Source organism: Bidens hawaiensis, unplaced genomic scaffold, assembly GCF_021521415.1.
Source record: "Bidens hawaiensis isolate Kalapana, Puna unplaced genomic scaffold, B.hawaiensis_p1.1 tig00030545_1, whole genome shotgun sequence".
NCBI lineage: Eukaryota > Viridiplantae > Streptophyta > Magnoliopsida > Asterales > Asteraceae > Bidens > Bidens hawaiensis.
Window position 1 is genome coordinate 80823 of NW_027495102.1, and position 72089 is coordinate 152911.

At 36.5% G+C, this 72089-nt stretch overlaps 5 protein-coding genes and 1 non-coding gene across 6 annotated transcripts; 4 read left to right on the forward strand and 2 right to left on the reverse strand.

Annotated features, from left to right (window-relative positions):
* The first annotated feature begins 3232 nt into the window (after positions 1 to 3232).
* Positions 3233 to 6877, forward strand: LOC143580659 (uncharacterized). Its single transcript, XM_077063626.1, has 5 exons — positions 3233 to 3405; positions 3487 to 4124; positions 4204 to 4293; positions 5210 to 5890; positions 6534 to 6877. The coding sequence occupies exons 1-5, from the start codon at positions 3324 to 3326 to the stop codon at positions 6615 to 6617; spliced, it is 1575 nt and encodes a 524-aa protein (XP_076919741.1). The 5' UTR covers positions 3233 to 3323; the 3' UTR covers positions 6618 to 6877.
* A 14786-nt stretch (positions 6878 to 21663) lies between these two features.
* On the reverse strand, positions 21664 to 21735 carry TRNAD-GUC (transfer RNA aspartic acid (anticodon GUC)). The gene has a single exon. It is a non-coding gene; the product is annotated as a tRNA-Asp (tRNA).
* A 1496-nt stretch (positions 21736 to 23231) lies between these two features.
* LOC143580660 (uncharacterized) lies at positions 23232 to 24046 on the forward strand. The gene is made up of 2 exons (XM_077063627.1): positions 23232 to 23853; positions 23922 to 24046. Exons 1-2 carry the CDS (start codon positions 23269 to 23271, stop codon positions 24006 to 24008), a joined length of 672 nt encoding a protein of 223 aa, XP_076919742.1. The 5' UTR covers positions 23232 to 23268; the 3' UTR covers positions 24009 to 24046.
* A 27808-nt stretch (positions 24047 to 51854) lies between these two features.
* On the reverse strand, positions 51855 to 57280 carry LOC143580653 (uncharacterized). Its single transcript, XM_077063620.1, has 9 exons — positions 57101 to 57280; positions 56788 to 57042; positions 56141 to 56310; positions 55165 to 55307; positions 54893 to 55070; positions 54102 to 54684; positions 53045 to 53157; positions 52725 to 52968; positions 51855 to 52096 (listed from the first exon to the last, which is right to left on the reverse strand). Exons 1-9 carry the CDS (start codon positions 57278 to 57280, stop codon positions 51869 to 51871), a joined length of 2094 nt encoding a protein of 697 aa, XP_076919735.1. The 3' UTR covers positions 51855 to 51868.
* Positions 57281 to 59293: 2013 nt separating this feature from the next.
* Positions 59294 to 66344, forward strand: LOC143580654 (putative helicase MAGATAMA 3). The gene is made up of 19 exons (XM_077063622.1): positions 59294 to 59627; positions 60245 to 60372; positions 60459 to 60656; positions 60723 to 60914; positions 61040 to 61075; positions 61167 to 61252; positions 61334 to 61384; positions 61500 to 61611; positions 62328 to 62433; positions 62517 to 62614; positions 62705 to 62818; positions 62898 to 62990; positions 63782 to 63835; positions 63907 to 63965; positions 64367 to 64451; positions 64532 to 64900; positions 64982 to 65104; positions 65979 to 66065; positions 66147 to 66344. Exons 1-19 carry the CDS (start codon positions 59294 to 59296, stop codon positions 66342 to 66344), a joined length of 2523 nt encoding a protein of 840 aa, XP_076919737.1.
* A 2281-nt stretch (positions 66345 to 68625) lies between these two features.
* On the forward strand, positions 68626 to 69483 carry LOC143580655 (uncharacterized). The gene has a single exon (XM_077063623.1). The coding sequence runs from the start codon at positions 68626 to 68628 to the stop codon at positions 69481 to 69483; it is 858 nt and encodes a 285-aa protein (XP_076919738.1).
* The last annotated feature ends 2606 nt before the right edge of the window (positions 69484 to 72089 follow it).

Here is a 72089-nt window from a genome sequence, read left to right on the forward strand (position 1 = left end):
GAGTTTTACAGTGATGCGGGCGAATGTTAGCAAAACCAACTTTAATCAACCTTTTAACCTGATCTTTCAAATTAATGGGTTGTGTGAATGAATGATCATTTGAAAGAATATGAATTTTATTTCTTGATTGGGTGCAATTAGTGACTTAGTGTCAAGTTTTGATTTTATATGAGATCAATTTCTAAAGAAAAAAAAGTAGCACAAGCTCAAAGGTCGGTTGAAGTATGCCCACAACCTACCGTCAAACTCTAGATTTAACTTCTTGTTGAGTCTGTCTTCTAACACTTTTGGCTCAAAGAATTTACTTTTATATGGATTCTCGGTGAATAACTGGGTTTGTAAGCATCTTTGAAACCAAGTATTGACCTTTTAAGAGGAGAATAAAATTCAAACAATTTAGGTAAGCCAAACAAACTCAAATTTATGTCATCCTTCAAATTGTCAAGACAACACACTTTTATGGTGTTTTGAATTGAAGACCATAATACATGTTAGGAGACCTTTTGGAAAGTTTTTTCTAATCATTTGAGTTCTCTTGCACTTTTATGAAGATTCTATAATTGTTATAAAAATTTTGACGTGTTAATATAAAATAAAGTCTTAATTGTAAAAATATTCAAAGTTTGTTTTTATAATCTTTTAAGTTTTACGATTCTTAATTTCAGTTTACAAGACTTCGTTACCTTTGATTAAATATCATCATCATTAGATTTTGCTAAATGAACTTTTATCATATCTTATATAGCGTTTATTAATCTTGTGCATTTTAAGTTGATGCTTCATGCTTCATGCTTCATGTATAGACTTTGTTAAGTATGCTTGAACAATTAAAGCTCCACATTTGATTTTTGTCTAGATATGTCACATGGATTCATCATTGCATCAACTATTATCCATACTAGCAATGCCATTTTTACAACAAAAGATTAGTAAAGGGTATTACTTGTAACTGATTATCTATAATAAAAACTATAATTCCTGTTATTTTAGATTATTATGCATCTTGAACACAATACAAAACGTAATTCATGTTGTCAACAATTTTCGTGTTTTGTACTCGGGATTTTGTCGGAGTTGTACAAATACACGCTAATGTCCAGACAAAATGCTAAGATTTTTCATGCCGCCTGTCTTATCACAATACAATGCATTTGGAAATCGAGAAATGAATTGGAGTTCAATAGGAAACCAGTTACATTACGAAATGTGATTGGAGAGATAAAAGTAATGGGCTTCCCTTGATTACGTAGCTGGTCTATATCACCAACACTAACATGAGAAAAGTGGTATTCGTTTAGTTTGCAATGTTGGGACACGAGCGTTAGTTTTTAACAGACGGACATATTTGTTTTGTGTAGAGTTGAACAATATTAATAAAACTTGTTTGTTGGATGTTAATAAAAAGTATATAATTAAATTTTGTAGATAATAGTAATTATAATGGGAAAATTCCCAAAATAACCCTTTTTAGAGAGAGAAGTCCCAAAATAGCTATTTTTTCCTCAAAATCTTTTATAATTTAGACTGTCAAGACGCATTGGGAAAAGATAAAAATCCACAATGAATCCTATGGATCCTTAGGATTGGGATATTCTTTTAGATCCTGTAGTTTCCCTGGATCGAGACAGGTATCACAACTCTTTCTACCGATCCTGCATATTGTCCTTTTTGTTCTGTATTCGTATTGTCATAGAAACTTAACTTATTATTAGTTATTATATGAGATTTTACGAAAAAATTGTTCGTAGGTTTGTGGAGAGAACAAATCCTTTTTTCAATACTCACACTTCTTATTAGTTAATAATTCTAGTGATTGTATTTATATGCTTATTCCTGATAGGAAATACAATATTCAAAATTCAAATAAATGATTTTTCGTCGAATGACTATTCATCTATTGTATTTTCATGCAAATATGGAGCAATAAAACTATATGCAAAGATGTTGGTTCAATTCGATCTTATTTAAGAAGGACGAGATTTCGAAAGAAAGTCAGGTAAAATACGAGATTTGGGGAAATAATGTCGGTAATGTCCAAATTATTTGTTATCTTGGAGCAAAAGTTCAAATTTTTTAAAAACTTTTTTACTCAAAAAAACCGTCTTGAGAGACTGTTTTTTTATGTTTCCTACCTTTCCCGTCCAAATTTTCAAATTCTTGAAAAATTATATTTTTTACAATTATACCCCTGAACCACCATCACCACTAGAATAAAATTATATTGTAAAAAATATAATTTTTTAAGAATTTGAAAATTTTGACGGAAAAGGTAGGAAACATAAAAAAACATTATCTCAAGACGGTTTTTTTGAGTAAAAAAGTTTTTGAAAAATTTGAACTTTTGCTCCAAGATTACAAATAATTTGGACTTTACCGATATTATTTCCCCCAAATCTTGTCTTTTACCTGACTTTCTTTCGAAATCTCGACTTTATTTTTATTTTTTCCCAATGCGTCTTGACAGTCCAAATTATAAAAGATTTTGAGAAAAAAAGAGCTATTTTGGGACTTGGCTATTTTGGAAATTTTCCCAATTATAATTTATAATAAGTAACCAATTAGGGTTTGATTGGGAGTGTTAGGATAGGAGTGAACACGACACAAACACAAATAGTAAAATTAGGGTTAATAAAACCTATTTGAAATTGTATAATTGTCTTATAAAAACACACACACACACACACCAACCTTCACAATCCCTTCTTCTTCTTCTTCTTCTCCAAACACACACAACCACACTGCTATATAATATTATAATATCTTCTTCCTTTCCTTTCCTTTCCTTGTGCAAGACGCAATCAAACCGGCTTCAGTTTATTCGAACGGTTAGGGTTGGTTATTAATCACACTCTCTCATTTTACCAATTCAAATTCATCCTTTTCCTTGTTATATGATAATTCCAAATTCCAATTTGAAATTGAAATCAATCATATCATAATATAATTGAATAGAGGCGGCGTTTAGGGTTTTTTTTTACGGAATTTCGTTTAATCAAGCGGTTAGGGTTAATCACTCTCTGTTTTTCGTCATTTGGATAAACCCTAGGGGCGTCAATTTGTGGTGTTTTGGGTTCTAGGGTTTGCTAGTTGATTTCAAATGGCCGTCTGTTAATTCATTCACAAGGGTTCAATTTTGTGTTTCTTGATGATGAATGTTTAGGGTTTGTGTTCCAAACTGAAATTAGAGTGTAGGCGATTCGTTTACGGGTTAACCGGTTAGAATTTTGGTTAGAAGAGAAACCAACATTACATTCTTGGTTGGAGTCGGTCTTGATGCAGTTTCGGACATTTTTGTTACTTTCTTATGATGCTCGCTACTAATTATGGACAAAACTGAGCCTACATTTGTACCCGAATGGTTAAAGAATAGTGGAGGCTCGAGCGCGTCATCTTCTTTGCATTCTGGTAATTCTTGTATTCGTGTTTGTTTTTAACTTTTTAAGTTATGTTATTATAAATATTATTTTAATTGCTTTCTTGATGTAGATGAACAAGGTGGTTCGAAAACAGTGAGAAACAAGTCATTGGATAAAGATTTAGGACCTTTTCGCCGTGCTTCTATTAATAACGGTTCGGCGCATTCAAGATCTTACAGTAGTTTTAACCGTAACCAACGCGATAGGGGTCGCGATCGTGATCGGGATAAGGATATATTTGACTTTAGAAATAAGGAAAGATTAGAAAGTAGGCGTGTCGATTATTCTGACCCGTTAGGTAACATTTTGCCTACTAGATTTGGTAAAAACGGGTTAAGACGGTCACAGTCAAGTTTACCTGGTAAGCGTGTCGAGTCGGGGCCCGCAAAGGTAGGGAGTGATTTGGGTATAGTGAAAAAAGCTTCTTTTGAGAGGGATTTTCCGTCTCTTGGAGTGGATAATGATATAGCGAAGGTGACATCAGCGATTCAGAGTCTGCCAGTTGGTAACTCGGGTGTGATTGGTGGGGATGGGTGGACCTCGGCTCTTGCTGAGGTGCCTGTGATTGTTGGTAGTAATGGAAATGGCTCATCGGTTGCACTGCTGGTGCAGCCGGCTTCTGTTTCTGGAGCTGCAGGTGTGATAAGTGGACGAAACATGGCTGAAACTTTGGCTCATGGTCCTCCAAGAACTCAGACTCCTCCTCTGGTATTTGTTGCATAAAACTGAAAATAGTAAATTTATGATCATAAGCATATATTTACATTTAGTTTTTTATTCATTGTAGTTGACTGTGGGAACTCAAAGGCTTGAAGAGCTTGCTGTTAAGCAATCCAGACAATTAATTCCCATGACTCCTTCTATGTCTAAAACATCTGTAAGCGTTTATTGTTTTTCATAGCCGATACATAATATACAGTTTGGTTTCTGTTTTATAAAATTTTTAGATTACCTTATTTTGATCTTGTAAAAGTCGATACGCTTCCTTTTGTGGGGCTCGATACATGTTTATACCTTTTTTGGACATCATTTACACGAATTTTTATGCTGGTAACAATGATTATATGGTATGTGAAGTTTCCAGGGTTCAACTTTTGGTAAATAAATGCCGTTTCGACTTATATATGCACATTTGTAATATAGAACTATTTGGAAATACTTTAATTTTGACAGAGCAAATTCATTTAAATATTTTCTCTAACGTACTGCAATGTGTATTCATAAAATGACCTTTTGAAGTTGTACTTAATGTTGGAAGACGTATATATTGTTATAGTGAGGATAAGATTAAATACAAAGTAAAGAATACATGCAAAGAATACGAACTGAAGGAATTTTGAACGCAGCGGCAAATTGGCAAATTGTTACTCTAGTTGTAAATGTGCATGTAAATTGTTAAGCGTAATTAAACTACTCTACTTGGTTTTTGTTACTCTATACACTTAATTTCCACTAGGTAGACTATGCTTTTAATTTTCCACTTATTTACCAAAATGCCACTAGTTAAATCTAACCAAATGTGTTTCTAAGTTAGATTATTATTCTAGGGTCTAACTTTCTTATCTGATTAACTCAATGTATATATGGTTATGTAGTTTTATTTAAATTTCATACTTGTAGATTATGTTACTTATGACTTTAGATTCTTTAGTTGTAAACTTGTAATTTACTAGGCTTTTAAGTTTTAACTCAGTCCCTTCATTCAAGTTTATGTTTAATTCAATTTCAATTCTAGAAAAGTATCAAATGTGATCACAAGACCTTAATTTGCCGTTTGTTTTGATATACTTTAGGCTTTGAGCTCTTCTGATAAACAAAAATTGAAAATTGGACAATCACAGTTTCAAAGTTCTCACCTGACCAATAATCCAAACACTCCAAAACCTGTTACCGTGAAGCCTGATGTTTCAAAGCCATCTACTGTGGGAAAACTTCTCATCCTCAAATCCTCACGAGAACGAAACGGTACAACACCCACTGCAAAGGATAGTTTGAGCCCAACAGGTGTTGGTACCAAATTACCAAATAACCCTCCTGCTGTTGGACCTGTTCCACTGAAAAATGGCCCAACCGTTGCTAATTTGGAGAAGAAACCCTCGTTACATGCTCAGAGCCGAAGCAACTTCTTTAACCTTATGAGGAAGAAATCCATGAGCAATAGTAACACGTCTTCTAGTGAACCCAGTGAAAACCGTGATGAACCCGTGGCTGCTCGTGAGGGTGGACCGGGGTCAACTGTTGCTGACCAGTCCAGTGAGACTGAGACTAAGGTTGATCTGACCTGCAATGGTGATGATATTGGTGGTGAGCCCATGACATCTTGCATTAATGGTAAGGCCCGTTCGGGCCCAGATGTTATTCTTTATTCAGAGGAAGAAGAGGCCCGGCTTTTACGAGCCATGGGTTGGGAGGAAACTGCAGAGGAGGAAGAGGAAGGCCTTACTGAAGAGGAAATTAGTTCTTTCCTCCAAAATGTAAGTATTTTAAACTGATTTTTATAATATTTTATTACACGTTAATATTGGTTTTGGTTATGTGGATTTTGCTTAATGCTAACTTAAAGTAAATGAGTCATCAAGAAATTCATTAATCTGGTTGGGAAACGGGTCGGGTTTCGCTCAAAATGTGATGTTTTTCTAGTATGGATCGGAACTTGACGGGTCACGGGCCGGGTTGGTAGGGAACTGGGTCAAATAGGGTTTTGGTCAAAATGTGATATTTTTCTAGCATTGATCGATACCTGACGGGTCACGGGCCAGGTTAGTAGGGAAACAGGTCAAACAGGATTCTGGTCAAATGTGATATTTTTCCAGTATGGGCTGATACTTGACTTGTCACAGGTTGGGTTAGTTGGGTAACAGGTCGAATAAGATTCTGCTCAAAATGTGATATTTTCCTAGTATGGGTCAAATCTTGACGGGTGACGGGCCGGGTTGGTTGGGAAAAGGGTTGAATTGGGTTCTGGTCAAAATGAGATAATTTTCTAGTATGAGTCGAAATTTGATGGATCACGGGCTGGGTTGAGGCGACCACCACCCACAAACACTTCTTTTGGCCTTTTCTTGAATAACATAACTAATATGTTAAAAATGATGATCTTTATTTTTATCTTTGCAGTACATGAATGTAAAGCCGGCTTCAAAAATATTAAATGGGACATTGCAGAAGCAACTAATGGCAATTGGTAAGCTGGACTCTTGAGAGAGTTGCTTGTTTGGTGAAAGATTTGGAATGAAGAATAAGAAGTACATAACATAAGGAAGCTTGAATTTGCAGTTTAAGGTTTAGGGTTTTATCACGGGAATTGGTTCTGGTTGTGCAAAGAAATCTGGGATTTTGTTGCTGAATTTTTTGGTTTTTTTTTCTTATACTTGAGAAAGGCAGAAATAGCTTATGGTGATGGTATGGTTTATTAGTCATTTTCTTTTATGAAAAGAGAAGCAAGAAAAATTAGGTTTTACAAGCTTTTTGTTCCTTTATTTTTGCAGCCTGCATCCTCTTTTTATATCATGTTTTTGGTTTGGTTTGGTTGTCAAAAAGTTTGTGAGCTTATGCTTTTAAGTTATAGTATTAGAAATATAATTTGAGATATGGATTGTTTTGTGAACTGAAGAAATCTAGATTATTAAAAACGAAGGATGCTATAGACTAATAGTCTATTACCATCTCTTGCTGGACATCAATGGTGGTGAATCATAGTCTTATACCGGATTGAAATAGAATTTCAAGATCAAAAGCAACCTACAAGTAAAGAAAATATTTTTGGGTAAATGAATAGGTGTTTTCTTATAATCGTGCAAGATAACATCTATAGTTATATCCACAATTCTTTGATAATAATGTAATTATAAAAAATGCATCTTGTGTTACGAATTTTATTTAAGGTTTTATGTAAGGTTCTAGATTTTTTTACCGTTTAAACGTCTATGTACTCTAGCTTGTATTTTGCTGAGGTTTGATTATTATTGAATATGTTTATAGCACTCTAAGGGTACCGAGGGCTTTCAATTTGCCGCCAAGCGAGTAGCCCGAGTAGAGCTAGCACACTAGCACGGGTGTGATGAGTAGCCCAAGAGAATAAGGGTAGCGTGTATTGGAACTCATGGCATGGTGGAGACATGCTACCATTATCAGTGGATTTATTAGCGTTGGTCGAGTGGATTTATATACCCGTTTTTACATAATATAAATATAAATTTCCATTTCACAATTTTTACATCTCTGACACTTCTCGACTTCGAAATTATGTTTTGATGTTCGGGTATTTTGTATATATATTAATGTGTTAATTATGTAGTGTTGTTTAGTATATTGTTAAAACTTTAGTACTTCATACGTGCTTTTGTGTTTCAGGTAATTGATCGTTAAAGATGCTAAATTGGAGACTTGTACGAGCATGGAATGATATCTCCGGAAGACCGGAGCATAAATTGAAGTCTTAGGAAGTGTTAGAAGGATTCGGGAAGAGTTTGGATGAGAAAACTAAAGCCGATGCTAAAACTGAACAAGATGGGTTCACAAAAAGCGACCAGAAAGTAAAACGAGCATATCCTGGGCTAGAAAATGAGTTACGGAACCCATAATATATGAATTTTAGGTTTCTCAATGAGAGGAATCTAAATATGAAGTTTTCTTGGACCATCGCGTAGCGCGATGGTCTAGGGAGGGTGACCATCGTGCTATAGATGGTCCCCACCGATGGGAAAGTTAGGGTTTGATGTTATATCTTGTTTTGACGACCTTAGATGCCCCCATTCAGTTTCCAGAGCATTTTTAGAGTACCATCACTTCCAATCATCTCAAGGCCTCATATATGTTCAATAACATCGTAATCGAAGACCGAGAGATGCCGAGACGTGGCTAGACCCTTCTAGTCATACCCGGGATGTATAGTTTGTAATCTTTCAGTTTATTTCTTATGTACTAGAACAACTAATTGTAATTGTCTTTGTGTTAATCTATGAGTATTGATGTTTAGTATGTCCGTACATTCAGTCGGTTTAGGTTTTTGTCGATCAGAACGATTAGTTTGTCGGTTGCTATAATAATTGCTCGTAGGATTGTTTTGACCTGTTAATTGCGAGAAAGCATACGTTTGCCCTTAGTTGAGTCACACTGGCAGGGACCGTTTGATAACCAGTGACGTGTGTTAGCGAGCGTGGATGCCTAAGGTTTAACCGGTTAGTCAGTCTTTAGTTGACACAAGATAGTTTATCTGTTAAGTTGCATGAGTTTGCTGTTAGTTTGCTTACTTGAATTCTCGGGTGTGATTTGCTTTGTTTAATTGATTGAATACTTGATTAATTGTTCGTTTATTATAAAACACAAACTGTTTGCTAGTGTGATCAGCACTTTAATATAGTTCACTTCATAATGTTAGGAATCGATTTCACTTCACACTGACCACATACTCCTCGTGGTTCGACACCCTACCTTACCCCGACTAGCTTAAGATGATTAGGACACTAGATTTAATTTTTTTTTACTAGATAGCGACAGTCTAGCATCATGTTTCTACACCAAATAATATTTTTCCAAATCGAGGGGGCACAAAAAAGCCGGGTAGTCAAAGCGGAAACAATTTAGACAGAACGTTTGTGATAGCCAACCATCAATCCAACGTATGCAAATATTCACCATACTACGGCTAACCTCCACCTAAGCAAAACATGCCAACCCAAATCGCACCGGGTCGGTTTTATGCGAACAATATGAAAAGTGACCATAAACGTACCCAAGACGAAATTGCAATCAATGTCATGCAACAAAAATAAAAAGACCGTGATATCAAAACTGAAGGGGTATGCACCCGCCTTAACATCGAGCGGGGCGGGTCAACCCACAAGATATAGACAAGAGGCTTGAAATCAGGATGTCATGAAGACACAAAGCCAAAACGTATGCGCAAGCGCATGAAACATCTGCGCGTGGCGCATATCACATACGCGCAAGCGCATGAAACATCTGTGAGAATAAAGAGAAGACCTTGCGCATCCCCGGGATAGGCGCATAAAGGCCGCGCGTAAGCGACACACAACAAATGAGACGATAGTCTAATCCAAATCAGGATAAGGACAACCATGATTGTACTCATCAGGCAACCTTCCAGAAGGTATCTTTTAAGGAATAAAGAATGTGCTGATGTTGACAGCTGCCAATGAAGGGTGGACAACTCAGCAAAGCCCATGTGCCACCACGTGATGACACATGGGTCAGGTGAAATACCTTGGTCAGAGAATAATCAATGAAAAAGCACCAGGTGTCCTATGTACACGTGGCGCGAAGCAATAGGAGGAGGCCAAAAAGGCCCTAATTGGGTCTAAGCCCAATCATTGGAAACCCTAATACTATAAATACCACACCACCTCCACAGCTGGAGGCAGAAAAATATACTCTAAATCCTTTACTCATTTTCACATCTTAATTATCTTCTCCTACAATACATGATTCTCACACCGGAGGGTTACCCCCAAATAGGACCCCTCTGTCCCTTTCTGAGGGGTAAGCTCACGGTGCTGCTCGTTTTGTAGGTAGAAGAACTCGTATCTCGGAAAACCATCGGTGATATAGCACACTCGTACCCGAGGAACGTTGATTGTATACAAGTAAGTCGATCCACGCTTCTTCATTGGCGCCATCACCTGTTACAACGGCAACAAAAGTACTATTTCATCAATTTTCTCTTCACCATGGTTTCCGGTGTTCGAAACAATGATCAAGTTCTGGAGGATAATGAGCTTGAGGATGTTAATGAGGGGCATCAGTTTCTGAGGGCGCCGCGTGACACTGCGCGCACCACCAGTAACCATCCCTTCAACACAACACCTCATAGTCAAACTGAAACTCCCCCAGACGATCTCACGTTCCAAAATCTGACTGGTGCAAAACAAAAAGGACCAATGGGCCCGGAAGTTGAAACCAATGACCCTAAAGAATGGCTCATAAACGAACAACGGCGTTTAATGGACAAATACAATGAGTTGGTAAAACACAAAAAGTTAGCCGATTTAACACAAAGGCTCGCATTTGATAAACAAACCATTCAGGGAAAAACAAAAAATGCGCGCTGGAAGACGGTCATTCTGTTCACACCGAACAAGCTGATATTAGTGATGAGGAAGAGGTGCACAGCATGAAGAAGACGCGAGATACTCATGCAGGAGGTTCACAGCTTCACGCACACGTGCACATAGCACCTGAAGCCAAAGCTGATATGGATTTATACACACCATACAACCCACAAGCGAAAGAGCAAGTGGACGTAACCACACCATATAGGCCAGCCATCTTGGTAAAACATTCAAAATTCGCTGAGCGCATCGCGAAGGCTCCTATTCAACACAAAACCAAGATGCCAAGTGGTTTAGGCAAGTACGATGGTACAACAGATCCAGATGATTTCTTACAAGGTTTTTATAACACTGGAAACTTAGAAAGCTGGACGATGCCAACATGGTGTCACATGTTTGTTCGCTGCCTCACGGGCGCAGCGCGTGTCTGGTTCGAAAGCTTGCCGACAGGACAAATCGATGGGTTCGAAGAGCTATTGGAAAAGTTCCAGGCTCACTTTGTACAGCAGCGCAGACACACGCGCGACCCCGATGACATCATGCACTGCGTACGCAGGAATGATGAAACCATTGAAGACTACATAACTCGTTTCAATCAGGAATCTCTTGCAATTGGAGGCATCACTGAACAACTCTTGCGCGTGGCCTTTATACAAGGTGCGCGCAGTGATCAACTCCGCAGAGCTCTCGTGAGCAGAGAAGGCATGCCAACCACTTGGGCTAAGCTTATGGAAGCATCGCGAGTCTTCGCGCGAAATGAAAAACAAATTGCCCAAGACAGAGCAAGAGATAAAGGGCATCAAACAGAAGCACCACGCAACAATGAAAAGAGGCGCAAACAAAACTCCGTATGGTCCAGGTTGCAACAAACCAATTATTCTCCTACAGAAAAGCAAGTGCAACAAAGTTCACCCCAACTCCAAAAAGACATTCTTAATCGCGGAGAAGGTGACAAGAAGGAAGGCGGCAGAGAGCCTAACAGACCTCTACCAAGAATATGGACTTCCATCACCAAAACGCCTTCGCAAGTGTTAAGCACAGAGAATGTCCAGTTTAAAAACCCCAGGCCATTACTCCATAAGGGACCACCGAACAGTGGCAAATATTGTGAGTTTCACAAATCCACAGGGCACAACACTGATGCATGCCATCATTTGAAGGATGCGATCGAAAAAGATGTGAAATCAGGCAAGTTGGCTCACCTGGTAAAAAATCCAAGACCAGAGAACGAACAACCAGACGGAGCCTCAGCCAGTAAAAAATTCAAAAGAATCTGTGTAGCTGAAGGAAGAAGGCAAGGGCAAAGATCGAGGAAGAGAAGCGAGCAAATCCAAGGGGATTGGCGCGAGCAACAAGTAATCTTTCCAAGAATCAGAGGAGGCCCGTCTATCAGCAACCCTCTAGTCATCACTGCACACATCGCTCATTATGAGGTGTCAAGAGTCCTGGTGGACACCGGTAGTGAGTCAGACATCATGTATGAGCAATGTTTCAGGAAGTTGGATCCAGAAGACCAAGCAAGGCTTGAAGTTGTGAGTGCACCAATCTCGGGTGTCTCAAACGAAATTATTCACCCCCTAGGTCAGATACAATTCGAACTAACTATGGGGGATGAGAAGCACAAACGAGCTGAAATTGTCAACTTCCTGGTCTTGCCCACCACTTCATGCCATAGTATGATCTTGGGCAGAGGAACGATTGCCCAATTCAACGCCATACCGTCACCAGCGCATGGCGCGTTGGGGTTCCCAACACCAACAGGAGTAACATTTGTGTACCGAGATCACTTATGCGCAGTAATATGTATACCTCGAGAGGGGAGAATGAAGCTTCCAGTGGCAAACAACGTGCCAGAGGAATGGATTCTCAACCCAAAATTCCCAGAACAAACAATCACAATCGGAGCTACGATATCAGATGACACAAGAGTGAGAATGAAAAGATTACTCACAACATATATGTCAGTTTTCGTGTGGCAACATTCTGATATGACTGGGGTTCCGCGAGACCTGGCGCAGCACTCTCTCAACACATTCAAGTCCGTGGAGCCAATTGCTCAAAAGAAAAGAGTCATGGGAGACGAGAAGACAAAAGCCATGAATAAGCAAGTAGAAGATCTACAGCGCGCGAATATCATTCGCCCAATACAATATCAAACATGGGTAGCCAATCCTGTGATGGTAAAGAAGAGCAATGGGTCATGGAGAATGTGCATTGATTTCAAGGACCTCAACAAGGCGTGTCCAAAAGATTGTTACCCCCTCCCAAACATTGACATGAAGGTGGACTCTGTGGTGCCATTTAAGCTCAAATGTTTCCTGGATGCCTATAAGGGCTATCACCAAATTCAAATGGCACCACAGGATGAAGACAAGACTGCTTTCAGAACTGACAAGGGTGTTTTCTGTTACACAAAAATGCCCTTTGGTTTGAAGAATGCAGGAGCCACTTACCAAAGACTCATGGATGCAATTTTCAACGAGCAGATTGGAAAAAACTTAGAAGTCTACGTGGATGATTTGTGATTAAAAGCAGGGAGGAAAAACAAATGCTCAAAGACATCGAAGAAACCCTTCGGCGCCTAAAGGAAGTAAACATGAAGCTCAACCCGAGCAAATGCACATTCGGTGTTGAAGAAGGGAAATTTCTCGGCGTAATGGTCACCAAGGATGGTTTCAAGGTGAACCCAGAGAAGGTGGAGGCTATCCTCGGCATGCCCTCACCATCCACCATGAAGGAAGTTCAAATTTTGAATGGTAGATTGGTATCAATTAACAGGTTCCTAGCAAACCATGCAAGCAAATCTACCCCATTCATTAACACATTGAGAAATTGCTTAAAGAAAAGCCAATTCAAGTGGACGCCTGAGGCCGAGAAAGCTTTCAGTGAGATAAAAGAATGTCTGATAAATCTGCCTGCGCTCACAGCTCCACTACCTGGTGAAACTTTAACGTTGTACCTGTCAGCAGGAGAGCGCGCCATTGGCGCAGTATTGTTGGTGGATCGCAAGGGAATCCAAACACCAATTTATTATGTAAGTCGGGTGCTGACAGATCCTGAGACGCGCTACACCATCATAGAAAAGTTAGTTTTATCACTAACGCATGCGTCGCGCAAGCTTCACAGATATTTCAATGGTCATCCTATTGAAGTCCTGACTGATTACAACATCCAGCAAGTCTTGCGACGTCCCGCGCTCTCAGGAAGGCTGACAAAATGGGCGCTAGAATTAGGGGAGCACACGATCACCTATAAGCCTCGTCCAGCAATCAAGGGACAAGTCTTAGCTGATTTCATCGCAGAAATCCCTGAAGGAAAAGTCGAAGAGGCTCAGCGCGAAGTAGACCCTCCGCAAGCCAATAATGAAGAAAACGTTTGGAGATTATTCACTGATGGAGCTTCAAACAACGAAGGTCCGGCGCAGGCCTCAAACTGGTGGATCCAGAAAATCATGAGTATACTTACGCAATCAGGTTGGATTTCAAGAGCACCAACAATGAAGCTGAGTATGAAGCCCTGCTGGCTGGTTTGCGCATCGCGCACAAGTTCGGAGTTAAAAAGCTAGAGGCTCATGTAGATTCATACCTGGTAGCAGCACAAGTCAATGGCCTTTATGATGCCAAGGAGAACACCATGCCTCTATATCTAGAGCAGGCGAAGAAACTCACCGAACAATTTGACTTTTTCAGAATCATACACATTCCGCGTAGTGAAAATAAGTCTGCCGACGCGCTAAGCAAGATGGCATCAACCAGCTTCGATCATTTTGGCAAAGATGTCAGGGTGGAAGTAATGAGCAACCCGTCGGTGGGAGCGAAGTCTGTTCTTGTAATTCATACAACACCTTCATCATGGATAACTCCAATAATGGAATTCTTGAAGGAGGGAAAGTTACCAGACGATCGCGCACAGGCGAGGAAGATAAGACACAAATCGCAGAACTACGAAATGCTCGATGGTACGTTATATCGACGCTCTTATCTTGGACCACTCATGAAATGCCTAGACGCTGAGGAAGCAAGCTATGTGATCAGAGAGACACGAAGGAATCTGTGGAATACATGCTGGCCCGCGCATGGTGATCGCCAAGGCAATGAACGCAGGTTACTATTGGCCAGGCATGTACTTGGACGCGTTAAAAGAGATCCAAAAATGCAAAGCGTGTCAGAGCTATGCGCCAAATACCATGCGGCCAAAGAACAACTTGATTCCGGTGACCTCCGCATGGCCTTTCCATAAATGGGCAATCGATATTGTGGGTCCCCTACCGCAAGCGCAAGGGCGAGTAAAATTTTTGGTAGTGGCAGTAGACTATTTTACAAAATGGGTTGAAGCCAAGCCACTAGCAAAAATCACAGCCGAAGCGATGAAGCAGTTTACCTGGAGCCACATCATATGCCGTTTTGGCCTTTCCACAAGTGGGCAATCGATATTGTGGGTCCCTTACCACAAGCGCCAGGGCGAGTAAAGTTTTTGGTAGTGGCAGTAGACTATTTCACAAAATGGGTTGAAGCCAAGCCACTGGCAAAAATTATAGCCGAGGCAATGAAGCAATTTATTTGGAGCCACATCGTATGCCGTTTTGGCCTGCCCATGGAAATCGTGAGCGACAATGGCAAACAATTCACTAACAGGAAGATATCCAGTTGGTTCAAGGAATTACACATCAATCAGGTCTTCACTTCAGTATACCACCCTCAAGGGAATAGTCAAGTGGAACGCGCGAACCAAAGCTTACTGAATGGGCTGAAGAAAAGGTTGGAGGGAGAGTCCCATGCATGGGTCGAGGAGTTACCTAATGTCCTGTGGGCGCACAGGACATTAAGCAAAACCAGCAATGGCGAGTCCCCGTTCAGCCTAACCTATGGAACGGAGGCTATGATTCCAGCAGAGATTGGATGCCCATCCTATAGAGTGCTCATGATGAGTAAGACGGATAACGAGCAAGAAAGGAGGTTGGATCTCAATTTACTTGAGGGACGCAGAGAGGCGGCTATCATCAGTGAAGCCAAATACAAGAAAAAGCTAGAAAAATACTACAATCAGCGCTTGAAAGAATGCCACTTCAAGAAGAATGATTTTGTCCTTCGGAACAATGAAGCTAGTCGCGCAATACCCCCGGGAAAGATGTCTCCCAACTGGGAGGGACCTTATCAAGTCTCGGAAGAATTGGGAAAAGGCGCATACGCTTTAAAAGATTTAAATGGAAAGAAGATCCCGCGCACATGGAACGCAGCACAACTTAGAAAATGTTTCATGTAAAAGTTGTCAAGTTTTTAATCAAGGCTTTGTAAGCCATTATGAATAATGATACGCTCTATTTTAATATGCGTTCTATTACCTTTTGCATACATGTTTTACACTTCCCTTTATTAATTTTGAGCAATATGACAACATTGTATTGACATCAAACTAAAAATAAAATGAAGTAAAACATACATGCGCGAGCTTCAAGCTCAGACGCGTTAACGAGTTTTAACTCTGAAACGTCAGGGCCTTAGCCCAATAATATGAGCCTTGGCTCAAATTACTCATAGCATCCATCCTACGTATTGCGCAGCCAGACCATAAAAATTCCTAAGCACAACTAAGGCAAAGCACATGCCAAAGTATAGTTGTTAAGGTCTCAGGTCGGGGCCGCACATGAGATTATAATGGATATAGACAGAGTAACACATACTGGCACGTAAAGGCTAAAATACTCATTCATAATTCTCTATAATAAATGCACGATAACGTCGCGCAAAAGAGGAATAATGAAATGCCAAGGCACGTGTCAGCATATTCAGAATATCGCAAAAAAAAAAACTTGAAATATGACAACTGTTAAGGATAAAGTAAAAATAATTTCCTTACAACCTTGTTCAAATTTCAATGTGTAAGCATACCTTATATTCAACAAGCACACACATGCAATATAAAGAGATGAATTGGGAATGCGCAAGATGCGAATAAGGGAAAAACAAAATTTCATTCCAAAATATAGAAGTTCACAAATTTACAAATGATGAGGTAGAAACTACAAACACAACTAAAAAAAAAACAAGAGGGGCTTTTCAAGTCTCTATGTTAATATCAGCCTCTTCATCTTCCTCATCATTATTCCCTCCCTCAGCATCTGGCGCAACCCGCTCCTCATCATCTCCAAACTGACCATAATCAAGCTGTTCGTCTTGAATATAGTCGTCTTCTGTCATGATAGCGTCAGGAGTAGGTCCTTTGGCCACGCCAGAGCCGCTGGCAGAGGTAGCGTTGCCCGCGCCATCATCACTGCCACCAGTCCCTTCACATTCATCAAGTAATTTCTTTAAAGCGCCAAGATCGGGCTGGTCAGTAAGCGCGGCTATCTGCAAGTCACAAGGAACAGTATAAGTACCAAAGATTATGAAAATAAGTCAAATAAACTCAGTAAGGTTAAAATACCTGCTCAAGGATGGGAATTGGAGTATTCAAGTACTTCTCCCCCACCTCAGCCATGTCAGCGCAGACAGCGTCGAGCTGATAAGGGTAGTCGGATGGATTCTTCTTTAGCATGCCATATTCATAGCCATCCTTAAACCCCTCAGCCCGACCCACCAAGCGCGACGCCGCATTACAGTCCATCACAAGGGTCTGAAACTCGTCTGAGTATTTCATGGCATAAGCGCAACGAGTCACACCCTGTGAAATCAGCCATTGACGGTCCTGCGCGAGGGAAGAAACAGACGTCTCAAGAGCAGGGATTTGAGAGTTTAATAACTTAACAGTTTCCTTGACTTGTTCTAGCTCTTCTTTGTCAGACGCTGCTGCCGCCAAGGCTTCATTCTTTTCCGCTCGCGCAGCATCGAGCTCTTTTTTCAGGCGCGCAACCTCAGTCTCCAATAAAGATTTTTCAATATTAACCTGCGCAATAGTTTGGTCACGCGCCTCCACTGCTAACTCCAGGTCACGCGCTTGACGCGCGTACTTGGCCGCATCTGCCTCTGCCACTTGCAGTTTCTCCCGCGCAGCTTGCAGCTCAAGCCCGCGCTTCACAAAAGCAGCGTTGGAACTTGCTCGGTTCTCGCTGAGTTCTGCTTGGAGTTTCTCAGCTTTCTCTCGGGCATCAGAAAGATTCCAAGCAGAAACCTTAGCCTCTTGCTTGGCCTCCGCAAGGGCATCACGTACCTTTATATAATCATTGCGAAGCTCTTGGGAGGCAGCAAAAAACGCAGACCCAGCAAAAATGTGGTCATTAAGTAAATCCACGCGAGCGCGGTCCTCTTGAAACCTCCTTTCAGCTGGAGGAACAGAGTGAGCCCAAAAGTCTTCACATACGCCCAAGGATTGGAATGAGCTTTCTTTAGTGATACTCCAGCTCGGGCGGTATATGTGATCGGCTCCCTACAAACACAAAGCAACGCAAAGAAACGTTTTAGTTATCTAAACACTAATTTGGAAGTCTGCACAGCGGAGCAAAATAAACTTATACCTGAGGGGAACCGGCAGGAAGATTAGCGCCAGCTGATGAGCTCCTGCCTGCCCCATGAGAAGAAGGCTGCGCCACGAAATCGCGTGGCGCTGTAGGGCTTACGCGGCCACCATCAGAATTTTCAAAATCAACCTCCTCATCATCCTCTATAACAGGTCTCTTCTCCTGCGACTTGGAAGAATAAAAAATAGTCTCACGAGGAGGGCTGCGCGCAGGAGGAGGTGAGGGAGGTCTTGACGCTGTTAGAGTAGCGCGAAATATAGTCTCCTGCTCCTTAGTGATCCCAATAAGGGGAGATTCAGTACTTGTTGGAGCAGGAGCAGAACTAACGGCGCCAGCGCTAGCAGTGCCACCAGCAGCTTGTGTGCCAGCTATAATTACTATGAAAAAACCAACAAGGAGAAATGATTCATGACTTGAACTAAAGGAAAAAATCAGACAATCAAAGCGCAATAAATACCTTGGCGCACCGCAGTCCGCGAATTAAGCATCGCCATGAAGTCCATTTTCCCCCTTTTTGAGGGCAAAACAGAGGACTTCAAAACAACCTTCGGCATAGCCTTGGCACCTTGCTGCGCCTGAGGTTGAACCACCAACGTTGCCGGCTTTACAAACATTTGAGTGAACAAGGCTTCATTAATAACTCTATTGGAATCACGCTCATAAAACCACAAAATATAAACAAAGTATACCTGTTGGAGAAGACGAAACAGCAGGCGCAGCACCGCTTCCCTTGTCCGCCGCGCGCAGAGATGAGGTGGCAGCACCATACCTCGTGTGGACTGGAGGAGTGCCCACACCTTGAGGCAAAGAAGACGAGGAAAACTTGGAAGTAAAACCTTTGGTTTTCTCAAGTCCCTTCACTTGAGTAGGAGGAAGATTCTGGGCAACAGAGGCATCATCTTTTTTCTGTTTTTTACTGGCCCCTGCGCCAGTTTTGCCTTTAGCCTTACGCTTGAGTTTTTGCGCTTCAGCTTCTTCCTCCTCCCCTTCCTCTTCCACATGCTCCAACCCATAATTAGCGAGCGCATCTACAATACGCGCAACAGAAATGTTAAAACCAAATTTGGTATCCTAAGGGCCTAAACACAAATACAAGGGCTTACCAGGCGCATCGCTGTCAAAGCAAAATTCTAAGTCGACAGGGATGAACATATCATCGAAGCGATCAGGAAAGCAACTTCCCCAACGTTCAGGGCGACAGAGCCACCTTCTGTATGCTCATCATAGGCGGCGTGGATGTATTCCTTGCTTTCTGCGTAAAACAAGACAAGTGATATCAGCAAAACGAATTATACTCGCGCAAAATTAATGCAATGAACAAGCAACCCACCTGAGCCATCAACATGGATGACAGGCTCAGTCTCGCTGTCAGTCCACCTCTTGCTCATACCAACCCCCACCAACGCTTCCTCGCAAATATTCTTGGCGGGGGATGGTTCAGCAGTTAATTTTTTAACCCACGTGCCCGTTGGGTTCTTAAGGACATTGTCATCCGCGGGCGCAGAAGTGATCGCGCGCATAGTCATGTGGATTGGAATAACACCAGCTTTGACGTAGAAAAACTTCTCAGTCCAGTCATGAAGGCTCTTAAAAGTGACAGTAGAGCATTTAACCTTCTGACTGCGCGGAGTAAACGAAAACCAAGAATCTTGAACCTTTGGTTTATAGAAATATTGAAAGCGGCGAGGAGTAGGCTCTTCGCGCTGAGCTTTGCACATAAACTCAAAATGAGTCATGCGCACCAGCCCAAAAGGGTGAACTTGGGATATGTGAATCCCATAAAATTGAAGGAGCGCACCTATAAACCTTGTCATCGGAAGACGAAGGTTACAGTGAGTAAGAAAATGAGAATATAAAGAGATATAGCCGGCAGGAGGATCCGCCGCCGTCTGCCCGGCTGCCGGGAGCAGACAACCATACTCAGGGAGAAAACCCTGTGAAGCAATGAGACTATCAATCTCGGGCTGTTTCAACTTGAAGGGGATCTCGTCCCATCTTTTCGCCGTTTTATTCTTTCCCCCCTCCTCCGACGAAGCCTCGGCAACCCGAATACCCTTGCCGGTTTTCTTCAAAGTAGACATAACCACTGATTTTACACGGCCTTTACTAGGGGAAATTGTGGTGTCTGGGTTATCAGACATACAATTGCGAATCGAACAATATGGTTACTTTAAGCACGAAATTCAGGGACGAAGAAGAAAGCTCTTAATCGGAATGTAAATGATAAGCAAAAGCTCTGAAAATGACAGTGAAGATGAAGAAAAAACCGTTCAAAAGGTTTGGTTTTATAGGCCCAGGGGAGAGAAAGAGAAACAAGTAATAATCAGATCTACGCTCACGCGCCCCCACTCGCAGGCGTAGGCCAACATAAGCGCGACACGTGTTCCTGACACTGCATGAGGAGACGTGAAAGGCCACTGTAGCACCTCGAGCACACGAAAGGTCTGACACATAACGTCTCTATCTCTGATGCATGTCAACACCAACCAACCACGTGCATTGACGATTCGTTTTAACCAAAGGGATGGAATTTCGCGCAACGCGCGTACAAGAAAAGAAAAAGAAAAACAAGCCCTATTGAAAAAGCAAACTATTAAGTCTAATATCTATCTTACCTCGCTCGCGCGAGACAAGACACACATTAGACTGGGGGGGCTTGAAGGGGTATGCACCCGCCTTAACATCGAGCGGGGCGGGTCAACCCACAAGATATAGACAAGAGGCTTGAAATCAGGATGTCATGAAGACAAAAAGCCAAAACCTATGCGCAAGCGCATGAAACATCTGTGCGTGGCGCATATCACATACGCGCAAGCGCATGAAATATCTGTGAGAATAAAGAGAAGACCTTGCGCATCCCCGGGATAGGCGCATAAAGGCCGCGCGTAAGCGACACACAACAAATGAGACAATTGTCTAATCCAAATCAGGATAAGGACAACCATGATTGTACTCATCAGGCAACCTTCCAGAAGGTATATTTTAAGGAATAAAGAATGTGCTGATGTTGACAGCTGCCAATGAAGGTGGACAACTCAGCAAAGCCCATGTGCCACCACGTGATGACACATGGGTCAGGTGAAATACCTTGGTCAGAGAATAATCAATGAAAAAGCACCAGGTGTCCTAAGTACACGTGGCACGAAGCAATAGGAGGAGGCCAAAAAGGCCCTAATTGGGTCTGAGCCAAATCATTAGAAACCCTAATACTATAAATACCACACCACCTCCACAGCTGGAGGCAGAAAAATATACTCTAAACCCTTTACTCATTTTCACATCTTAATTATCTTCTCCTACAATACCTGATTCTCACACCGGAGGGTTACCCCAAAGAGGACCCCCCTGTCCCTTTCTGAGGGGTAAGCTCACGGTGCTGCTCGTTTTGTAGGTAGAAGAACTCGTATCTCGGAAAACCATCGGTGATATAGCACACTCGTACCCGAGGAACATTGATTGTATACAAGTAAGTCGATCCACGCTTCTTCAAAAACATTCACGGAGCTGCGCGTATTTAGACGAACCATAGTTGGGGTCCGATCATGCTGACCAGTCAACACCTTTTTTTTTGTTTTATTGATGCTTATAACAATTATTTTTAACTTTGACAAAATATTAGATAGGTTAAAATGGATCATGTTGGCCAGTCAACACCCCCAGATCAGTTACCAAGGTCCCCTCACAATAGCAGTTTGAGCTGGAAAAAGGTTCACAAAACATAATACGCCGTTGCCGGGGATCGAACCCGGATCACCCACGTGACAGGCGAGAATACTTACCACTATACTACAACGACCTGCTGACATTAATGTTTACATACGCTATTCATATACGTTAGACTTAATTTAATAGATACACATTCTAATATTTAAAGGTAAATACTCGCGTTTGTTGTCTAGAATAACAATGTTTTTTTTTCATACTTCTTAAACAAGGCATTTTATAATTTTTGTTTTAATGTGACATTTTAAAATTTTTAATATTGGTGCTATTTATTCTCAATTATATAAAAAGCGAACACTGTTACGATGATTTTAATTTAGTATGATGAAGCTTGTTTGTAATTTTTATCGTTTTGTTAATAATTAAGTACGTTATTAGTGTTTTGTCATAGAACCATCACGCATCACACATGCAAAACAATGTTAAATTACCTTTAGTTCTAAGAAACGTACATGTTATGATAAGCCACGCTCCAAACATTGGAAACTCAAGTATTGAATCCCATATGAGTCCAAGGGTTCTCAGTACATTCTAGAATTTGAACTTTGCTCACTCAAATATTTCATGTCATTCAGTTGATTACACCAACACGAACTTCACAAAAATTTGTCTAAACAAATGTCCCGTATCTTTAAGGAATTTGCACTCAAAGCCCTGCCTTTGTTCATCATTAGCTAATATTTTGTTAGTGGGGGCAAAAATTAAGCCATGTTGGAACAGGTCAAGCCAAATTGCTTCGTGTAAAATATTACATAAAATCGTAGCGAAAAACCAAACGCTTTAACTACGCATAAGTTTTGGGTTGTCGAAGTGTTAACCTCATAAATTATGGTGCCACTAAAGGATTATGTGGATTTGTTTATGAGCATAAACATAAGCTATTTTCAACAAGTATCCAACTTATTGCAGTATATACGAATAGGTCAGTGTGATATCGAACTTGATTTCAGTTTTGCAAAGGGTGACCTCGATTCTCCTAAGTCCCAATTATGGTTTTAATTTCCGAATTCTAGTGGTCTCTTATGACTCGCTTCTTTTTATTTCTTTGTTTATTGTATTAGGTTTTCTTTTTGACTCGATCAATGTCATATTATCAGGTTCATGGTTTCATGAAACGCGCCTATTAATTGGGTTGGAGAAAACATTATATTATAAAACTTGTAATTATTATTTGAGACAAGTTTGTAAGTTTCAAACATCAATATACTGTGTTAACATGTTTTTATCTAAAACACATGTTTTGTGTCATTGTATCAAGTAATGAAGACATGCTTTACAAACCAACATTCCAAAATCCAAATGATCAACCCATTAAATTTACAACAATATCTTACCATCCAACACCCATTACCCACATGCATTGATGTCCCTTAGTCCCTAAGCTACCAAAAGCTCACAAACTTATTATTATTATTCCTTTTCATTGTCATTCCTTTTATCATCTCATCTCACCTTCTCTTTTTCCTTTCTCATCCCATCTTAACACACAAACCTTTTTTTAAAATGAAAAAAACACCATAACAAACTAACGGTTTCCGTTTCACCACCGTTACGCTGGCCCACCACTCCACACCATCCCACTCATTCCTTCACCGTCACCACTAACATGACTCACCACCACCACCAACCACCACAGCCGCCGGAGAATCACCACCGTAACTACCACTACAATCCACACTCCTCCTCCGGTGGCGGCGCCTCCATCAGAGGCTGCTGCTGCTGCCTCATCCTCCTCTTCTCCTTCCTCCTCCTCCTAACCCTAACCGTCGTCCTCGTCATCATCCTCGCCGTCAAACCTAAAAAACCTCAATTCGAACTCCAGCAAGTCGCCGTACAGTACATCAACCTCGCCGCTCCGGTCGCCACCACCGCCTCGCTCTCACTCGCCATTCGCATGCTCTTCACCGCCAAAAACGACAACACGGTGGGAATCCAGTACGGCACGTCCACCTTAAGCATCATGTACCGCGGCGTTCCGTTAGGTCGAGGCACTGTGCCTGGATTCTTCCAACCGGCGCACAGTGTCCGTCAGATTCAGACGACTGTGATTGTGGATCGTGTGAATTTGATGCAAGCGGATGCTGCGGATTTGATTAAGGATGCTACGGTTAATGATAGAGTGGAGTTGAAGATTATGGGCGATGTGAATGCCAAGATCCGGATCCTAGGGCTAAATTCGCCGTCTGTGCAGGTAATTAATTATTATTATTAATTAGTTAATAATTGATAATGATAGTATAATTGACAATGTTGTTGTAGGCGTCAATTGATTGTGGAATAGCTATAAGTCCGTCAAAGCAGGCTTTGATTTACAAGCAGTGTGGATTTGATGGTTTGCAAGTGTAGATGCTGATTGATTGATTATGGTTTATGTTGATGATGATATGATTAAGAAGTGGTTTTGAATTAGAGCCGCTGTTTATATCATTGAAAAGAGATTGATTAACCTTAAACCTTTTTGAGTATACACTACACTACACTACACGTTATTCTTTGTTTAACCATTAATTATTCTGTTACTTGTGTTTTTTTTTAATTGGGGTAGCTTTTTTAAAAGAGAACTAGCAAGGTCATACCAAATCAATGATCATAAGTTTTAGAAAGTAAAAACATGAGAGTTGCAATGCTATTGATCTTAGTTCTACTCATAATCTAACTACCTAGGGGTGGTGGTGCATGATAAGCGGTGGAGAGGTCTTAAGTTCGAAGTTTCTGTGCTATTAACCCCTTCACCGGTATATGATCTAATTAGTTTCATGAGGTTTTCAGTAAGATGCTCTTCCGGTTATCAAAACATAAAATTTAATATTACATTAACCTAAAACATCAAGTTTTATATTGCTCGTACATTGTACTACCATTATGCCGTAACTTGTTGGAGAGGGAGACCACGATTAAGTTCAAACATAGTTGAACCATCTTAGAAAGATCATATCAATCTATAAGAGCATTCGTAACGGAGGTCGGAGATGGTGACAAACGGGTAAGGATAACCATGTCACCATCTTCTCTCTTACTTTTTCCTCACAAGTCACACCAACCGTTCGGGGTGACAAACAGCTTGTTCTTTTACTTTATTTTCAAACAGAGTCATGTTGGATTGTCGACCATTGGAGATGCTCTAAGTTTTGATGTTGGAGATGCTCTAAGTTTTGATGTGTTGATGTGAAAATATACTTTTGAGTCTTATATTTGACGTGAGCTTTAAAATAAATACATTTATGTTTAGATTTGCAATACAGTTGAAAATAATTCAAAAATTTTTCAATATATAATAAAAGAAAAATTAAAGCATGTTGAAATTAGCATTTGTAACCAGGCCGTCATCGACTCCTTTAAAGTAAAAACGATCGTATCGTTATTTGGTGAGCATTTGGAAAAAGTTACTACATCAAGAATAAACCAACAGTTGAATCACAACTAATATTTTGATTAAAATCTTGAAAACAAACTAGTAGTGTGAGAATATTATAATCCTAAATATTTCAAATTTGAAATAATAACCAGTGGTATTAAACGTGTGTGTGGACGCGGTGCGAATTTGGTTAATTATGATTCGGTTTGTTATGGTAATGGCATGGTACTTGCACACGCTATGGCAATTAAAAAGGAAAAACCCAAAAATAAGTCGTAATATTACCAAAATGATATCTACACGTACTCGGTTTGTTGTGGCAGTGACTCGCTGATATAATGATAAATATATATAATTCCCATATATACTTTATATAATATTTTATTAGAATTTGTATACTACTAACATATTTGAATAAATGTAGGTTCTGGTGGTCAATCGTAGTTAAAAAAGGCGAAAAAAGAGCTAAAACAAGCCAAACCGGAGAACTAGGAAATAAACCGGACTAGACCAGACCACCATCCACCCCCTAGCACACCGCGCCGGGCGGCCAGGAGAGCAGGTGGCCACTGCGCAGCGCCTTGGGCCCCAACTTCCAGAATTTTCAACGAATTTAGGGTTTTTGGGCCTTGAAGTCTATATAAACACCCCTAAACTTAACCCTAATCATACTCTGAAGGAGCCAAACGAATTTGGAGTTTTCCAAGGCTTAGGATTATCACTTTTGGCGGCTTTGAAGGTGAAGCATCATTCGGTGAAGTGCTTATTGTTTGAAGATAAAGAATACGGGTTTTACCTTCTATTTTCTTTCGTCTTCCATTATTTTCACCATGAATTCTTTCAAGTTTATTTCGTTTGATTTTATCATGATTGGCTAGACTTTATAAACTACTTAGGAATATGATGAACCTATGTTGACATTGTGATTGATTTTTGGGATTTATTTTTTCGTTATAGTTTTATAAATTAGTAAAAGGTTTGATTATAATAAATTGATGCATATGTGTGCTTAGGGTTGTTTGATTAATTGCTATTATTCCCTAGTTGCCTTGGTTATTGTTTGTCATACGATAGGCTGCTATTAGGTTATCTACTTTGTGTTTTTTACTATTTTATGATTGATATGCATTAAGATCATAGGAATAATATAATTAATCAAATAAACCTAAGTGTGATGCTAATGTAAATAGTTGTCAGTAGGCCTGTAAATGAACCGAACGTTCGGTGAACTATCATGAACCGTTCGGTGGGAAGTTCGTTTATGTTCGTTTATTTAATAAACGAATGAACATGAACAAAAAATATGTGTTCGTTTAATTAAACGAACGAACATGAACACATGTTCCGTTCGTTCATTTATGTTCATGAACGTTCGTTTATGTCTGTTTATGTATAAATAGAGCATGATTAAATATTATCTGGATGAGTCATCTGTATTTGCTAATTTGTGTTTATTTTAGTGTTTTCGTATAAGTTCGTTTATATTTGTATTCATTTACATTTGTTCATACATGTTCGTTTATCTTTGTTCAGTTATGTTTGTTTAAATTTTAAACAAACGAACGCAAATGTCCATTTTTAAATAAACGAGCATGAACATAAATATTTGTTCGATTAAATGTAAGTGTTCTTTTAAAGTTAAATGAACGAACACGAACACACTCCTTTTTGTGTTCATTCGATTCGTTTACCGGTTTTCATTATTCGCATTGATGAATACATCAATCTCAATCTCTAGGCTTTGCCGATTTTATTTCTGTTCGTGAACCATTCGTGAACACATTAATTTCCTTAATGAACGAACACGAACATAAAATCTCGTTCGGTAAGTGTTCGTGAACCGTTCGTGAACACATTATTTGCTTAACGAACGAACATGAACAAGGCCTTGTTCGTGTTTGTTCGGTTCGTTTACAGTCCTAGCTGTAAGGTGCTAGATTATTGATAGGTCTTTGTTGATCAGGATTGCTAGATTTAGTTCTTCGTAAGAAGTCCGTCTAGGTTTGATAGATTAACTCTGTCTATCAAGTCAATTGAATATATTAGACCGCCTTTGATTTCCGTTCTGTAAGGTAGGATTTCGTATAAAGGAACTTGTTCATAATAAATTAGGTGACTGTAAGGAAACCTGATTCTTAAAACTGGTGTGCGTTAAATTTATTAGAAACTCATAGGTGTCTTCTTGAGAGGGTCAGGGGTCATGTTCGGGTTTTCTTTTAAGCGTCTAAAGATCCCAGTTCCATAACTAAAAATTTTCCCGGTTAATTAACAACTGAAACTTAGGGGATTCTAGCTTACGTAGTTTTTTATTATCATCTGATTTAAATCAATAAACTTGTGTTTCGTTTAATTTACTTGTTTTCTTAAATTAATTTTAATAATAGTCTTAAAATTAGTATTTTAATTAAAAACCCCCTTAAACAAATACAAAAAAATAAGTCGTGTATGTAGTTGAGTCTAATTAGCTAGTAAACATAATTAAAAGAGTCTCATGAGTTCGATATCCAGACTTACTTTAGCTTTACTGGAGTCGATCGGTTCACTTGCCGGTTAGTAGTTTAGTTGAGTTTTAGAGAGTATAGAGTATTACTTAGTGTCTAGATTAGCATAATTTAGTTAATAATTATTAGACTGCTTTTAGCACATCACTCGCCTATACATATCGAAACGTAGATTCGAAAAAGTTATGTTATAATTTAAAAAAAAGTGATATAAAATCGAGCTAAGCGTTTATAGTGTAACCCGCGCTCTGCGGTATGGGTGTTGAAACTTCTAAGGCTTGCTTATGACGACTTATAGATTAACATTCACCCTAGGGTTTCGAATATATTTAACGCGGTATCGAAAGATTCACATACAAACTTTGAATAAAAAATCAAGAAGTTGTATTGTTTATACCCATCTTGAATTGATTGTTAGACCATCTAGGAAATTTTTAGAGATTCTTGGAAGAGAGATGATGATTTGGAGGAGAGAGGGGGGAGTAAAATTCTTCACCAAGAATGTACAATAAACATCTATGTGAGAAGAATGGTAGGCCATGTGAGGAGAGATGGATGAGAGTAGGGCTGTAAACGAACCGAACGAACACGAACAAGACCTTATTCATGTTTGTTTGTCAAGAAAAGAATGTGTTCACGAACACTTACCAAACGAGGAGAGAGGGATGAGAGTAGGGCTAAACGGTTACACTCTTTTTATAAAAACCAAATTCACGGTGGTTCGTGGCTAAATTCGAAATAAACTTCCAAATTGTGTTTTTAAATCATTTTAAATGCTTAGTTGGGTGAAAAATCCATGGAAATCCATGGGCACTCCAACTATCCATTTCTTAAACCATTTTCAATTTGATTTTTGGTTGGAACGTATCGTCCGGGGTGGTTCCCGAGATATACCAACTACTCGTATTTGATTCATTGATTCGATATTTAGTTGGGTCGGTTAAATGCCATGTAAACGCTTATGGTCCGACCAACTCCATTGATTTGATAATTCGTTAATTAGTTGGGTCAGTTAAACGCCATGTACACGCTCATGGGCTGACCAACTCAATTGTTTGTTACTCCTTATTTAATTGGGCCAACAAATTGCCATGGAACGCTCATGGGAGGCCCAATTCACAAACTTTATGTTGCTTTATTTAGTTGGGCAATTCAAATTGCTATGGAAAACTCATGGGAGGTCAACACGTTTGATATGTTTGGTTATTTTATTCTTGGAAAATTTTCATAAACATTATTTATTTACTTAAATGACTCAAACTTATATACATTATTTTAAATCCCGACTCATCCTCGAGTCTTCACTAGCACAATTTAATTAAATACGCATCTTTATTATCTCATGTCAACTCAATTCGCACAACTTACCAATCATCTTATACAAATTCGTTGTTGGTCATCATAGAATGTCTACCCTAAGAATCTATCTTCATAATCAATGTCGTTCATATGTTTATCACGATCGTCATTCGACTACTAGAATCGCCAAGGAGTTTCTGCTGTATGCCGTTAATCGAACAACCGTCAACCTCGACAAAACCAAAATACCTCAAACAAGAAATCTTACACTAACTCATATTCGTTAAAATTTATTTAAATCATATTTTCTCATTTATTTTTATATTCTCAAACTATAAATTATCAAGTATATTTCAATCATTACCCTTAACTTTAAAACTATAACTATTTTATTACCTCCTGTTTTCCTCAATCTCATGATAGTTTTCACAACTTATTTTCCATTTTATAAATCTTTATTATTAAAATTCAATTATTGTAAAATTTATTATTATTTAACTAAATTATGTATTCTCTAAATTTAATTTCCATTTTTAAATTAAAAAAATCTTCCATTGATTAATTTAACTTTTATCATTAAATTGACTTTTAGATTTAATTTTCATTAAAACCCATCACTCACTTTATTTATTGATCAAGTTCGTTATTTGAAACTAAACGATGGTTCGTAAACATTTCACCCCCTACTTTGATTTTTTATACAACTTGAAATTTTGAACGTTTTAATGTTAAACTTCGTAAATGTTAGAATAGTCATGGTGGTTCATGAATTTCTAGCCTCGCATTTATCTTACTTTATTATATGCTTCACATCTTATTTTTGGTATCACAATTAATCTAAACTTTCGTTATTTACTTGACTTTCCATTATAAATCATCGATAACTCAATTTACTTATTTCCTAATATTTATAACGATTTTGTGAAAAAGAAAAATTCATGAATTCCCAATTTAATCCATTTAACAATTTAATTCAAGCATGTATATTTTTGCATTTTCATAAATATTTAAATTATTAATTTCTAATTATTATAATATTGTAGAATATCTTGACCGCATTAATCTCATCTCAAAGTCACCGACTTGAAAAGTTATAAACTTTATATTATCTTCTCTTTAATCTCATAAGTTCTCAAATTAACCAAACTTGACTCATAAAATTTTTCGTTAACTATGTTTAAACTTATACTCTCGATCTCAAGAATTTCGTTCTTAATGAATACGATCTTAAAGATTCCAACCACATTGTTTATAAAGAAACATTACAAACTAATTTACAATATGTTACATTGGTCTATTTTCTTTTACAAACTAGGTGTTACAAAAAAATATGTTCGTAAGCTATTCTACTCGTACTAATAATAATGCGTCTACTCACATCGCGTCGACCACGTTTAGTAACAAATAGCACAAGATCGTGGATTTTCCAACTTCGGTACCACTCCTGAAAAGCACGTTTAAAATGGATCAACTAAACGAGTTGGTGAGTTTCACGAGTTTCAAGAAAACAGTAAAGTGTAGTCACAAGTAAACACTTGTAATCATGATATAAGTATGTATTTATGTATGTTTATGTAAATGATGTAATTATGCTAAGCTACAGTGAAGCCTTGACTGTTTGTGCTGCGTGCAACCATTTCCCATGCCCAATCAACCACTATGGCCCCCTTTCCGCCCACAATATGCCCCAAGTAGCTATGTCTAACACTACATAGCGTGTTTTTATAGTATGGTCATGTGCAAACGGGATAATGTCTCAGCAAACCGTGCTGGCCCCGCCTGGGTTTGTGACGTGAGGTCTAAGACTCACTAAAAAATAAACCAAATACAACTAATTAGATAGCAGTAAGTGGGTGTCGAACACAAAGAGTTTGTGAAATATGTGTTAATCAAGTAGCTTAGCAATTAAACTAATATAAAAGTAAATGCTAAAAAGTAATCTTCAAGTTGATTTTTGATTTGATTTTTTGAACTAAAACAAACTAGCAAATAAGTTGTAAACAATCAATTAAGCAAGTATTCCTCTTGTAGTTCGGGTCATTACGCAACACTTTTGTTAAAGTTCAATGGATAAACCATAATATCTCGGTTTTGTGTAAATGCAATTGTTTGTGATTAATCAAGAACTAAGTACTCGGATTCCTAGAACGCGAGATTGTTACATGGTAATCAATCAATATGTTTAACCCTAATTCCTTCCACTAAATCTCAATTGTCAACTACACCAAGAACGTATAGATTGCAATTAGGTTTAAACGATATGGACAATTTACAAACAATCACATGAACATCATAATCATACTAACATAAACAATTAGACAATCAATCCAATGTTCAAGAACATTTAACATAAAGTATTTTTTAAATAACCTTACATCCAAGAGAAACACCAATGGAGTTAGCCAATCATGGTTTGATGGATCATCCTAGCTTCAATTGTCTTCATCATAAGAATCAAACACTCAATCTAATGATTAAAATCACCAAAAACAATGTCTTGGACTCCACAAATCGCCCTAGGGTCATTCGAAGTGAAAGATATCTCAAAAGACAACAAAAAACGGCCTAAAAAGTGGCCCAAACTCGGAAGTTACGAGTCGGACCGTGGTCCACGGTCCAGACCGTGGGCCACGTCCATCCACGGTGCATAGAATGGCCACGGTACGGTGAAAACTGTCATTTTGGAGCTGGGTTTACCGTGGTCCACGGTGTTGACCGTGGGCCACGGTGGAGCTTTTGCTCATTTTCTTGTTTTATTCATATCTTTCTCATTTCAACTCCGTTTTCTTCGCCGTTTTCGTCCACGTTCTCGTAATTTCATCCTCTACCTCCTCCTACCTGAAAACATATGAGTAACCATAGTAAACGAATTCCATGAAATTAAGTGAGTTAAGCCAATGCATTTCTATCTTTTAACGGCTACCCTACGAGTCACTCGTCAGTTTGTCAAACCAATAGTACTATTCACAAGCCACCGGCTCGAAGTTAATTACTATGTTAGTAGGGACTTTCGTGTGTTAGCACTTAGATAATTCACATCATTACAAGTTTTAGATATGTATATGTAATCAAACATGCTTTTCACCCCGAAAGTTCGTAAAACTGTTTAATCTCAATACTATAATAATATTAATATTAATATTAATATTAATATTAATATTAATATTAATATTATAAATTAATATTTTAATATTATTATAATCTCAACTAAATTGGGTTGTATATCTAATCTGGTATAGATGGTACGCCCAGAAAGTGTCAATAGGCTAAGATTGTGATGTTGTTCAACGTCTAATACTTAAAACCGAACTTGGCTTAGTTTCCCCGTTTTTCTAGCTGGACCAAGTTATTCGTTTACGCGTTCAGAAAATAGTTGTGGGGATATAAGCTTGGGTAAATGTGTTAGTCGATAAAATATTAAGTTATAAAGAAAGACCACACATTGGGGTTCAGGATTCGCTACAGGGCTCGTTTCCGTTTATTCAGTTTGATTTGAAGAAAAATGGGCACAATTTATCCAAATTGTCCTAGTTTCTCATAAAAAGTTCGTTTTTACTTAACCAATCCAAAAATATAATTTCTGATCACTCTTGATGTTCTGATATTCCAACAGGTTCGTTAATCACGAACTCGTTGGTTTTTATCAGAATTGAATTTGTTTAATCTTTAAATTAGCACAATTAATTATCCATTAATCCTTAAATTATGAAAATTTAGTCATTTATCAAATAAAATATGTATATTTTTGTAAAAATATTTCTGGAATTATTTACTGATATATTAATTTATAAGAATTCATTTTATCTGCTATCTTTAGCCCGAAAATCATTCGTTTATACCAAATGATCTCCAAAAATTCCACCAAAATTTTTGAGTTACCAGAATATGTCCCAAAATAACCTGGAAAAATCCCAAACTCTAACAATTTTGCCAAATATTATTTCCGAGCCAAAAACGACTATGAAAATTCAATTATACGCAAATACACAAAAGATACTTAGACTTTTCCAAATGACCCCAAATTTCATATGTGATCATAATATACCAAATCGGAGTTTTCCACAAAATTTCATAATTTTTCAAGTATTTTAGCAATTTTCCCAAATAAACGATCCAATTCGGTAATAAAGTCGCCAAATATTCTCGGATGGTCGAAAAATTACCAAATTTGAACAGGGATTCAATGATATGGTCTCTGATGTCCCTAAAAAAATTTATGACCTAACAATATGCACATCACAATCGAATCCTAAACAGCCCGTAATTGAGTGATTCGGTATTACCTTAGCCCGTAACCTGGAAAAATCCCAAACTCATAACAATTTTGCCAAATATTATTTCCGAGCCAAAAACGACTATGAAAATTCAATTATATGCAAATACACAAAAGATACTTAGACTTTTCCAAATGACCCCAAATTTCATATGTGATCATAATATACCAAATCGGAGTTTTCCACAAAATTTCATAATTTTTCAAGCATTTTAGCAATTTTCCCAAATAAACGATCCAATTCGGTAATAAATTCGCCAAATATTCTCGTATGGTCGAAAAATTACCAAATTTGAACAGGGATTCAATGATATAGTCTCTGATGTCCCTAAAAAATTTTATGACCTAACAATATGCACATCACAATCGAATCCTAAACAGCCCGTAATTGAGTGATTCGGTATTACCTTAGCGGTTTTGGTTCGTTTATAACAAACCATAATAAGAAATAAAATAATCAAAGAAAGAAATGAAGAAATGAGAAAGAAAAGAGAAGAAATAAAAAGGAAGAATGGAAAATATAACGGAAAATTCCATCCCACATTGGTGGAGGAAAGAAAATGAAAGGCTTCCACCATGGTAGAAATAGGATTTCTAACTTTTATCCCACATCGCTAGATTACAAAACTTGTAAGCTCTTTATAAGGAAGAGAGTTCACATGATAATATTCTTATGTGACAAATCACACCCAGTAGTCCTAGCGGAGGGTGCGAAGCACCAAACGCGCACGCGCACGGGCACGGGCACTATGCTGGTTAGAAAAGACAAAAGCTGTTATAAGAATTAGTAAATGTGCTGAAGAAGATAAGCTATTGTATGCTTCTAATCTCTTTATTAATGAAGCATTAGAATGGTGGAATAGAGTCCTCCAGGCAAAAGGAAGCAACATAGTTTACATTATGACCTGGGGTGAATTCAAAGAAATAGTAGAAAGAAGATTTTGTCCTCCACATGAAAGAGAAAAGATTGCTACTATGTTCTTGAACCAGAAGATGGAAGGTGTGAAATGTCGTGAGTATACGACAAAATTCTTTGAATATGCAAGAATGGTATCGGCTCTGGCTTCGCTAGAAACAGTACTAATTTCTCGTTATATTTGGGGATTAGTAAGTGAAATCCGTGATCTGATAAAATCAGCTAGTCCTTAGACTATTGAGGAAGCAGTTGAACTAGCCAATACCATGACAAATGGATTAATCCGAACACAGGAAGAAAACAAAAAGAAGGATTTAGCCCTGAAGATTTCTCAAGAATTCCGAAAGAAAGGGACAGGGCAATCCTATGCTCAGCCTTTTTGTAAAGTCTGTAGAAAGAGGCATTCAGGAAGATGTGCTTTTAAAAAGACTAAATTCTGCAACTACTGCAAGATGGCTGGTCAAACAGATGAAGAGTGTAGAAGAAAAGAAATCCGTGTTTGCTATAATTGCGGAGAACCTGGCCACATCCGTCCAGAATGTCCCAAGTTGATAAAGGCGCCTGACAACAAAGCTAAGAATACAGATGGACCTAAGAGGAACGCACGAGCTTTTCAGCTTACTGCACAAGAGGCAGCAATGATTCCGGACGTCATTGCGGGTACGTTTCTTATTAATGATGTTTACGCTAAAGTACTATTTGATTCCGGAGCAAATCAAAGTTTCATAAACAAGAATTTTTGTCAAGTCTTAAACCAACCATTAACCAAACTTAAACAAGTTTGCATAGTAGAAACAGCCGATGGAAATTCCACTTATATTCATGAAGTACTTCAAAGAGAGAATATAAATTTATTAGGTCACAAGTTTAAAGCAAATTTGCTTCCAATGAATTTGGTTGGATTCGATGTTATATTAGGAATGGACTGGATAGCAGCCAATCATGCTCGAATCCTATGTAATAAGAATTCTGTTGAGATTCGTACACCAACAGAAGAGATTATTACAATTCAATGAGACAAAGTTCTTAGACTTACGAAGTTTATATCGATAATCAAAGCGGCAAATTACTTAACAAAGAATTGTATAGTATATATGATTTCTGTAATCATTAGCGCCAAAGGAAGGGAGCTAAAAGAAATTCCGGTAGTATCAGAATATTCTGATGTCTTTCCAGAAGATTTACCGGGACAACCGCCTGATCGTGAAGTAGAATTCAGAATTCATGTGATCCCAGGAACATCACCAATTGTTAAAGCACCGTATCGCTTAGCTCCAATAGAAATGTTAGAATTGAAAAGGCAATTAGACGATTTGCTAGAAAAAGGTTTTATACAACCAAGCTCATCACCCTAGGGAGCACCAGTGTTGTTTGTTAAAAAGAAAGATGGATCGATGTGTATGTGTATCGATTATAGAGAATTAAACAAGGTCACAATTAAGAATCGGTATCCATTACCGAGAATTGATGATCTATTTTATCAACTTCAAGGAGCTCGATATTTTTCAAAGATCGATTTACGCTCAGGATACCATCCGTTAAAGGTACAGGAAGAAGACATTCCTAAAACTGCTTTTAGAACCAGATATGGTCACTACGAGTTTACAGTTATGCCGTTTAGTTTAACCAATGCACTGGCTGCATTCATGGATATGATGAATCGGATACGTAAACCGCATTTGGATAAATTTGTGATCGTTTTTTATAGACGATATACTTATTTATTCCAAAACTAGTGGTGATCATGTCAAACATCTTCATACACTTTTAACACTATTGAGAAAAGAGAAGCTTTATGCTAAATTCTCAAAGTGTGAGTTTTGGTTACAAGAAGTGCAATTTCTAGGTCACTTGATTAATCAGGAAGGTATTCATGTTGACCCTGCCAAAATAGAAGCGATCATTAAATGGGAAATTCCTAAAACTCCTACAGCAATTCGAAGTTTCTTAGGATTAGCAGGATATTATAGACGCTTCATTCAAAACTTTTCCCGAATAGTAGTTCCGTTAACAAAGTTAACATGTAAAAATGTTAAGTTCGAATGGGGATATAAGCAAGAAGAAGCTTTTGTAACTTTGAAACAAAAATTAACAAATGCCCTAATACTTGCATTACCAGAAGGAACTGAAGATTTCATAGTTTGTTGTGATGCTTCCAAGTCAGGATAAGGATGTGTATTAATGCAACGTGAAAAAGTTATTGCTTATGCATCCAGACAATTGAAGAAGCATGAAGAGAATTACATAACACATGATTTAGAATTGGGAGCAATAATTTTTGCCCTAAAAATCTGGAGACATTATTTGTATGGCAGTAAGTTTACTGTATTCACAAATCATAAAAGTTTAAAGTATATATTTAGGCAAAAGGAGCTTAACATGAGGCAAAGACGCTGGATGGAAATTCTTAGCGATTATGATTGTGAAATCCAATATCGTGAAGGAAAGGCGAATATAGTAGCCAATGCATTAAGCAGAAAAGAGCACGAGAAACCTAAAAGAGTACGAGCTCTAAGATTAGAACTTCAAATCAATTTAATTGATGAAGTGAAAAATGCTAAAAAAACAACAATGGAAAGAAATAACATTGCTGATGAAAAAAGAAATGGTACAATTGACCAACTGACCAAAGGAAATGATGTGATCCTCCGAATGGGGAATAGAATTTGGATACCAATCATTGGAAATTTATGAGAAACAAGTATACGATGCATCCCGGAAAAGATAAAATGTATCAAGATTTAAAGAAAACCTATTGGTGGATAGGAATGAAAAAGGACGTAGCTAATTATGTTTTGAAATGTATAACTTGTTCGCAAGTTAAAGCTGAACATCAAAAACCATCAGGATTATTTCAACAATTAGAAATGCCAGAATGAAAATGAGAATTAATAACAATGGATTTTGTTACTAAATTATCTACAACGAGAAGAGGTAATGACACAATCTGGGTGATTGTGGATAGATTAACAAAGTCAGCTCATTTCATACCAATGAAGGAAACTTTTAAAATGGAACAATTAGCTAAACTGTATGTAGACAAAGTTGTCTCATTACATGGAGTTCCATTATCCATCGTATCTGATCGGGATAGCCGTTTTACTTCTCATTTTTGGAAGAGTTTCCAAATAGCCATGGGAACAAGGTTAAACTTGAGCACAACATACCATCCACGGACTAACGGTCAAAGTGAAAGGACCATGCAAACGTTGGAGGACATGCTAAGAGCTTGTGTGATAGATTTTGGCGGAAATTGGGACGACCATTTACCACTGATAGAATTCTCTTACAACAACAGTTAACATACAAGTATTAATGCTGCCCCAATTGAAGCACTTTATGGATGAAAGTGCAGAACACTAGTGTGTTGGGCAGAAATAGGAGGAAAACAATTATCAGGACCTGAAATCACACAAGAAACTACTGACAAGATAATTCAAGTCAAGGAAAGATTAAAGACCGCACGAGATCGTCAGAAGAGTTATGCAGATCATCAACGCAAACCATTAGAATTTCAAGTTGGAGATAAAGTGTTACTAAAGGTATCTCCATGGAAAGGAGTAGCCCGATTTGGTAAGAAAGGAAAGTTAAGTCCAAGGTTTGTTGGACCATTCCAAATTTTTAAAAGAATTGGACCAGTAGCCTATCAGCAGGTGTTACCAGAAGAAATGGCCGGTATACATGATGTATTTCATGTAAGCAACCTAAGGAAATGTTTAGCTGAAGAATCGTTAAAAGTTCCCCTTCAATATATAAAGGTAAACGAAAAATTAAAATTCGTTGAGAAACCATTACAAATTGAAGATAGGAAGATCAAGAATCTCAAGCATAAAAGAATAGTTCTGGTCAAAGTAAAATGAGATTCAAAACGTGGACCAGAATATACTTGGGAATTAGAATCATAAATGAAGCGGAAGTACCCACACCTATTTCAATAGATCTCGAGGACGAGATTTAAAATAAGGAGGGGAGACTATAACAAACCATAATAAGAAATAAAATAATCAAAGAAATAAATGAAGAAATGAGAAAGAAAAGAGAAGAAATAAAAAGGAAGAATGGAAAATATAAAGAAAAATTCCATCCCACATTGGTGGAGGAAAGAAAATGGAAAGCTTCCACCATGGTATAAATAGGATTTCTAACTCTAGTCTCACATCGCTAGATTACAAAACTTGTAAGCTCTTTATAAGGAAGAGAGTTCACATGTTAATATTCTTATGTGACAAATCACACCCAGTAGTCCTAGCGCGCACACGCACGGGCACGGGCTCGGGCGAAGTGCGATGGGCGATGGGCGCAATGTGGCGCTTTGATGGCGCACACGTCACCTGACACGTGTCGAGCCACGTGGCATAGCTAAGGTTGACTCAACAACCCTATTGCAACTTTGCGATACGCGAAGATTCCTTCGCGATATGCGAAGATGCTCAATTTCGAGTATAAATAGGGAGGCATTTTGGATTGCACAAATCATTCAAAAACTTTTGATCTCTCTCTAAAATTTTCTTATATAAGGCTAGTATTATACCAAGTAATTGTAATGGTACCTCTTTGATCGAAAGAAACTTTTATAACACGAATCCAAAAGCTCTACCTAACCAAGGTATGACATTGTGCTATCGTGTAAGTTTCATGTCTCGTGATTATCGTTATAATTATGGGGTTTATACTAATAGAGATATACTACATTGTGTTTAATCTAGGTGCTTAACACCAGAAGGCTTGTTAATATAAACTTGTAAGATGAGACATTCGAATTTTTGCATAACTCACATTTGCGTGAGACAATTGATTTTCCAACATTGTCATGATGCTTTTCCAAAACCATCAAACTCATGACGGATAGTTTAAATATTTTCAAAGGATTTAAACTACATTACAGTGATTAAGTCTCTGTAGACTTACGGGATGGTTCCTATAGGTATTGTGGGGTTTTGTATACAAGGCTTGCCTACTGGGATATTACACGTTACTTATTGGACAAGTGTTAGCCAATAAGTAATATAACCACAGTCACAGATACGGTCGAGTGACAAGTACCTTTCGGTAATTTGTAAGCATTAAGATTCAAAAACATCTTAATGTTGTAACTGTAAAATGTGTCATTTATAAATGAATGTATTCACCAGTATTTCCTGCAGATCAAATATTTTTAAACATGTTTCAGGTGACTTGTTAGAGTCAAAAGATTCATTGAATTTTTATTAAACTCTATAGAATTATAATTGTTCGTCTTTTTTTATTGAACATAAAAAGAAGAATAAACGAATTTATCATTTTTTGTTCCATCGCTTGATAGAATGCAAAGGGAAAGAAAGGTTTATTATCCACCTTCTATAAATATCCAAATTTTTATGCCTAATACCCCATAGATTGTTCGAACTGTATATGAACAATAATCAATTTTAGCTCGAATGGTTTGTAGTGGAACCATACCCTCTCTGATCCATTCAACACGCGCAATTTCTGTTTCGTCGATACGTCCTGCAATTTGCACTTGAATTCCTTTTGTATCTGCTTGTTCAGTTAATTCTATAGCCTTTTTCATCGCTTTGCGAAAAGAAACTCTATTTTTTAATTGTCCGGCTATAAATTCTGCAAGAACATTAGGGTTTCCATAAGGCTTTTCAATTTGTGTGATTGCAATGTTAAGTTTTCGATTTACAGAATGAAATTCTTTTTGTAAATTCATCTGTAATTCTTCGATTCCTCGGGGTCGACTTTCAATTAATATTTTTGGAAATCCCATATAGATTATGATTTGGATTAGGTCGATTCTTTTTTGAATCTCTATACGTGCAATTCCCTCGACGCCAGAAGATGTTTTCGTATTTTTTTGTACATAATTCTTGATATAATTTCTTATTTTTTGATTTTCTTGCAGACCCTCTGAATAATTTTTTGGTTGTGAGAACCAAATGGAATGATGACCTTGGGTTGTACCAAGTCTAAAACCAATTGGATTTATTTTTTGTCCATGTTGTAACAAAGGAATGATGCCTGCTGTAACATTCATTACTTTTCAAACCCGAAAACCCGACTCTTTTCGAATTTTTGGTTTTGTTTATATATATATATATATATATAATTTTCGTTTATATATATATATATATATATATAATATTATATTTAATTTTCGTTGCATGTATTTATTCTTGGATATTTTTGTTTGTCTTTTTTTTTATTCATTAGCACGACCCGTTGGGTCGTTTCGGTGTATTATCATTTATCATATAATATTCCCAACGATTTAAAGTTGGTTATTCTTTCGTTTTCTATTCTTTGTGGTCTAATAAAGAAACGCAGAGGTTTAGAGATTATTATATTTAATCGATTCGCAAACTACTGGGGATAATATGAAAAATAAATCCAATACATATACTTTTAACAAGTTTTTTTGTTTTACATCTAACATACTAAAGCTCAAGGTTCCATTTGTAAATATACTTTAATTTAGTTTTAAAAGAATCTTGATAGTTGGAGGACCATTTGTGAAAATTGTTTTAAAATTATAAAATATTTTAATATAACCTACAGCCTTCTCCACCTTTTTCACGTTTTTCCGGCCAATGGGCCGCCGGTGAAGGCGACCGGTTTTCCGGCGACCTTAAATACTCCGTAAAACCCGCTCTTTGACCCAATAAATTAGCAGAACGACTTTAGAATTCAAAGACAATCGATAATCAACCCTCTAATTGTGTAATAACGACTTGTAATGAGCGAATTAATCCCGTAACAGCCGTAAGCTGCCGGCCGTTTTATAAAATCGCAATAACAACCAATTAAACGACATACGACTCAATTACAAGTATAAATAGACCCTAAGCAATCATCTAAACTTGCTCACAACAACAAATCAATATAACAAACACTCCCTGACTCGAAAATTTTTGTTGAAGATCGTTTCCGGCCGTCTTCCCAAAACCTTTCCAGGTAATTTAAATATGCATATGATTAGTTTTGAGCCGACAATCAAAATCCCTAACATAGATTTAACAAACATAATACGGATCGAAGCAATTGGATTCTAGGGTTTTCGTTTGAGGAAGATGAACTGGTTTATTAACAACTTATATTTTATTTTGTTTTTGTCTTTAAATCAACAAAACCAGTTGGCTTAGTGGTTAAGTATGTTGCCTCTGAAACATCAACCCGGGTCAGTGCATATTGTTGGTTTATTTTTTTTGAATCATTTCTGTTGTAATTATAAATTCATTAAATTATTAAAAATCATTGTAAATTAAATAAAATTATTTTAAATTAATTATAAAAATTATTTTTAACATTATTCATCTAATAACCAACTTTTGTCTTCGTATTCTAGAAACCCGATTAGTATTATATTATATTTTCTTCTTTTCGTTACCTTACTTTATATGCAAAAATAGTTGGTATTCATAATAAATTTTTAATTGATAAAATCCATAAATAATATAAGTTCTTAAATTATATTTTATTATTTCTCATTCAAAACCCAACCTTTCGCATTCTTTAAGTTTCGTAAAACCCAAGTAATATTATATTGTTTATTCGTTCCGTAAACTTTATAATTCGTTAACTTTAAACTTGTAACGTTAATCCAATAATTAAGTTATAATTGTTTGAAATAAAATTCCCATTTAAATCCGTGTCTAAATTTTCCCATATTAATATTAGATCATATTAGTTATAATGTTAAAATATAAATCGTTAAAATTCGTTAAAGTTAAATATAATATTATAATGCCATAAAATATATCAATATCCCTTTTAACTAAATCATTAAATAACTTTAATAATCCCGTTAGTTAGTCGTTAAACTTTCATATCATCATTTTATTTTTATAGTTCGAGAAGTTGAATCGTTTTGGATCCTTAAACGTACTTTCGGTTACTTCAGTCTCGTTATCATGCTTTAGGTTTTATTGCAAGGTTTATTTTCAATTTCGAGGTGAGTATCTCACAACCCCTTTTAAAAGGTTTTTATATTTTGGGGTAGCATATGTATCCTATAAAACTTCAAATATTTATGATTTCGATTACAAACTACAATTCATATCATGGACTTGTGTTGTTACTTTCTTATTTGTTTATACGTGGATTTCAAGTGGTTGCCTCAATAAATATGATCATACGCCCCCCCCCCCCTTTGCACTCAGGTCCATTTGTATTGAGTGGAAAAGGGACCTCATATCTGAGTACATTGATAGCCCCAACTGGAAAGGACCTTAGTTTTTTCTATACACTCAGGTTCATTGCATTGAGTGTAAAGAACCCTTTTTATGTGCTCATTTCACAAGTTTCATGGAATTGTATGGTTTTTACGTATTATATCAAACTGTGAGATTCTCACCAGCTATGTTCATAGCTGACTTTATTTTATACATATGTTACAGGTGTAAAGATACAAGGATGAAAGTTAGAAGACACGTAGCATGCCTATAGGATATTCAAATAATAACTTATCATTTTTTATTTATTTGTTTACAACTTGTATTATTTGATGAACTTGTGGTACATGATGATTTAAATGAAATAATGTTATTATGGTCACCTAATAGTGTCACGTGTGTTTGAGCAATCTGTACGTCACACTCAGGCGTTTCCGCTTTAGCCAGGGTGTTACAGATTGGTATCAGAGCCGTGGCTATAAGATAGGATATTAGACGGAGTGTTCTAGGTAGCTATAGCTTATTTGTTAAACATCTAGGTTGCATGATGGAATTATATGAGCCTCTACTTGATTGTTTAAACGCCCTTACTATTACTGTATTGCTGTACTGCTAATTTCATTAACGCCTCATAAACACAAGTGCACACACACAAGTCCAAGGCTTAGGCTTAAAACAAGTTTTCTCAAAAGCAATTTCAAGCAATTTTCAAATTCGGTGTTCCATATTTCATCTTCTTAAAGACCATGTCCCCTTTGTGATAAGGATTTGGCTGCACTCCCTAGGATGTCACATAAATCATGGTGGTTCATGCGACGTGTGACTCCGACCCTCAATGTTTTACAACGTGTTTTAACTAAAAGTCTGACAAGTCATGGTGATACACGAATTACCAGCTTTTAGTTCGACCCTCAATGATTTTTGGCAATTAAACCATGTTTTTATGGTATTAACTATGATTATTAAGTTGAAAAAACATGATTATAAGCAAAAATAACCTAGGTTTTTGAAGGGAAGTGTTAGGCCAGAGTTTGCAGCTGCTTTGAAAGTAGAAATGAGATGAAAATGATGTTTACTAAGGCTTACACAAGAAGTTATACAAAAAATTTGGGTGAGCTCCCCCCTTAGCGACCGGAAATAGTTCTTGGGCCCATTTTGGGCCTATTTTGGCCCAATATTCTGGATCTACAAGCCCAAACGCGAAAACCCAAATCCAAATTTATTTTGGGTTTGGTTTGTGGCGCGAAAAATATATCAGGTGCGTCAAATAATGCGAAAACGAGTGTTTTTCGGCTATTTTTGTGTAAATTTATAAAAACATAGTACACATTTGTAAAATTCGAAAATATTTTCATGGATCGCTTAAAACATTTCAAGTAAGTGTTTGGTAAGTCTTTTTCGGCTTAACGGATGATACAATGCTTGGTTTGTAACTATCTTTCGTGTTTAAATCTATAGCGGGTAGTTAAACGAGCATGTTTTCGTTTAACTTGTTTGCTATCGAACTAAGGCCATAAAACTAATATATTAGCTTATAGTAAATGTATATCACTAATAGATGCCCCTCCGGAATATCTGGGTTATAACCAGACCCGTTCGGTTAATCGTTCGTTCGTTACGTAATAAGCGTTTAATCGTTAAATCGGTAACTGTATAATAGGGTGTACCTGGTTTTGTCTCAATTGTCACAGGTAGCTTGGGTAACGGTACAAAGGATGAGATGATAAGGACATGGTGGATACGCCACAAGGTATTCAAGAGATACTGTTAATGGAATAATCAACAGGGATTGATCAAAAAGTCAAAGGAACTCGAGAATGTTTAAGAGATATGATTGTATAGCATCTCAGATATGATTGTTCAAAAGTACAAAGGTACTGTTATGACGTAAGGAAAACAAATGATAAGGATCAAGGGATGGAATTGATTTGACAAATCGAATCCAAGAAGCAATAAAGCTAACATTGGTAAATGTTTAGAATACGAAAGGTAAGGTAAATAATTAAACACAACTGGCCACTGTGTTAAGCAATTTGCAATTACTTATGATATTCTGAACTATTGACTGATTACATCAATTGAGATGTAAAGTTAGCAACAGGTCTAAAAATTTTTATCATTCTGCAATGACAGTAAACGCGAGAATCAGATTAGATGGAATCTAATCACAGATTTACAAAGTAAGAACATCCAAACCTAAGACAAGCGAATATCGAGGACGAGATTCATTTTAAGGTGGGGAGGATGTAACATCTAGGAAAAACCCATATTTATTTTGGGTTAAAGTTGCCAACTTTGAAAGTTGAAGAATTAAAAAAATAATTTCAAATGCAAGTAATGGGAATAATGAGATAAACAAAGCATTCTTATGTTAAGGAAATAAGAAAAATCCATCCCACATGGAAAGATGGAAGAAAGTGGAAGCATTCTACATGGGTATAAATAAGGAAAAGATACTTTCATCCCACATGGAAACAAACAAAGAAATGGAAGTTCTTTATAAGGAAGTAAGTTTCCATAGAAATGTTTTAAAGTGGCTAACCACTCTCCATAGTCCTAGCGAAGGGTGCGAAGCACCCGACGCGCACGCGCACGGACTCGGGCGATGGGCGTTTTGATGGCGCACTTGGCACTTTGCACGCATCGCCGCGAGCCGCATAAGGGCCCCGCTTTAGTATTTTTGGAAAATGGAAATATGACCAAGAAGTGGCAAGTTATCAAAGACAAAGGATCAAAAGTGAAAAATCCCAGGACCCATCGCGCTACGCGATGAGCCCAGGAACAGCATCATCGCGCTACGCGATGCTCTTCCCCAGAAATCAGAAAAAGGGGGCGTCGCGTTGCGCCATGACCAAGGGATAAGAGGCATCGCGCTACGCGATGACCCCATTAAGCAACCGGTGCCACATGTCCAGCCACGTGTCAATACGTGGCAGTATCTCAACGTTGCGGAGTCGCTCTACGCGATGCCCTGAGCTAAGGGACCATCGCGCTACGTGATGGTACCCAATTTTGGCTATAAAAGGGGAGGCTCATGGCACTTCCCAACTCACACCTCAACACACATTTCACACACATTTTACACACACTAGACTCAATTTGCGTGCCGACCTCGTGGAACGTGCCAAACGCCGAAGCTCTGAAGGGTTCAGCTGTAGAACGCGATATAGAGTAGAAGTGCCGTTCGATCAGTATTAGGCATATAACTCCAAATACCCGTGTGAGGTAGCGGTTCTGTTTAAATATTACTATATTATTATTATAATAGCTTAGACCATAGTCGGGGGTATAGCCCGAACCTTGATTACTGATAAGCATAATATAACTTTTAATAAGCAAGGGTTATAGTTAAATTATTGTTTCTTCACGATTAAGAAACGTAATCAGTTATATGCAAAGGTTATAGTTAAATAGTATTTCTTAATGATTAAGAAATATACTATTCATTCACACAGGTTATAGTTAAAATAATGTTTCTTCTTGAAGAAAAAACCTGGTATAAATGTTTCTTCCTAAAGAAGAAACCTGATATATAATTAATAAATAAACAAAGGGACTAAAGGTCCACATGTTTTATACAAACAAATAATTTATCAAGGTTACAGCTATACAAAACAGACTACGAGGTCTGAAGCTAGATCGTAGATCTAGATATTTATACAAATGTTATACTCGTACTATAGGTCCGAGATAACAGCCAATCAATCAATCTGAAAGCTGAAAACAGAAACAGGAATCAGTAACAGAAACTGATTTACAGACAGGGGTCAGTAACAGAAACTGATCAATATACAGGAATCAGTGTCAGAAGCTGATTTACAATCATATAAGGTGAATACGCCCCAACCTTTTACAACTCTTTTAGAGTCTGAACTATTTACATAGGATTTATGAATCCTTAAAACTTTGTGTTACAATAATGAGAAACGGGCATACTCAAATTAAGAGTATACATGTGTCTGGATCCATACATACATGGTGACTCGGATTTCCCCTAAGCCGTGCATATCATCAAACACGCCTCTGGTAGTCTACGGGACTGATCAGAGAAATGATATTGTGTATATGATTAATTGTACATGTACTTAGGGCAATTGTAACCCAATTGAGTTGGGTGCCTAATGAGTATTGTCACAAAGGTATTGTTATTGTTTACACACTGGTATTATTGAGTCAGCGTCATTCACAGCTATGTGCTGACGTATTTTTCCCCCACATTTCAGGGAACTGTAAAGAATAGAACTGACAGGCAGGACTGATAAAAGATTGGAGACAAAGTCATTAGAGGTGATCTGATGGCTCAGATATTTATTCAAAATATTATCAAAGAAACATATTTTCAAAAACAGATATTTGATATATTAAAACAGGTGTTCAACTCCCGAGATTTCTACATAATAATATTTTATCTGGAAAAACTTTCGCTGGTATTTTATTATACAATATTCAACGGGTATTCTAAACCCGACATTTTATAAATGAATAATATATTTTAAAGACTTTCGCTAATAACCCGCAACTCTGATATATTTTCAAAACAGATATCAACTAATGGGCGTCGCACCCAGGCCCTAAGTCGGGGTGTGACATGGAGTGTCTGCACAGATCTTTCACTCGATCTCGTTTCCTAGTTCGTTTTTGGTATAAAAATCATGTATTTTAGGCATATATGAGTGAATTAACGTAAAAAAACATATTATAACCAAAATACAAGTACAAAATCATTACTTACTGATCAAGATCAAATCTTTATGTTTATTTCAGTGATTTTGTCATTAAAACGATATTTACTTGCTTAAACGAGTAAGTCTTCCAAATATGTTTCGTTATTGCTATTACTATATAAACAAGACTCATTCACCTGCCACAAAAATTTACCATAAACCCTAAGAGCCTCCTCCAGCCGTCCTACCCTCTGATCTTCATCAAATCCTTCGATTTTTGCTTATTCATTGAAGATACAATGCTTGTTCGTTTGACTTTGCTTAAGTGTGGACCTTTGACTCTTCGTTGTGGTTGATTCTTTCACTTTCCGGGTAAGTTGTAAACATAGAAATCGTTCATATACATTCCCTAGTAAGTTACCTTCAATCAATTTCGGTGGTTGAAGGGTGTTGACTGGTCAATTCGTTTAAAACTCGTGAAAGGGCAAATCAGTCAACAAGTTTGACTTAATGTTTTCTTATATTTCTGGTCGGATTAAACGTTCAGTCCAGAAGTCTTTTATTCTCGTTACGTAATTTTAAGGCTACTGACCAAAGCCCAACTTCCGAATCACTGTTCGAATTTTGGTCAGTACCAGCTCGCTTAAATCTTAAAACAAACATAACTTGAATTCTAAACATCCGTTTGGGTTGATTCCAGCGGCAACGAGTTCGCTTTTACTTATATTATCATATCTCGAAGTCTCGGATTCTTATATTGTTATATCGTTTGACATGTAGTGGACGATTCGCTTATTCGTTAACTCACTTATTCGTATTTATATTCATTTGTCATTAATCTAAGGTGAGTTTATGATTCCCCTATTTTACCAACTTTTCTAAATGTTTTGGGTACATATGTGTACCTATTCGTATTTCATACTATATATATATATAACAAATGCATACGTGTAATTGTGAGTGACTTAATCAAATATACGTGTTACATGCTTACTTGTATTAATTATTCATTCATTCGTATATTCGGAGGGGTCCAACGTATTCCGTATTCCCATGTATTGGGTGCTCATGCTATTGACCAACGCCTGATTCGCTTGGCAACGGTCTTATTATTATTTGCTCATGGTTGATTTACCGGCGCCCGATTCGCTTGGCAATGGTTTAATTGACAACTTACTTGCTTATGATTTGATTCATTTACCGCACTTACTACGTTATGCTTATTTATATTGCTGTGTTAAAACTGGTGATATTCTCGCTCAACTTTATGTTGACAAACTCTTTCCATTTTCTACGCATATGCAGGTTGCTTGTATTGAAGATTGAAGTTTGGACACTTAGACAAGACCTTAGGATATAATCAAGATAATCATTATTTGAGCTTATATTCATGTATTTAAATTGTTTGTTATACTTGGATATTGTGCGTGTTCTTTCAATAAAATAATTAAAATTAGATATTGTTACATTTTATGTGTGATAGTATCTTCGAGCTGTGAGCAATCGGATCACGCCCCAGCATTTTCGCCTTAGGTTGGGGTGTGACACTAATAATGATTATAATAATATTAACAAAATAATAAATTCAAAAACAAACTTACTATCAGCACCGACCTTTAACTGGTTGTTTGGTAACTCATTTTACCAATACTAAGAGCATTCTTATCCCATCCATAATCTTTTTTCAGTTTTTCCCATCTTTAAACTTTAATAAATTATACTAAAAACTAACTCTATCCAATCCATCATTTTTTACCCCAACTTTAAATTATAAAAGTTGTTACATCAACTTTTTATATATAAAAGTTACCATTTATCATTCTCTAAATTATTATAAGTGTATAAAAACGAGAAATATAATAAAATAATTGTTTGAGTAAGATAAAAATAAAGATGGTGGATGGGTTTTGGGGATTTTTTTAAAATAAGTATTAAATTTTAAAGTATGAATTTTAGTTAAATTACATGGTAAAAAATGATGGATGAAATGAGAATGCTTTAATAATGAGAACAATAATAATATAAAGAGAAATAAAATAATAATAATAATAATATGAATTAAATATTGAATGTATGTAAACCGGTGGAATAATGCTATGAATCGAATATTGAATGAAAACGGTGGGGAGGGGCGAATCAAGTGTTAGTATTTTAGTATTATTGGATTAACTGGCCGATCAACATAATAAACATCAAGCAAGTTTTCGAATGTGCGGAGTGCACACTTGCTTTAGTTTGTTATGATGTTAGGGCGAAGCCCCTAACAAACGGAGGTTAGGAACCACGCCCCCCCCCCCCCCCCGAATGCGGGGTTCTAGGAGCGGCAACCCCTAACGGGTCCAAGGGGCAAAGCCCCTAGCTAGGTTACTTTCGTTAATATTGCTTTATTATAAATTATTAGGAAAAATTAATTTATGATTATGTCATCATACATAATCATAGGTTTTTATTTGGAGACATATTAATTAAATTTAAATTTTGAATATAATTGCATAAGGCTATCATCTTAACCCTAACTGCTTTCATATATATAAATTACGTCCTATTCAATTGATCGCTCTGGTTCATATCCTCACGAACTTGAAGAACTACCGAAATGATTTTTAATTTGAATAATACTACTCTATGAATAATCCAGATTCAATCCAAAAATAACCACAAATCAAAAGTGCTTCGGAACTTCGAAGGAGCCATCCGCAGTTCTGCACCCATTTTTATTATTTTAAAAAAAAACTATAAAAGATTAAAATCTTGAATGCACTCAAGAAATTTTGAGACTGACTGTTGAAATTTTGACACCGGCTATTGGAAAATTTATTTTGACTCTAAAGAAAAATAATAATAATTTAAGATTTTTAAAATATAAAACTGTTATAAAAGAATTTCAATTTATATTTTGGGTTTAATAACGGTAAAAAAAAAACAAAGAAAATTTTTTCGGCTTATCATAAGGGAGATACATAACAAATCATTTGTATCACGCATAACCATATAAACGGAGTCATAACTAATTTCAATTCATATTTCGGGTTTAATTTTTTGGCTTATCATAAAGGAGAGGTGAGGAGAGAGTTGTTGTTTCATGTGACCCACGTTCGATTCCTGTCCACGGCATTTAGTTTCAGAGGCATTTGGGTGATGATGGAAGAATAGGCAAGTAGGTGACTTTCACTAGTTGATCCTTGAACTGAATGGTTTTTATCTCACCGCACTGTCATGCCTTCGGACGAGTGTTCACAGGCGGTTGACCTTAGGTGAGAGTTTTTTTCCGGACAGAACGACGAGTGTATTCCGATGTGATGACTTTAGCCAAGTAGGATTCGTCGTTCAAAAAAAGAAGGGGGAAGCATAAGCAATCCTTTGTATCGCGCACAAACATGTAAATGGAGGCACAACTAATTTATATATTTACATTTGTGGGAGAAGTTGTGCATATGAAATTGTACGTTACGCTTCTTATGTGTGTACATGTTTTGGATTGTGTGTTTGGGATTCCTTATTTAAGGTAAAAAGGCCTTTTTATGATAAGTTGAAAATGTATTATGGTTTTTTAATAAGGAGTTTCTAAAAAACTGTTTGGATTAACAAGACAATAAGTCGTTTTTTAAAAAGTGTTTGGTTTAACTTATTAATGTAAAATGACCAAAAGGACATTTTTGTATAAATGAATAAGTTGGGTGGAATGAAACTTGGAAGGGTGTAATGGGTATTCTAATTCTATAAGGAGATAAGTTAGCAAACTCCAACTTATTAAAAACCCTTATTTTGGCTTTGTTGATCATGAGATATGGAAAAGACCTTATGTGTTCCCAAACACTTTGTTAACACAAAAAGGACTTATTCAACCATCATAAGTCATAAGGAGAGGAAAATAAGGAATCCCAAACACAAAAACTACATTCCTTATTTCACCTACTTATAATTTATAGGTTATATATTATAAGACGTTTGGGAAAGTTATGTTTTGTGAGTGTATAAGTCATAAGTCACAACTTTATAACTTATAACTTATGACTTAAATAAGTCATAAAGAAGTAAAATAAGGAATCCCAAACGCCCCTAACTATAAGTCAAATAAGTTAGTCAAACACTGAGGTCTTGTTCGTTTCAAGGATTTTGAAGGAATTATAAGGAATAGGATTTTAAATCCTATGAATTGATATGTTCGTTTAATTAAATGAAAGAATGGGAATGGAAACTAAATCCCATCAAATCCCATATTTTATGGGATTTTATAATCCCACCTATTTTAAATGATTGTTATGAAAAATAAAGGATTTTCTTATTAACAATAAAAACCTCCTCAAAAAATTCAAAAAAATTAATAAAAAAATCATAACTCAAAATATAAATAAAAAAAAATGTAAAAAAAAAATAAAACGTTTCCGACTTTGCCCTCGTTCTTAAAAAAAGAGAGAAATGAACCGAAATCGAAAATCGACGAAGACGAATCACAAACCAAAACTGAACCGAATTGATGGAAACTGAAAAAACCGATCAAAACGAAGAAAAAAAACTGAAACCGAACAGAAATGAAACTGAAAAAACCGACCACAACGAAACAAAAGGCCGAAAAAGAATCCGTAACCGACCAAAAACAAACAAAAGAAGATTCAAATTCCAATACATATTAACCAACCAAACACATGATAGAGATTCTCAAATATTCCATTTCATTCCATTCCTATTCCTATTCCAATTCCAATTTCAAATCTTTAAAAAAAAGTCTGTAAAACAAACGCGCCCTGAAAGTAATCATAGTATTCTAAGGCATAAAATCTCCAAATCACAAAATAAAAAAAAAATACAGATTGTTACTATAATAATACAAAATTAATAATAAACCTTAACAGATTAATTATTTATAAAAAGATCTAAAAAAAACTATACAAAAAGTTTTCTTTTTAGGTCACCGGTCATTTTTTTCTTTTGCCAACTCTAGCAAACAAAACATGAAGCTACAACTCAAAATAACAAATTTATAACCTATATACATACACAGCCCAAATGCATCATGCTTCATGTGTTCAAGGTATGCAGTTGCATTACTTCTTCTTTTTATCTTCTTGAGCTCTTTCAATAACCACCGGAGCTGCGGGTATACTAATCCACCACTCTTTCAACCTCCGCATCCATCTTTCCGTCTCTGCCCTTCTCATAGGCGAAAACTTGGTAAACTCTTCCAAAAAAGTAAATAGAACCACGTATCTGAAGGGTATAACGGTAAAAAATAAAGCTAAAGCCACTAGCGCACATGCAAACCTATTGCTTGCCTGAACACACACAAAACACAAGATTAGTCGTTGAGAAAGTTGCATAAATGGTCCCTGTGGTTTGACCATATTGCAAGTTGGTCCCCATATTTTGAAATTGCAAATTTAATATGAGCATTTGTGAGATGGTTGCACGTTTAGTCCCTACCGTTAATACCAATGAGTTTTAAACGGAAAAGCGATGTCATGTGCCATTCATGTGTGGGTAATATGGCTTTTCAAATTTGGAACCATCACATTCTGCCTTCCTTGTGCTTGAAGGTGCTCATGTTCCTTGAAGGTCAGTGCAAAATCAAAGGTTCAGTGTATAAGTGAAGGTGATGGAGTCGATGCTAGTAGCTCTGGAAAACAGTTTTAAGGAATATTTTATTAGGGTTCTAAATTTTAAAAGACACGATTACCCTTACATAAACGGCACATGACATCGCTTTCTGTTAAAAACTAACTTGGATTAATGGTGGGAACTAATCATGTAACCCTCTCACAAAACAAATGTTTGAACTAAGTTTGCAATTTTTAGAATCCGAGGACAAGACTTGCAATATGGCCAAATCGCACGGACCATTCGTAAAATTTCTATTAGTTCAATTTTATGTAGCAGTTTTTAACTCAATAGGGGAAACATTACCTGTGGAAATATGGATAATAAAAGGCCATGCAGTTTGAAAAGAGCAACATTTCCTTCTTTTACTAACTCTTCAGCTTGAGAAATTGCATTTTGAACAGCTAAAAGCTGTTCCATTTTGTTCATTGGTGGAGGCACGATGACTTTAAGGTTATTAACTGCTTTTCCTCCACTTAAATATTGGGTTAGCATCATACTTGTTGCAAAAAATATGAGTAGAAATGCAAATACGTAAGCCAGCCATCCGCTACACAAGGAAACATGATATAATTAATGATTCGAACAATTTAGCGGGAAATAAGATATTTAGGAGATTAGCTGACCAGTAAATGATAAATGCGAATATTATACAGAATGCAAGGGATTTTGCAGGCTCTTCCCAGTATAATAGTGCAAGAAGATGATTCCCAAGGTTAATTAAAGGAACAAGCAATTCCTGCAAATTTAAAAAAATCAATAATCAGTGTTTTATCATGATGGACAATGAAATTTCAATGCAATTTGATAAATGCTACAAAATTATTAACACAAAAACCAACATTTCGGTGGGTAAATTGTGCTGCTGCATCGTTCAAACTTAACTTCCTTATAAAACATTAGAGCTGAAAAACTGAATGGGCCATCCAGTTTGGGTAATAGGTCCAAACAGATTTGAGTCGAAACTAACCAAATCAAGTTGGGCTGACTCGCAAACACTTTTAGTACTTTTTATACTTTTAATAAACAGTTCATGTGTTAGTTATGAATACAAAAACCCTATTATTACAAAATAATCTATTTTAATAAATACATTTTGGTGTGGCTGTAAACGAGCTGAGCCGAGCATCTATCTTAACGAGTTGAAATGTTGAGCTCGAGCTTGGCTCATCAAAAGCTCAAGCTAGCTCATATATTTTTAAAAAAGTTGGAAATACTTTTTTTATTTAACACATATTGATATATTCATAAAAACAAAATTCTATATTTTTAACATAAACATAATGCAGACTTTGTAAAGTACATTATTTATAATTTATAAATACATGTATTGAAATTTGTGTTATTATTTATATATATTAAAATTGGGTTTTAATTTAAACAGCCAAAGCGAGCAAGCCAACAAGGTAGCTTACCTTGGCTCGGGATCAGCTCGTTACAAACGAGCCAACTTCGAGCAAGCCTCGAGCCGCGAAATTTTTAAATAGCACTACATTTAGGAGATTGGTATGCATTAAAAGTTGATTTTAGGTGACTTTCAACCCGTTTGACCCATTCCCCTTTTAGCTAAAGAAAACTGTTTGACAGATCCGAGATTAAACCGACTCAACTTGCTCTCTCTACAAAACACGCATGCAAATGAAACAAAAATGCTATTTTTCTTTCTTTGTTTGTTCGCAAAACCTTAAGGACAGCCAAATTGGTGTCAAGGCCTTCAACTTTAGCTCCATCAACTGTTGCCTGTGCATCTGCAACCATCTTATAAGTGCTTCTAGAATCTTCTACAGCTTTCTCCAAAGGAGTCATCTCTCCAACAGTTAGCTCACCAACATTAATCAGTGATTGTTTAGGCATATTGGCATTTGTCCCAAATACAAACCCTAGGCTAGAAGCCAAAGTAGTAGCTGATACCGAATGCATTCCATCACTATGTTTACTATTATTTCTTTCAGCCTCTTTCTCTTTAGAAGTCAACATTGTAGCAATTGTTTCCAATATCCTGTCACCACCTGGCAGTTGATCACAAGCATTGTACATAAGACATGCCTCATAACATAGTGGCACTATGGAGTTCATGTTACTGAGAGCTTGTATTCTTAATATTCCAAATAAGGCTTTTAGCAGTACTTCATCCCGTTCAGCACCAGTAATATGATATTTTCTAATAAACTTGTGCGCGTATAAAACTTCACGTACGATGGCTAGCCAATAGTCTCGCCTGGCGTGCCCTTTGAGCTCTGGAAGCTCTATAATAACCGGTTCTGATCTACATTATAGTTAACAGTGTTAATTAGTAGAGGTGTCATCTCTATAAATTATCAGTGATGTAAAAATTGGGATTAATAGGTGAGTTACAGATTAACTTTCAGCTAATCGGTAGTTGGTACCCCACTGGCCGACTAGCGCCTAGGAAGTTCTACAACACTGCAAATTATAGTGATAAACATGATAATAGCATATGCTTTAAGTCTTACAAAGCATTTGACTTATACAAGACCGCCTTGTCAAAAAGTCTTGACCCCCATGGGCCAGTTAACTCAGCCTTGACCACCTGCTTCAAGTCATCTGCCAACTCATAAACTGTGGGCTTATCATACGACACGACACGGAGAGCTTCAAAGTACAAAGCATGATCTGTCAGAGTTAACCGACCTGACATCATCAATTCATGCAAGAAGACATGTAGTTCGTCAGCAATATAACTAGGTTGACTAATTCAATGATCAAGGTTCACTAATTAACGCACCAGGCCAAGTTGAAATCCCAATATGTTGAAGAACTGGTTGTGTGGTGACGGTACCATCAAGTTCTATAATCCTTTCCCCTCTTCCGGATCGTTGAGATAAAAGGAGAGATGACTCTGAGTTAGATTTAAGTTTTTTAATAGCCCTGTGAGAAAAGTCAAGAATAATGTGTGAACCTTCGGGTGGGCAAAAGTGAAATTGCACTATTTTGACGTTATTTTACTAATATCGTGAAAATAATGTTAAAAGTGGCGGAAGGTTTATCAGGCATCATGTGGTGGCGTTGATAGCCGAAAGACAAGGGTGCATGCACCAATCGACCGGTGTGCCAATGGTTGAGTGTTATGTGCCTTATGTCCAAGGCTTGATGCAAAACTACTATCGAGCCGAGGGTCTCACCGGAAGCAGCCTCTCTATTCCTACAGGTAGAGGTAAGGTTGTCTACATCTTACCCTCCTCAGACCCTACCATAGCTTTGCTATTGGTGGGATATACTGAGTACGATGATGATGATGATGATGATGATGAATAGCCCAGTGAGAAAGTCAAGTTTGATCACCCTTGTTTAGTATGCTCATGAAGTTTGCTCAATGTGTATTCAAAATGCATAAAATCTTCTAAATTGCTTATTTAAAAAACTACATGAAAGGCTGAATTGATTTCCATATAATAGGTGATTACAGAATATAGAGAGTGAAACCAAACTAAAGTCAAGTATTGAAAAATATGGATTTTTGTTTTTGGCAAAACAAGAAGGTTTTTAGGACTTACAAGTCATAGACAGAGAGTGAAACTAGTTTTTTAATTTTTTATTAATTAATATTTTTACTACCTTTTTTTAATGTTTTTCATTTTGTTGTGATCACATATTGAATGGAAATCAATTCAGTCTTCCACAATCTTACAGTAATCATAGCAAACACAACATTTATACAATTTTTCTCAAAAAACAAAAAAAAAAAGGTATTCATGCAGTACCTTTCCAATCCAATAAGATATTTGTCAAAGGTGCAAAATGGAAGCCTGCCTCGGGTTGATGAAGTAAGAAACTCAAAAATGTAATTTCGGATGATTACATCAGCTATAATAGGCACTGCTGGAGCTATTCTGGAGAAAGCCTCTATGCCCACAGTTGCATCCTCATCTATCTGCATATTCTTATTATTATTATTGAGTATGAATGTATAATAAATAAGGGGAAGGTTCATGTGCATTTTAGTCTTAACATGAGAACGAATGAAATAATACCAATTTATAAAAAAATGACAACGTAAAAAACAATACCAACTACAATACCAATCTACATAAACAATTATTTAAAATAATATAGAAAAAAACCTAAAAATTACAACAAAAGAATCAAAATCAAGAACAAAATAATAACAGCAAATACTTATATCAGCAAAAGAAAAAATCTAATAATAACAACAAAATATAAAGAAGCAAATACTTATAACGTCTTATAATCGAAAATTAGCAAATACGAACAAAAAATAACAGCAAACACTTATAAAAATAAACCTAATAATAACAGCAAACTAGTTCTCACTGTTTTCATGTTAAGAATAAAATGTATTTGATCATGTTTCTAATAAATAATATCTTATTACAAGAAACACATATACATGTATGGAAGGTTGACTAGCAGCATCTGCAACTTCCCAAGCAAGCATCATATCAAATGTCAATCTTCTAAACCTTTTATCCTCCATATAACCACTCACTTGCGTAGTGGCAGCAAGAGCCCTAAAACATGAATATTCTAGAAAATTCCGAGCATACCGCGACGGAGCTTTGGTGACGTCAGACGCCACCGCCTCAAAGCTGTCACGAAGCTTATCCGCAGAAACATTGAGGAGTCTGCGATCATCAGATAATAACTACACAAACAAGCTTTCATTTCAATTAAACAGAAGCTTACTTAGAACATCTACGAACGATTGCATTGGCGACTGAAGAGAGCTCGCAGATCCAGTTTTTGTCAGCAGCAGAGGGACAGCGTTTCATCTCTTCAAACTCATCGTGAAACGAATTATGGCTCTTATTCAGCCATCTGATCGATCCGTCTCTAACGATATCGAGTATGTTTTTCGATTTGTTGTTAACTGCAGAAGCCATCTCTCTGTTACGATCCAATTAGGGCAACCGATTGCATTAGAATTAGACAGACAGACAGACATACGATACGTGTAGGTTCAATTCGGCATGCATCTCTTTCAATTTGGATCTTAGATATTAGAATCAATGATATAACTTTGGTCCTTTTATTATTTATTGATTGGCAAAGTTGGCCTTTATAATTTCAACTTATGCTGCCATTGGACCCATACTATGTTCACCAACAGCTGACAGAATTCAATTTTTTCTTTGTGTTTGCTCATTAAGAAAATGAACTTATTTGTGAACGGTTTACAAACACAACAAATGCAAGGTGTTTTATTTGATTTGGCTGATCGAAAATTGTCAGTGCCAACGGTTCGACCCAGCTATCAAGTTTGTGTTGATGCTTTTTTAACATTCATATTCATACGTTAATTTTACATCATGCTCGTATATTTTTTGTTTCATTGTTAATATATACTTAAATGTGTATGATAAGATTATACAGGTCATTATAAAGTATTTAAAACTTTAATAAACAAACATAATCAAACAAAATTAACAATATCCACACATGAAATCACACAAACAGATAGATGGCTGCAGTTAATAGCCCTATGAAATCTTGTTACAAAATTGAAATCACAATATCGAAACATGTTACTTTTTTTTTACTTAATACTCAAACTCATTGCTTTATCTAAAGCACATGTACTATATGTGTAGTAATTGAGTCTTCGTATATTTCGACTATGTGTTATTGAACCAAAACTACTATCATGTAGGCATTGATGCATTAACTAACTAACCCATCAATCTTGTGTAGTGAAAGAGTTAGTTAAAAAAATTATTAATTATAGTGAGTATTGGACCAATATAAAAAGTCCAATATAGAATGATTGCAATTTAAGTGATAATGCACCTCTTACACTTGATTGTAATGGTGTTTGACGCCGAGTTTGCTTGAGTGGCCAAGGAATGGTGCATCCCAAAAACAACTATAACATGGTCATAACACATGGTCTTATGGCTTATCTTAAGCTATGGGTGTAAATCGTGTTTGATTAGCAGGTCAATGGGTTGCAGTCGCGGGTTGACGATTTGAAATGTACAACTCGTATTGGACTCATGTTACTATTCGTGTAAAAAATTTCGACCATAATCCGAAGACACATAAATTTTGATCAACTCGAAGACGACCCATTAATAAAAAGTTAGTAATAAAATAGAATCGATATAATTTAGGGTTGGTTGACTAATATGGGTACTATGAATACTTTTTTTTTCCTTAAAGATGTTGTTAAAGATCTTGAAAATATATTGAAAATTATGAATGTATGAAGAAAAAAAAAGGAAAACAGATTAAATATAAATAAAAAGAAAACTATAAAAGCTTATTTTAAATGTTTAAATGGGTTAACAGGTCCACCTGTTTTTATGTGGGTTAACCCGAACCCAACTAGTGTATTAAATGAGCTGTGTTAGTTGACCCGAACCGACCCGTGTTTACGGGCTGTGTCAACAAATGCTGCCCCATCTTAAGCTGACTCTTAAACTAGCCTTAATTTATATTGTTAGGCTTATTTAAGGTGACAGACCCCTATAATCGTAGCTTAATAATTAAATCACCTGATCCAAACTCATGCAGTTTTTAAGGCCTCACCGAGTCATCATTAGGGCTGCTCACGAGTCGAGTTAGGGTGGGTTCGAGCCCAAGCTTGAAATTAAATGAGGCAGCTCAGCTAGACTCAAGCTTAATTTTGAAGTTAAACAACCTTAAAATCGAGCCAACGAGCTGAGCCATGACTCAAGCCGAGCTTGAGACGAGTTTGGCTCGGTTACAAAAACGAGCCAACTCAGCTCAATTTAAAATCAAGGTGTTTTTAATTAGTTTTATTCAAGATGACAAACTTTTTAAACAACCCAAGTCACCATCTTAGCCCTAGCCTGATTGGGTTACATGGGCCTATTATTATTAAATATGATTTAGATTTAAACCCTGTAGCTGCTGCCGCTGCCTGCGCCAATACCATGGCGATAGAGAGGAACCTCATTGAAGAAGAAGGATGCCTGAATCGCTTCTACAAAATCGTTCTCGGTTGGGACTACATGCGTCTTGTCCGAGACTCGTCCTCTGTAAGTTTTCTTCTTCTTATCATTACTAATTTCATCACTTTATTACTCGAATTCATCATTCTCTTCTGTTTGGAGCAGAAAGACCCCAAAATTAAGGAATTAGGGTTAAAACACGTCAAGGAGACGTACAAAGACGTTGATGATTACCTCGCAACATTTGAGCCTCTATTGTTTGAAGAAGTTAAAGCTCAAATCTTACAAGGCAAAGATGAAGAAGAAGAAGAAGAAGGTATTATTATTCTTACTATTAATATTATTAGTTTCAGTTGTTAGAGTAACACTTGGCAGATCCAAATATGGAAGCAAGTATTTGCAATGTAGAGAAATAGAAGAAGAAAAGAAAATATTATTGCTGTTGACATTTTAGAACAAATGTACTGTTTGGAAATTAAGCTAGCCAACAAACAAAATTGAGTTTAATTAAGAGAACTAGAACATGACGCCTTTAGATAGAAAACTAGAACCTGACAAACAAAAACTTCAACTCCTACCAATTAGAGTATTCAAACTCATTTACTCGTAAACGTTGAAGTGCAGCATGCATATATATGCTTGATCCTGTTGTAGTTATAATCAGAGCGTCACTTCAAAGTTTATTACAAACTTGATTTTGTTGAGGAAAACAAAGCTAACTAGACTGTAATATGACCAGGTGATGTAATGTGGAAAACCTAAGTGTAGTATGACAAATTAGAGTCATCTAGTAGTAAAAGTTGAAGTGCCACATGTACACACTCACACACACGTGTGTGTGTGTGTGTGCGTGTGCACTTATGTACTTATACAATTATACTGTTATACATATACAACTGTGATATTTATGTCTTCCCTTTTCCTGTTTTAAAGATATCGAATGGAAGCTGGGTATTGTAAATAAACCTTGTGAAACCGATGGATTTCATTTGCTTGAGTTACTTGTTGAAGATTGGGGATCCGTATCACAAAATGACCTATTGCTAATATCAGAACAGAAGGTAAACATTATGATTTTATGTTCATTTTCTCATATTTTCAACTTTATGCTACACTTTACAACTGTAAACCGAGTGCATCTTTGCAGTTTGTAGATGGTCAAAAACGTCCCACTACTTATGCATTTGCATTAGTTGAGCATCGTGTGGCAGATAAGCTTAGACTTAGAATGCACTTAGATGGAGAAATAAAACGAGTGTCCACAAACGACGCCACCACTTCAAAGAGACTTTTGAATGTGCGTTCGCGTATTACTGACCTAAATGTTACGTGGCACGTAATGAAGGTAATATTATTCATGTTTTACAAACTTTTATTGTATTTCTGTTGCAAATTATTGTTTTCCTTTCAGGTTTGCAGTTTATCAACCATAGCTCGTGAATATGTTGCTATGCGTTCGATTAGTTTCTTGCCATACAAGGATTTGATTTTGAAAGCTGCTGATAATATTCACAAGTCTGAAGATCAAGCTTGGAGAATTTCTACGCCTCTTATGGAATATATCCACGCGAACCATAATTCAACACAGCTGGAAGCTATACGTGTGAGCATTTACCCCTTTGCCCCCCTTTGACATGATGCCATTCAATTGTCTTGATTGTAGACTGCTGACAACATCTTTACACACGCGTGTACATTAACTCTCGTTTGTATATTTGTTTCATGCAGGCTGGTCTTTCACGCAGAAAATTTGTCCTGATTCAGGTTTTTCTTGTACCAAGATTTCTTGATATTTTTTTTATTGAATTTACTTTTTCACCTGAAAGAAACAAACTTCTATTATATGCTTTCTTAGGGTCCACCTGGAACAGGAAAAACACAAACAATTCTTGGGCTTCTTAGTGCTATATTGCATGCAACTCCAGCTCGCATGCATACTAAGTGAGTATAACTTTATTAGTCATTGCTTAAGGTTATTATGTTATTATCTTTGGTTTCATTTGTTCATAATATTTTGTGCAGGGGTAAAATAAGTGAGATAAAACGTGGGCCAGATTTACATATTGAAGACAAGTATGCTTTCTCACAGTTTCATTCTTTTAGCTTCTTTTGCTCAGTTACCTCTTTTTTATTGACATTTTATAACCATGCATCTTGTTTTGTGAAACACTTATTTTTTTTCTAACAGAAAAAAGCAATGGACAAAAGCTTCTCCATGGTTAACTGGAATTAATCCTAGAGATGCAATAACGCCTAAAGATGGTGATGATGGTTTTTACCCCACTACTGGCAACGATCTAGTAAGTTACTTAGTTCTGTTTTATTGCAATTTTATTTATTTTGGTGGTCCGTATATATTTATATTGTGGTTCATTACAGAAAATTACATTTTTGCGAGAAAAGAACGAAAAAACCTAAATCGTTTAGTTTTTTGATAAATGATTTACATTTTAAACTTTTGTGCTTCTTAAAGACAAATGTGTTTGTTGTATATAAAAAGTCATAAAACAAGTTTGTTCATGTTTTTTTAAAATTTTAACCGTGTACCTACACATATGTAAGTTCTATATATAAGTGAAATTTGTTTTTATTGTTCTTGAATTTCAGGAAAGATGAATAAACATTGCAATTCAACCATTTTGTTATATTATAAAGATATTTTATGATTAAAAAAGTGACAAATGTGTTTGTTGTATATAAAAAGTCACAAAACAAGAAACAAGTTTGTTCATGTTTTTAAAATTTTAACCGTGTACCTACACATATGTAAGTTCTATATATAAACGAAATTTGTTTTTATTGTTCTTGAATTACAGGAAAGATGAATAAACATTGCATTTCAACCATTTTGTTATATTATAAAGATGTTTTAAGATTAAAAGGTGAATGATTTTTTTGTTCTTTGTGTTCTCGCAGAAACTTTATTCTACCTATAACCCTCCCTCCCTCTCGCTCTCTCTCACACACACACATGTTATATTATTATATATAATATATTCCTCTAATGTCTACACAGAAACCAGAAGTCGTTAACTCCAGTCGTAAATACCGTGTGCGTGTTTTGGTGTGTGCTCCATCAAACTCTGCACTTGACGAGATTGTGTTGCGACTTTTAAGCACCGGTATTTGCCAAATATAATGCCAATTTTATCTTTTATTTTTATCTTCTTTGTTGTGCATTTATGTCACAATTTTTTCATTGTAGGCATTCGCGATGAAAATGATCGTTCTTACGCTCCCAAAATTGTTCGAATTGGTCTCAAGGCACATCATTCTGTCCAGGCTGTATCTATGGATTACCTGGTATGCATTCTTTTAATGCTGCATTCATTAAAGCTTATCAAAATAGAAAATGAGTAATTACATTGCAGGTTTGACTGTTTGACTTTTCAGGTGGAACAAAAACTTGCAGGCATGGATGTCCAAACTGCTGATAAACAAAAGCAAGGTGGCGGTGCAAGGGACCGAGACACGATTCGTGCTTCAATAATGGACGAGTCAGCAATTGTATGCAATTTCAGTTTTCAGCCTTATGGTGAGATTTAAATTATCATATGAGTTATAATATTTTGTATTTCTTTTGCAGGTGTTTTCTACTCTTAGTTTCAGTGGTTCAAGTCTTTTCACTAAACTGAATCGCAATTTCGACATTGTTGTGATTGATGAAGCTGCTCAAGCAGTAAGTTGTTTTGGATATCATTGCACTGGAATTTAACTTATGAAGATCATTTTTACCAAGGGTTAAATGTTATAAAAATTAATATATTAAAAACTACGTGCTTTTGTTAACAAGTTTAGGGATAATATAATGCTATAAACGAGCCAAGCTGAGTGGAGTCAAGCCAGGTTGGGCTCGGGCTCAGATTGTTTACAACGTTTATCTTAATGAGCTGAAATGTTGAGATCGACCTCGGCTCGTAAAAAGCTCAAGCTGGCTTGTGGCTTGTCAGGCCAACTGGTTTATTTAAAAAAATAATTTTATTTTTTTACCCATATGGATAATAAGAAGAAAAAAAAAATAAATGCTATTTTAAACAGACATAATGCATAGTTATAAACTACAAATTTATAATTTTTATATATTAAAATTTGGGTTTATACTTTTGGGTTATGACTTATATATTAAAATTTGGGCTTTAATATAAACAAGCCAATGTGCCAGCTATACGAGCCTAACAAGCCGAGCTTAACAATCAAGTTGATTTCGAGGGGGCCACGAGCCGCGAGTTTTTTAAACAGTCCAACTTAATAAACAAAAAAATAGTTTTTAAAGATTTCGTGTATTTTATACAAGTTCAAGGACTTTGATAAATCAATGAAAGGTTGAGGGACTTTTTCATGAAAACAATATATTGGTTTTTGGTATGGTATTAACCCCTTTATTAATACCAAACATATTTGATGATTTATGACATCACTAATCAAATATTACATCTACTATAGACGTTCACGTTCATTTTTACTTCACAGGTGGAGCCTGCAACACTAGTCCCTTTAGCCAGTGGATGCAAACAAGTATTTTTGGTATGTACGTATGCTTTTTTTAAACATCAATTTATCTAAAAGTAATGGCTTTTTTATTTTTTGTTTTGTAGGTTGGTGATCCTGTTCAGTTGCCAGCAACGGTTATTTCTCCTGTTGCTGAGAAATACGGGTAAGAACTTGATTAATACATTGTTAGGTTTTAGAGCACACACAAAAGCAATAATGACACGAGATTTACGTGGTTCAGTTACAGTGTGTAGCCTAGGTCCCCGGGGGCAACTAGGGTTTATACTTTTATTGAGTGATGATCTGTTTACAAGTACAAGAGATTATATATAGGCTAGCTAATTAGGGTTTAACCCTTTGCTAATCTTGCTAAACAAAAAAACTAACAAACTGGGTTTGGGCTACAAGGGCTGGCCAGGCCCGTTTCTGTTTCTGCCTTTTTCTCTAAATTTCGGCTATCCCATTAATGGGCTGGGCTGACGACAACATATCTCCAGCATACAACATTTACTATCATCCTTTCAGTTGTCTTCCAACTTTGACCTCATTGTATTTGCACTACAGTTACAGTATGAGCCTGTTTAAACGGTTTCAAAAGGCAGGATATCCAGTGCAAATGCTCAAGACACAATACAGGATGCATCCCGAGGTACGGTCATACCATCTGTACAAATTATATATATAATTACTGTGCAAATATATGATTTAAAGAGAGATACCATTTCACAGATTAGAAGTTTCCCATCAAAAGAATTCTATGATGGAGAATTGGAAGACGGATCGGATGTTAAAGACAGAACAAAGCGTTTATGGCACAAATACCGATGTTTGGGGCCGTTTTGCTTTTTTGATATACACGAAGGGAAAGAAACACAACCTTCCGGAAGCGGATCATGGGAAAATGTTGACGAGGTTGACTTTGTGTTGCTAATGTATCATGAATTGGTCAGCAGGTATCCAGAACTTAATTCAAGTTCCAGACTTGCAATAATATCCCCTTACAGATATCAAGTGAAGCTCTTTCGTTCAAAGTTTAAGGAAAAGTTTGGTGTCGATTCAGAGAAAGTTGTGGATATTAACACCGTGGATGGTTTCCAGGTTATTTTATTTTTTATTTTTTTAAAATTACGTATATCCTCTTTTTATGTTCAAAGCTTCAATTTAGCGTTTTAAATACAGGGTCGAGAAAAAGACGTTGCAGTATTTTCATGTGTTAGGGCAAGTAAAGAGAGAGGTATCGGATTCGTTGCTGATTTTAGGCGAATGAATGTTGGTATAACTAGAGCAAGAGCTTCCGTCCTGGTATGATTTGCCATTAACTATTAAATCTTCTTTTTTGCTATTATAGAGGTGCTTATTTTGACCCGTTTGTTTAAGAATTTGTTAATTTGTATTTTTTTTAGTATTTCAAACGGGTCAAACAAAAGAACTAACTTATTCATGTCGTGTCTATTTGCTTAAAATTGTGTCAGCGGGTCGTGTTTTTGGTCAATCCATTTTTTGTTCGTTTACAAATTTGATAATACTTACTTAGTAACAGTTTGAACAGTTAATTACTACGATTTATATGAAACCTTTTGTAATTTGTTACATTGTAATTGTATTTATCTCTCATTCTTAATTAACAAAGCTGTGTTTATGTATTTAGCTCCAGATTAGAATAAGCAAATGGAAATAATCAGAGAATGAACACGGAGAACTAATATAATAAAATTGTTGGAGTTAAAGAGTAGATAAAATGTTCAAAAGAGAAATTAATTTCACTTTTTAAAAGTTAATCGGTATATGAAAAATTAAAAATCAAAATATTGAACTATAAATTTTAACATATTTCATTTCTGGAATCAAAATATGAAGTAATTTAAAAACTCTCAAATGGGTTAACATTTCAACCCGCTTTTTTTAATGGGCTGTGTTCTGGTTGACTTGTTTAAGAATACGCCTCATGTCAGCCAATGAAAACCTATGTTTTGTCTCATGTTCAGGTTGTGTCAGAATTGCTGTCCCTAGTTAAACTGGTTGAAGTTGCCCAGAGTCTATTTTTAGTGCATATTGCATACAACCTCCTAAATCATTTATTTTCTAAATAGTTTATTCTCATATTTATGTCATTTTGTTTTTTTAATTTTTATCTTTTGTCATAACTAACCATTAATATATGCTATGATCACGGTAGGTGGTTGGTTCAGCCGATGCATTGAGAAAAGACGAGCACTGGAAAAACTTGATTACAAGTGCAGAGGAGAGAAACTGTCTCTTCAAGGTTGGTATATAATTAATTGCTTGATTAAAACTATCCATTTATAGATTATAATACTCATTAATTTGCTGTTTTTTTTTTCAGGTTTCGAAGCCGTACATGGAATTCTTTAGTGATGATAACCTTGCATCAATGAAAGTAGAGGAGGCTGTACCAGATAGATTTGGTCCTGTTGATATGGACCCTGATTATGATATGAACATTGAAGATGATCAAGTTCCACAAGATGATGATTATGGAGATGATGATGCTGGGGGAGATGATGGTGGCATGGATGAATAATATATTTAATTTTTCTGTTGACATGGATCCATGCTAATCTTAATTTTCCTTTTTTTTAAAAAATATAGTTTATTTTCTAATGTAACTTATTAGATTATATTCAAACTATTTAGTTTACACTTAACACTTACAGCATAAGTTTTATTATTAAAAAAAATGTTTATTCAGTATGATATATTTTTAGTCCACAAAATATGTATGTTGGATTTAAAGATATACTACCGGGAAAGAGAGAATTATTGTTCTATACATAAAAACTAGGTGGTGCTTGGTTCAAGGATGGATTTCAAAGAAATTGAACTGGAATTGGAAAACTTTCCATCTAAAATCGTATTTGTTTTGTCATAGTAAGGAATTAGAATTCGAAAAGGTTCATCTGCGAAGTGAAATTCAACTTTCATTCCGATTACCTAAGGACTTCTTCAATTCCTCCAATAACTTAACTTTTCGTGATCCATATAGTGGTAATTATGTCTCAAATACTGGATGAAAAAAAGAAGAGAATAAAACATTATAATATTGTTTTCCGATTTATATAAAGCATTGGACATTAATTATATTCAAAACATAGAAAAAGTGAAACTATAATACAAATAAAAACAGTTAATAAATAAATACAATTATTAACGTCACTTAGCTTTCATTATTTTTTTTTTCTTTTCTATAAATGTTACAACCTTCATAATTATTCAAATTCAACTCAAATTCAGCATCACCTTTCACCTTTCAAAATTAACTAAATCGTAAATTTTATTTTTTATTTTTATTTTTTTATTGTTCAATTTAAGTCGAGTTGAGAAATCAGCAAATAATTACCATAGTTCATATATATTTCATGGATTAAGTTATTCTACAAATAGATACAAAAATGAGAAGTATGAGAAGGATTTATAGCCACATAAAAAATCCTTAATAATAAAAAAAATCATAACTTAAAATTTAATAAAAAAATGAAAAAGGTAAAAACACAAAAATGTTTCCACCGTCTTCCTCATTCTAAAAAAATAATAATAAAAATAAAAACAAGGAACACGATATTGAGGGAAAAAAATCATTATGTTTTTTTGTTTATCATTGTGTTTATTTTCGTCATTGATTATGTCTTTTTTTTCTTGATATTGTGTTATGTTACTCAAAATTGCATTATATTTTATTCGGTATTGTATTATATTTTTCGATATATTGTGTTTTTTCATTTATAATTGTGCTTTTTGTTTATTATCGTCATTGTGTCTTTTCGGCGTTTTTTTATTGGAATGGGAATGACGAAGGAAACCTTTTTGTTTTTTTAATTTTTATTTATATTTTGAGTTATGATTTTTTAATTAATTTTTTGAGTAGACTCAAATCTTTCTCAAAACTTCTCATTTTTTGTCTCAATTTATATTTTAGCATTTCCCTAAATTTCATTTAAGTCGCTATATTAAAATAAACTTTCAGATTTATAATTTTCTTTACATGTTTGATGAATTTTTCTTCAAAATGGGACAAAACTTTTTTTTAAGGATCAATTAATATTTACTGAGAACAAATTAATTAATATTCAGTGAGGAAAAAAACAGAGGTCAAGATAGCAAGCAGCTACCCAGTCAAAATACATCAACAACAAACAAGACTAAAAACTATTACCATACATACACAAACCACCCAACCATCTATAACTCTGGATCATTTTCAAGCTCAAGTTTCTCCCATTTTTCCCAAGAGAGTCAAGTTTATTTCTTCGACCTATTACGAATCCAAAAAAAAACTTAACCCTCTTATTTCACCTATTGTACTACAACAATTCACCAGCCCTCCCCCAACACTGCCGCCTTCCTAGCCTTTCAAATACACCAAATTGTTGTTAGGCAACCACATGAAAGATCTTAGCTTTCCATTTAGATAACCGACAATGCTTGTACAAATCCAAAAACTTGTACAAGCATTTAAAATGACTGATCTTAAAAGTTGTTGTGGTGTCAGATCCTGTCTGGTAAAATAGGAATTTTGTAGTGATTATGAAAAATCACCTAAAAAAATTCTATTCTCCTACAAACCATTTGCTCATCTAAATTTTTCCTATTTTGAAAAAAAAAAAAATCCAAGTTCGTGACACATCTAATAAAAATTGATGGGAAAGAAAAAAAAAAAGGTCGATGTAGGTGTAATAAAACGGGTAATAAAAATTATAAAAGCCGTGTCAGACAGACTTTAGTGACTTGATCTGTTCAGTTATAACCGAAAACCAATTGGCGCCAAAATCAGTTGTTCCCCTCTAACAGTTAGTTTTCCGTCAACAATGACGTCTACTCCCGACGTGCTCGTCGCCACCGTCATCCTCCTGCTCACCGTCACGACCGCCGTCCGCGAAGGCGAACTCACGGTCATGTTCGGCGTCCTGAGAGCCAGAGGCTACCACCTCTTCGCCAACGCCATCTCGACTTCCGACGTCCACTACGACCTCCGATCCGACGGTAACTTCACCTTACTCGCTCCCATCAATTCTGCTTTATTCGCCTTGGATATGACCATGCCGGCCTCCAATTACGTCACCACTCTCCGTTACCACGTCATTCCACGCCGTATGTCCATGATTGACCTCTTAGGCCTCCCGCCGTCGGCTAATTCCGTTCCCACGCTTGTTCCGGGACGAGACATTCACGTCGAGCAGCGTCGGTCGGTCCGCTCGTTGATTACGATCGGAGGCGTTGATATCGTTGTTCCGGGAATGCATTACGGGCGGAATATGGCCGTACATGGATTAGGAGGTATTCTGGAGTACAGACATCATCATTCAAGAAACTCGCCGGCGAATTCGGCCGGGACAGGTAGATCTCCGCCTCCTCCGGCTTATAACATAACCGGAAACTACTCGTTTCAGTTTCCGGTGGCGATTGAGTCTCCACTGGCGTCACATTTACCGCAGAATCAGACGGTATCGAATGCAGACGGTGATAAGAGGCCTAATTCGGGTCCAGTCCGTTCGGAATCATTTAAAGTGAAGGCGGAAGAAGGAATGCGGAGAGGCAGGTTGCTGGAGATAGGTTCTGATGAGATGTATGACCTTTTGGCTAGTGATGATGTGAAAGAATTGAGTCAGGAGGATGATGAAACCCTAGACTGTTTGCTAGGTGATGAATACTCCGGGACGGATTAACGTGATCTTTGGACAGTGATCGATTGGGGAATATATCATATCAGGTAATATGTTGTAACTAGACTGGTTTTTGTTGTTGAATGCTTGCTTTGTATTGTATAAATTGTTGATATATAATAAAAGCTGGTCTTTGTTTGTTTCCATAAGAGCATCACCCTTAATGAACCTATTTAGTTAACTGAAAAGTAATAGTGTATGGTTAACAGCAAAAGGGTATAATGGGTCATTGATCAGTGTGTTGCAACATATATGTAAGGCTAAAGAAATTATAGGCAATTTGGGAATTATTGGAAGCAGAATATTTTTATTAGAATGAAGGCATAAATTGTAAGGATAGTTGACAAATGGAAGTCATTTATTATAATGATGATTAAAGCTGATTCTGTCTCAATTTTGACCAAAAAAAAAAGGAATAAATAATGGAGAAGGGTTACAGGTTTATATGTATGGTGGTGTCCAAGTAGAGTATTAAAAGAGAGAACAAAACAACCAATTTCGTCCCGTGGTCAAAGTCAAAGGCGGTGTTTTCGCATAAAAATGAACTAAGATCTTTATTTGAGTGGCTTTAGAACAATAAATGCGGTTAAATGGTGGAATGGTGATTGTTGGAATCAAAACCGACTTATAATGCCAAATCAATAGTTGCTCATTACCTATAATGAATAAGTATATTACAGATGTTAAATTTAAATGCAGTAGGCGGGTTTGGTGGAGTACCAAATGGGGGGAGGTATGTATGTCTCTGATCGTGGGGATAAATTAAGTAAAGTAAATTGGATCGAGTGGTGAGTACATGAGTGCCGTGGAGGAGTTGAGTTGAGTTGAGTTGATTAGAATTAAAGATATTCAACAAAATTCGAGGGCTGATGGTTGATGGAAGGGGATGAAAATTCTAGCTATTTCCTTCCGTGGTGTTTTAAACGCTAATTTAAATTAAGTAATAATAGGTTACATGGATTGGTTTGTATGTTGATGTTGTTTGGATGGATAACCCAACATTCTTGAAAAATTTAAGGAACCTCTTAAGTCAAGACCCACCCTTTGTTGTCCGGTGTTAGATACGGGAAAGGCGGAGGCGATGGTAAATAAAGTATGCGGTCTGGGAGTGTGATGGAGACCGATCACCCGCACCTGATGGGCTTAATTTTAAATTCTTGAAAAGGTTTTGGAGATGTTTTGTGGATAATTTTGTAAAAGTATTTACAAAATTCTTTAATATCGGTTCTCTTAGTATGGGTGTTATATTGCACTATACCAAAAGTAAAAGATGTGAAATTTCTGACCGATTAGCCTTATTGGGTGTATTAATAAAGTCATATCAAAAGTGTTGGTAAACCCTCTAAAAACGGTTATCGGGAAATTGATTTAAGATAGACAAACAGCATTCCTTTCAAAAAGGAGTATTTTGGATAGACCGTTGATGTTAAACGAGTTGGTGGCTTCGTTGCGTAAGTCGAAAAATGGGGAATGATTTTCAAAGCGGACATAAAGAAGGCGTATGATTCCTTAAACGGGGGATTCCTTGTTTTGTGGAGGAAGTGGGTTTCGGTGATCCTATCGGTGGGTCGGGCGTCACATCTGGTGAACGGATCTCCTATGCGGTAATTTTCTTGCTCTCGGTGTCCAAGACAAGGTGACCTGTTATCGTTGTTTCTTTTTATGATAGCTATGAAGGCTTTATCTAGGGTTATGAAAAGGGCAGTTGATGAGGGTATTTTCTAGGGATTGCACTGTGGTTGGAGCGGGCCGATGTTATCACACCTTATTTATGCTGATGATGTTGTCTTCGTTGGACAATGGGATATCGAAAATGCGAGGTTTTTGGCACGTGCGTGAATCCAACTGAAAAACAAGCTATGGCTGACATGTTCCGGTGTCGTGTTGGAAGTTTTCCGTTTAAGTATCTTGGTCTCCAAATAGGGGGAACATGAACCTAATTAAATATTGGGACCTGGTGGTGGAGTTGTTTCAGAAAAGGTTATCGACATAGAAGGTGAAAACATTATCGTTTGGTGGTCGAGCAGTTGCATTGAAATCGGTTCTGAACTCGCTACCCACCTACTACTTCTCACTCTTCCGAGCTTCAGATGGAATTATTGATAACTTGAGAGATTGAGAAGGGTGTTCTTTTGGGGCGGGACAGATGACAAAGCGAAGATAAACTAGGTCGCATGGGAACGGGTAATGGCTCCAAAAGAATATGGCGGGTTAAGATTCGATTCATTTAGGGACATAAACTCAGCTCTTCTTGCAAGGTGGTGGTGGAGGTTTAAGGGGGAACGTGAGGGGTTATAGAGAAGGGTAATTTGGTTAATTCATTACACGTCGAGGGCATGGAAGCCTATTCCTACTAAGTTATCATTACTGGGCTCGTGGGAAAAAACATGGATGAATTAAACTTAATAGGAATAAAGTTGGATTATTTGATGATTAAAGATGGAAAAAAGTCCCTATTCTGGCTTGATTTGTGGGTTGGTGAAGAGATGTTATGCAACACATTTCCTTTAATGTTTAGGTTGGAACAATATAAGGAATGTTGTGTGGCAGTGATGGTGAATGGGGAGTTATGTGGTGTTTGGGATTGGAGGCGAAGACCGGGGTCTATA

Excerpts from the sequence above, each read along its gene's own strand:
- LOC143580653 (XM_077063620.1), bottom strand. The coding sequence starts at position 57,280 with ATGGCTTCTGCAGTTAACAACAAATCGAAAAACATACTCGATATCGTT. Across the intron at positions 56,311-56,787 it reads CTAGTCAACCTTCCATACAT|ATAGATGAGGATGCAACTGT; the intron begins GTATATGTGTTT and ends AAGAATATGCAG. Across the intron at positions 54,685-54,892 it reads TTGTATAAGTCAAATGCTTT|ATCAGAACCGGTTATTATAG; the intron begins GTAAGACTTAAA and ends ACTATAATGTAG.
- LOC143580654 (XM_077063622.1), top strand. The coding sequence starts at position 59,294 with ATGGCGATAGAGAGGAACCTCATTGAAGAAGAAGGATGCCTGAATCGC. Across the intron at positions 61,385-61,499 it reads GATTTACATATTGAAGACAA|AAAAAAGCAATGGACAAAAG; the intron begins GTATGCTTTCTC and ends TTTTTCTAACAG. Across the intron at positions 61,612-62,327 it reads CCACTACTGGCAACGATCTA|AAACCAGAAGTCGTTAACTC; the intron begins GTAAGTTACTTA and ends ATGTCTACACAG.
- LOC143580659 (XM_077063626.1), top strand. The coding sequence starts at position 3,324 with ATGGACAAAACTGAGCCTACATTTGTACCCGAATGGTTAAAGAATAGT. Across the intron at positions 3,406-3,486 it reads GTCATCTTCTTTGCATTCTG|ATGAACAAGGTGGTTCGAAA; the intron begins GTAATTCTTGTA and ends TTCTTGATGTAG. Across the intron at positions 4,294-5,209 it reads CTTCTATGTCTAAAACATCT|GCTTTGAGCTCTTCTGATAA; the intron begins GTAAGCGTTTAT and ends GATATACTTTAG.
- LOC143580655 (XM_077063623.1), top strand. The coding sequence starts at position 68,626 with ATGACGTCTACTCCCGACGTGCTCGTCGCCACCGTCATCCTCCTGCTC.
- LOC143580660 (XM_077063627.1), top strand. The coding sequence starts at position 23,269 with ATGACTCACCACCACCACCAACCACCACAGCCGCCGGAGAATCACCAC. Across the intron at positions 23,854-23,921 it reads TAAATTCGCCGTCTGTGCAG|GCGTCAATTGATTGTGGAAT; the intron begins GTAATTAATTAT and ends ATGTTGTTGTAG.